Source organism: Pseudophryne corroboree, chromosome 8 (genome assembly GCF_028390025.1).
Source record: "Pseudophryne corroboree isolate aPseCor3 chromosome 8, aPseCor3.hap2, whole genome shotgun sequence".
Classification (NCBI taxonomy): domain Eukaryota; kingdom Metazoa; phylum Chordata; class Amphibia; order Anura; family Myobatrachidae; genus Pseudophryne; species Pseudophryne corroboree.
In genome coordinates this window covers 177922764-177992580 of record NC_086451.1, presented here as the reverse complement: position 1 = coordinate 177992580, position 69817 = coordinate 177922764, and the positions used below count along the sequence as shown (strand labels likewise).

Genomic DNA, 69817 nt, shown 5'->3' with positions numbered 1-69817 from the left:
AACAGATCTTAAATAGACCCCTGGGTTTTAAGGATAACCATGGTTGAGTCCAATGGTTAATTCACATTGACCGAAGTTCTAATTAAGTAGTGATGTGCACCGGAAATTTTTCGGGTTTTGTGTTTTGGTTTTGGGTTCGGTTCCGCGGCCGTGTTTTGGGTTCGGACGCGTTTTGGCAAAACCTCACCGAAATTTTTTTGTCGGATTCGGGTGTGTTTTGGATTCAGTTTTTTTTTTCAAAAAACCCTAAAAAACAGCTTAAATCATAGAATTTGGGGGTCATTTTGATCCCATAGTATTATTAACCTCAATAACCATAATTTCCACTCATTTTCAGTCTTTTTTGAACACCTCACAATATTATTTCTTTTGGTATTTGGTACCGGGGACACAGTACCTCAATCAAGTCTATAGTTGGCTCTGAAATCAGCATTAAACTGGATCCACACTTAGATTATCTGTCCAATTTTTTTTTCTAGTTGAAACAAAATTATGCTAATATGTGGCAGCAAATGACAATTGACCATTTGCTCCCAAACACTGGAAAACATCCAAAAATGGTCATTTAGATAAATTGGTTAAATCCATTTCATTTAGCTAATTTATCCAAACTACCTTTATTGTATCTTTGTGGGTGAATGATGTGTGGGTCAGTGTTGAGGGTGGTGGAGGAGATGGGTAATAGGCACAGCAGGGTGTGGACAGTCAAATAGTGTGCTTAGAGGTGCAGATAAATAGGGATATCTAATAATTCACCCACTATTCTATAGAATTATTAGATATCCCTATTTATCTGCATTACTCACCTAACACTCAGCATTTATCTACATGCTGATGCTATTCATAGCACTTAGCTTGCAAGTATTTTACCCATAAGGAGACACATTAGATGTTCCCTCTCTTTTCATTAAAGACGTCCCCAGCAACCATACTGTACTATACTATAACAGGAATAATTACTGTGGGGGATTATACCATTTGATCTGGAATAAAGGGAAAATATTGTGGAAAGAGTGCTGTAAGTGTATGATATGTAGAACTATTGTCAGGTTCTGACATTTGTCAAGTGAATTACTAATATACATTCAACTAATATTACATAGTGTCCAGTAATTCAGTATCAGACTAATTGATATAGTCAATTTGGATCAATAATAAAGACACAACACAGGTAGCGAACCTTGATATTAATAAATGTATTTCAATTTATTATATATGGTAATTGCATTATACAAACTTATTGTACTTTATTTCGTGTTTAGACAATTTTAACGAATTTATTAAAAGTTAATTTTTAAATCATCATTTGTGCGCCAGCAAAAGAGACATTCTTTTCTCTTCTCCTTTCCTGCATAACATAACTTGTCTCTGGTTGCACCCCCAAACGTCCTACAATTAATATTTAATATAACTGAAGGACATTTATTGGGGCGCATTGGAAAATTCAGGGCTATGCCGTGTAGATGATGGCCTAACAGGAGGCTTTAAAATTTTCTTTCTAGTGTCCTTCGTTTGGGAGAAAAATGCAAAGGTACAAGACAGCTTTTCCTTGCCAATATCTCTCTTTTGCAAAGAGCTGCGTATTGGAAAATTCAGGGCTATGCCGGGTAGATGATGGCCTAACAGGAGGCTTTAAAATTTTCTTTCTAGTGTCCTTCGTTTGGGAGAAAAATGCAAAGGTACAAGACAGCTTTTCCTTGCCAATATCTCTCTTTTGCAAAGAGCTGCGCATTGGAAAATTAAGGGCTATACCGTGTAGATGAAGCACTAACAGGAGGCTTTAAAATTTTCATTCTAGTGTCCTTCGTTTGGGAGAAAAATGCAAAGGTACAAGACAGCTTTTCCTTGCCAATATCTCTATTTTGCAAAGAGCTACGCATTGGAAAATTCAGGGCTATACCGTGTAGATGAAGCACTAACAGGAGGCTTTAAAATTTTCATTCTAGTGTCCTTCGTTTGGGAGAAAAATCCAATGGTACAAGACAGCTTTTCCTTGCCAATATCTCTCTTTTGCAAAGAGCTGCGCATTGGAAAATTCAGGGCTATGCCGTGTAGATGATGGCCTAACAGGAGGCTTTAAAATTTTCTTTCTAGTGTCCTTCGTTTGGGAGAAAAATGCAAAGGTACAAGACAGCTTTTCCTTGCCAATATCTCTCTTTTGCAAAGAGCTGCGCATTGGAAAATTCAGGGCTATGCCGTGTAGATGATGGCCTAACAGGAGGCTTTAAAATTTTCTTTCTAGTGTCCTTCGTTTGGGAGAAAAATGCAAAGGTACAAGACAGCTTTTCCTTGCCAATATCTCTCTTTTGCAAAGAGCTGCGTATTGGAAAATTCAGGGCTATGCCGGGTAGATGATGGCCTAACAGGAGGCTTTAAAATTTTCTTTCTAGTGTCCTTCGTTTGGGAGAAAAATGCAAAGGTGCAAGACAGCTTTTCCTTGCAAATATCTCTCTTTTGCAAAGAGCTGCGCATTGGAAAATTCAGGGCTATACCGTGTAGATGAAGCCCTAACAGGAGGCTTTAAAATTTTCATTCTAGTGTCCTTCGTTTGGGAGAAAAATGCAAAGGTACAAGACAGCTTTTCCTTGCCAATATCTCTCTTTTGCAAAGAGCTGCGTATTGGAAAATTCAGGGCTATGCCGTGTAGATGATGGCCTAACAGGAGGCTTTAAAATTTTCTTTCTAGTGTCCTTCGTTTGGGAGAAAAATGCAAAGGTACAAGACAGCTTTTCCTTGCCAATATCTCTCTTTTGCAAAGAGCTGCGCATTGGAAAATTCAGGGCTATACCGTGTAGATGAAGCACTAACAGGAGGCTTTAAAATTTTCATTCTAGTGTCCTTCGTTTGGGAGAAAAATGCAAAGGTACAAGACAGCTTTTCCTTGCCAATATCTCTCTTTTGCAAAGAGCTGCGCATTGGAAAATTCAGGGCTATGCCGTGTAGATGATGGCCTAACAGGAGGCTTTAAAATTTTCTTTCTAGTGTCCTTCGTTTGGGAGAAAAATGCAAAAGTACAAGACAGATTTTCCTTGCCAATATCTCTCTTTTGCAAAGAGCTGCGCATTGGAAAATTCAGGGCTATACCGTGTAGATGAAGCCCTAACAGGAGGCTTTAAAATTTTCATTCTAGTGTCCTTCGTTTGGGAGAAAAATGCAAAGGTACAAGACAGCTTTTCCTTGCCAATATCTCTCTTTTGCAAAGAGCTGCGCATTGGAAAATTCAGGGCTATGCCGTGTAGATGATGGCCTAACAGGAGGCTTTAAAATTTTCTTTCTAGTGTCCTTCGTTTGGGAGAAAAATGCAAAGGTTCAAGACAGCTTTTCCTTGCCAATATCTCTCTTTTGCAAAGAGCTGCGCATTGGAAAATTCAGGGCTATACCGTGTAGATGAAGCCCTAACAGGAGGCTTTAAAATTTTCATTCTAGTGTCCTTCGTTTGGGAGAAAAATGCAAAGGTACAAGACAGCTTTTCCTTGCCAATATCTCTCTTTTGCAAAGAGCTGCGCATTGGAAAATTCAGGGCTATGCCGTGTAGATGATGGCCTAACAGGAGGCTTTAAAATTTTCTTTCTAGTGTCCTTCGTTTGGGAGAAAAATGCAAAGGTACAAGACAGCTTTTCCTTGCCAATATCTCTCTTTTGCAAAGAGCTGCGCATTGGAAAATTCAGGGCTATGCCGTGTACATGATGGCCTAACATGAGGCTTTAAAATTTTCATTCTAGTGTCCTTCGTTTGGGAGAAAAATGCAAAGGTACAAGACAGCTTTTCCTTGCCAATATCTCTCTTTTGCAAAGAGCTGCGCATTGGAAAATTCAGGGCTATGCCGTGTAGATGATGGCCTAACAGGAGGCTTTAAAATTTTCTTTCTAGTGTCCTTCGTTTGGGAGAAAAATGCAAAGGTACAAGACAGCTTTTCCTTGCCAATATCTCTCTTTTGCAAAGAGCTGCGCATTGGAAAATTCAGGGCTATACCGTGTAGATGAAGCCCTAACAGGAGGCTTTAAAATTTTCATTCTAGTGTCCTTCGTTTGGGAGAAAAATGCAAAGGTACAAGACAGCTTTTCCTTGCCAATATCTCTCTTTTGCAAAGAGCTGCGCATTGGAAAATTCAGGGCTATGCCGTGTAGATGATGGCCTAACAGGAGGCTTTAAAATTTTCTTTCTAGTGTCCTTCGTTTGGGAGAAAAATGCAAAGGTACAAGACAGCTTTTCCTTGCCAATATCTCTCTTTTGCAAAGAGCTGCGCATTGGAAAATTCAGGGCTATGCCGTGTACATGATGGCCTAACATGAGGCTTTAAAATTTTCTTTCTAGTGTCCTTCGTTTGGGAGAAAAATGCAAAGGTACAAGACAGCTTTTCCTTGCCAATATCTCTCTTTTGCAAAGAGCTACGCATTGGAAAATTCAGGGCTATACCGTGTAGACGAAGCACTAACAGGAGGCTTTAAAATTTTCATTCTAGTGTCCTTCGTTTGGGAGAAAAATGCAAAGGTACAAGACAGCTTTTCCTTGCCAATATCTCTCTTTTGCAAAGAGCTACGCATTGGAAAATTCAGGGCTATACCGTGTAGATGAAGCACTAACAGGAGGCTTTAAAATTTTCATTCCAGTGTCCTTCGTTTGGGAGAAAAATCCAATGGTACAAGACAGCTTTTCCTTGCCAATATCTCTCTTTTGCAGAGAGCTGCGCATTGGAAAATTCAGGGCTATGCCGTGTAGATGATGGCCTAACAGGAGGCTTTAAAATTTTCTTTCTAGTGTCCTTCGTTTGGGAGAAAAATGCAAAGGTACAATACTGCTTTTCCTTGCCAATATCTCTCTTTTGCAGAGAGCTGCGCATTGGAAAATTCAGGGCTATGCCGTGTAGATGAAGCCCTAACAGGAGGCTTTAAAATTTTCTTTCTAGTGTCCTTCGTTTGGGAGAAAAATGCAAAGGTACAAGACAGCTTTTCCTTGCCAATATCTCTCTTTTGCAAAGAGCTGCGCATTGGAAAATTCAGGGCTATGCCGTGTAGATGATGGCCTAACAGGAGGCTTTAAAATTTTCTTTCTAGTGTCCTTCGTTTGGGAGAAAAATGCAAAGGTGCAAGACAGCTTTTCCTTGCCAATATCTCTCTTTTGCAAAGAGCTACGCATTGGAAAAATCAGGGCTATACCGTGTAGATGAAGCACTAACAGGAGGCTTTAAAATTTTCATTCTAGTGTCCTTCGTTTGGGAGAAAAATCCAATGGTACAAGACAGCTTTTCCTTGCCAATATCTCTCTTTTGCAGAGAGCTGCGCATTGGAAAATTCAGGGCTATGCCGTGTAGATGATGGCCTAACAGGAGACTTTAAAATTTTCTTTCTAGTGTCCTTCGTTTGGGAGAAAAATGCAAAGGTACAAGACAGCTTTTCCTTGCCAATATCTCTCTTTTGCAGAGAGCTGTGCATTGGAAAATTCAGGGCTATGCCGTGTAGATGATGGCCTAACAGGAGGCTTTAAAATTTTCTTTCTAGTGTCCTTCGTTTGGGAGAAAAATGCAAAGGTACAAGACAGCTTTTCCTTGCCAATATCTCTCTTTTGCAAAGAGCTACGCATTGGAAAATTCAGGGCTATGTCGTGTAGATGATGGCCTAACAGGAGGCTTTAAAATTTTCTTTCTAGTGTCCTTCGTTTGGGAGAAAAATGCAAAGGTACAAGACAGCTTTTCCTTGCCAATATCTCTCTTTTGCAAAGAGCTGCGTATTGGAAAATTCAGGGCTATGCCGTGTAGATGATGGCCTAACAGGAGGCTTTAAAATTTTCTTTCTAGTGTCCTTCGTTTGGGAGAAAAATGCAAAGGTACAAGACAGCTTTTCCTTGCCAATATCTCTCTTTTGCAAAGAGCTGCGCATTGGAAAATTCAGGGCTATACCGTGTAGATGAAGCACTAACAGGAGGCTTTAAAATTTTCATTCTAGTGTCCTTCGTTTGGGAGAAAAATGCAAAGGTACAAGACAGCTTTTCCTTGCCAATATCTCTCTTTTGCAAAGAGCTGCGCATTGGAAAATTCAGGGCTATGCCGTGTAGATGATGGCCTAACAGGAGGCTTTAAAATTTTCTTTCTAGTGTCTTTCGTTTGGGAGAAAAATGCAAAAGTACAAGACAGATTTTCCTTGCCAATATCTCTCTTTTGCAAAGAGCTGCGCATTGGAAAATTCAGGGCTATGCCGTGTAGATGATGGCCTAACAGGAGGCTTTAAAATTTTCTTTCTAGTGTCCTTCGTTTGGGAGAAAAATGCAAAGGTACAAGACAACTTTTCCTTGCCAATATCTCTCTTTTGCAAAGAGCTGCGCATTGGAAAATTCAGGGCTATACCGTGTAGATGAAGCCCTAACAGGAGGCTTTAAAATTTTCATTCTAGTGTCCTTCGTTTGGGAGAAAAATGCAAAGGTACAAGACAGCTTTTCCTTGCCAATATCTCTCTTTTGCAAAGAGCTGCGCATTGGAAAATTCAGGTCTATGCCATGTAGATGATGGCCTAACAGGAGGCTTTAAAATTTTCTTTCTAGTGTCCTTCGTTTGGGAGAAAAATGCAAAGGTACAAGACAGCTTTTCCTTGCCAATATCTCTCTTTTGCAAAGAGCTGCGCATTGGAAAATTCAGGGCTATGCCGTGTACATGATGGCCTAACAGGAGGCTTTAAAATTTTCTTTCTAGTGTCCTTCGTTTGGGAGAAAAATGCAAAGGTACAATACTGCTTTTCCTTGCCAATATCTCTCTTTTGCAGAGAGCTGCGCATTGGAAAATTCAGGGCTATGCCGTGTAGATGAAGCCCTAACAGGAGGCTTTAAAATTTTCTTTCTAGTGTCCTTCGTTTGGGAGAAAAATGCAAAGGTACAAGACAGCTTTTCCTTGCCAATATCTCTCTTTTGCAAAGAGCTGCGCATTGGAAAATTCAGGGCTATGCCGTGTAGATGATGGCCTAACAGGAGGCTTTAAAATTTTCTTTCTAGTGTCCTTCGTTTGGGAGAAAAATGCAAAGGTGCAAGACAGCTTTTCCTTGCCAATATCTCTCTTTTGCAAAGAGCTACGCATTGGAAAAATCAGGGCTATACCGTGTAGATGAAGCACTAACAGGAGGCTTTAAAATTTTCATTCTAGTGTCCTTCGTTTGGGAGAAAAATCCAATGGTACAAGACAGCTTTTCCTTGCCAATATCTCTCTTTTGCAGAGAGCTGCGCATTGGAAAATTCAGGGCTATGCCGTGTAGATGATGGCCTAACAGGAGGCTTTAAAATTTTCTTTCTAGTGTCCTTCGTTTGGGAGAAAAATGCAAAGGTACAAGACAGCTTTTCCTTGCCAATATCTCTCTTTTGCAGAGAGCTGTGCATTGGAAAATTCAGGGCTATGCCGTGTAGATGATGGCCTAACAGGAGGCTTTAAAATTTTCTTTCTAGTGTCCTTCGTTTGGGAGAAAAATGCAAAGGTACAAGACAGCTTTTCCTTGCCAATATCTCTCTTTTGCAAAGAGCTACGCATTGGAAAATTCAGGGCTATGTCGTGTAGATGATGGCCTAACAGGAGGCTTTACAATTTTCTTTCTAGTGTCCTTCGTTTGGGAGAAAAATGCAAAGGTACAAGACAGCTTTTCCTTGCCAAAATCTCTCTTTTGCAAAGAGCTGCGCAATGGAAAATTCAGGGCTATGCCGTGTAGATGATGGCCTAACAGGAAGCTTTAAAATTTTCTTTCTAGTGTCCTTCGTTTGGGAGAAAAATGCAAAGGTACAAGACAGCTTTTCCTTGGCAATATCTCTCTTTTGCAAAGAGCTGCGCATTGAAATATTCAGGGCTATACCGTGTAGATGAAGCACTAACAGGAGGCTTTAAAATTTTCATTCTAGTGTCCTTCGTTTCGAGAGTTTCCTTGTGCTGCCTCGGTTGGATCTCCTTCACTTGACAGGGGGGTGCCCGAGCAGCGACCCTCCCCAGCTCTATCCCAAATCTTACTTACCTGCCAGGTGAGATACTATGATCAAGAAGCTGCTTCTCCCAGGGCAAGGCTCACCCATTGCACTCTGGGTGTGCTGCTCCTGCGATTTCCCCAAATGTGGGAAACTTGACTGCATAATTTGTGTTTCCCCTGGTCGGCTCTCGTATAATTCAGATCTCTTTGTCTCAGGTCTCTCTCCAGCCTAGTTTGCTGTCTGTTTCCACTTCTCTTTTCTTGAGCCGCTCCCTTCTATGCCCTTGCGCACTATCCTGACTTCTCCCGTCTGCTTAATTTGTGCCTTCCAACGCACAATGCGAACTACAGGTAGTGCTGCAGGGCCCACACCCTTTTACTTGCCTTACAGATCAGCTCTGGAGCTGTTACAGTGCCCAGCTGCTGCAAGAAATCAGCTTGAATGCTTCAGGGGCTGGGGCATAGCCAACATGAGCCCCACACCGAAGGAGGGTGGAGGTGTTTAATGCGAACTAGGGGTCATCCAAGCGCCGCAAAAGGCTGCCATGCCCTGCACGCCCCTTTTCTCTTTTCATATGCAGATGTAGGTCCCTGCGGCCCTGGCATTACCGCTCCAACTAGTCACCCCTGGACGGGGTTCCCTGGAGGAGTGGGGACCCCTTAAATCAAGAGGTTCCTCCCCTCGAGGCACCCAAGGGCCAGAGGTGAAGCCCGAGGCTGTCCCCAGCACCCCTGGGTGGTGGGTGCCGGGCTGATAGCCATGTGTGTAAAAAAAGAATATTGTTTTTTGTTGTTGTAGAACTACAAGGCCCAGCAAGCCTCCCCTGCTTGCTGGTACTTGGAGAACCTCAAGTACCAGCAGGCAGGGAAATAACGGGCTTGCTGGTACCTGTAGTTCTACAACAACAAAAAATACCCAAATAAAAACACAAACACACACAGCGTGACAGTAAAATTATTGAGACAGGCTGTAGCATGTGGGTGCATGTAACCCTATAAAAGTGATGGATTGGGTGACTATTACAATACCCACTGTTGCTGTCTGAAAAATTATGGATTTATAGATTGCTCTGCCGAGACATGTTTTTTTCTAAAATGCACCACAGGTATGGATGGATAGTATACTTGACGACACAGAGGTAGGTAGAGCAGTGGCCTACTGTACCGTACTGCTATATATTATATTATTTATTATTATTATTATTATCCTTTATTTATATGGCGCCACAAGGGTTCCGCAGTGCCCAATTACCGAGTACATAAACAAATAATCAAACAGGAAAACAGCAACTTACAGTTGACGACAATATAGGACAAGTACAGGGTAAATAAACATAGCTACATCAGCAGATGACACTGGAATAAGTATCAGGTGGCAGAAGACTGCTGGATTTGGTGCAGCTGAAGATTATTAAAGTAAGAAAAGAGTAAGCACATGAGGGAAGAGGGCCCTGCTCGTGAGAGCTTACATTCTAAAAGGGAGGGGTAGACAGACAGGGGTGAGACAGATGGGGTACATAGAGAGCATGGAACAGAGGTTTAGGATGAGATTTGGCTGGGTTTGGTGAAGAAGTGGGTCTTGAGAGCCCGTTTGAAGTTTTGTAGAGAGGTGGAGAGTCTGAGGGGGAGAGGTAGGGAATTCCAGAGAAGTGGTGCAGCACGTGAAAAATCTTGGAGGTAGGAGTGGGAGGAAGTAATCCGTAGGCAGGAGTCGGTGTGCATTAGCAGAGCGAAGAGGACGGGTGGGAGTGTAAAGCGAGATAAGATCAGAGATGTAGATGGGAGAGGAGTGGGTGAGGGCTTTGTAAGCAAGTGTGAGAAGCTTGAAATGGATTCTGAAAGGGAAGCGGAGCCAGTGAAGGACTAGTAAGAGAGGAGAGGTGGACGTAGTGCGTTTGGTGAGGAAAATGAGCCGGGAAGCAGCATTGAGGATAGATTGGAGTGGAGAGAGGTATTTGTCAGGAATGCCAGTCAGGAAGAGATTACAGCAGTCCAGTCTGGAGATGACCAGTGAGTGGATAAGAGTCTTAGTAGCATCCTGGGTCAGAAAGGGTCTGATCCTGGAAATATTTTTTAGATGAAAACGGCAGGTTTGTGAGAGGTGCTGAATGTGTGGTTTGAAGGAGAGGGAGGAGTCAAGGATTACTCCAAGACAGCGCACTTGGGGGGTAGAGGAGATAGTAGTGCCATCAATAGATAATGAGATTGTAGGAGGTGAGGTTATGCGGGAGGGAGGGAAGATGATCAGCTCGGTCTTAGACATGTTAAGTTTAAGAAAGAGCTGGGACATCCAGGAAGAGATAGCAGAGAGACAGTTGGAGATACGAGTGAGGAGAGTAGGGGAGAGGTCTGGAGAGGAAAGATAGATTTGAGTGTCATCAGCATAGAGATGATATTGGAAACCAAAAGAACTAATGAGCTTACCTAGTGAGGACGTATAGAGAGAGAAGAGAAGAGGACCAAGGACAGAACCTTGGGGAACCCCTACAGTTAGTGGAAGTGAGGGGGAGGTGGAGTCATGAGAGGAGACAGAGAATGAACGGTCAGAAAGGTAGGACAACAACCAAGAGAGGGCTGTGTTACGCAGACCAATGGAGTGAAGGATTTGCAGTAGGAGAGGATGGTCCACAGTGTCAAAAGCAGCAGAGAGATCAAGTAGAATAAGTAGAGAGTAGTGTCCCTTAGATTTAGCAGCATGGAGGTCATTGCATACTTTTGTAAGGGCAGTTTCAGTGGAGTGGAGAGGACGGAAGCCAGACTGGAATGGGTCAAGCAGTGAGTGTGAGGAAAGAAAGGAAGTAAGGCGGTTGTAGACAATACGCTCAAGGAGTTTGGAGGCAAAAGGGAGGAGAGAGATGGGTCGGTAGTTGGAGAGAGTGTTTGGATCAAGGGTAGGTTTTTTAAGAATAGGAGAGATGAGAGCGTGCTTGAAGGCAGAGGGGACAGTGCCTGATGAGAGGGAGAGATTGAGAAGGTGGGAAAGATGGGAAAAAGCAGAAGAAGAGAGGTGGCAAAGGAGGCGGGAGGGGATTGGGTCAAGTGGGGAGGTGGTGAGGGGACAGGAACGAATGAGGGCCATGACTTCCTCTCCAGATGCATGGGAGAAAGATGACAGAGTTGGTGCGAGGGATGGGGAGGGTTGGTAAGGGTTGGGAGAAGGCTGGTTACTGATAGTCTGGTGTGATGTGATGTCCTGACGTATGGAGTCAATTTTGGATGTGAAGTAAGTGGCAAAGTCAAGAGCAGAGAGTGAGGAAGGGAGACGAGGTGGAGGTGGGCAGAGGAGTGAGTTGAGAGTGGCAAAGAGGCGCCGGGGGTTGGAAGACTGGGAGGAGATGAGGTTCTTGAAGTATGACTGTTTAGCAAGAGAAAGGGCAGCACTGAAGGATGAGAGCCTAAGTTTGAAATGGAGGAAGTCTGCCTTAGAGCGTGATTTCCTCCAGTGTCGCTCAGCCGTACGTGAGCATTTTTGCAGATATCTGGTGCATTTGGTGTGCCAGGGTTGAGGTGTTAATTTGTGAGGGTGAATAGTGGTTGGTGGAGCAACAGAGTCAAGAGCAGAAGTAAGGGAAGCATTGTATGTGGAAGTGGCTTGTTCAGGGCATGAGAGAGAGAGAATAGGAGAGAGAAGTGAGTCAAACAGGGAGGAAAGGAATGTGGTGTCAATAGCTTCAATGTTACGCTTAGTGATGGTAGCCTTAGGAGGTAGAGATGGGGAAGTCGAGAGAGATAGGTTGAAGGAGAGCAGGTGGTGGTCAGAGAGGGGAAATGGGGAGTTGGAAAAATCAGAAATATCACAGCGGTGAGTGAAGACCAGATCCAGTGAGCTCCCATTCACATGGGAGGGTGAGGAGGTCCACTGGGAGAGACCAAGTGAAGAGGTGAGGTTAAGGAGTTTAGAGGCAGGGGATTGTGTGGGGATGTCAATAGGGATGTTGAAATCGCCAAGGATAATGGTGGGAATGTCAGAAGAGAGGAAGTGAGGAAGCCAGGAAGCAAAGTTGTCGATTAATTTGGAAGCAGTGCCAGGGGGCGGTAAATGACAGCTTCTCTAAGATGGACTGGTTGGAAGAGGCATATGGCGTGGACCTCAAATGTAGAGAATATAAGGGATGGTTCTGGTGGTATGAGTTGGTAGGAGTTACTAGAAGGTAAAAGGACCCCAACACCACCCCCATGGCGACCCCCAGGTCGGGGTGTGTGTGTGAATGTAAGGCCCCCAGCAGAGAGAGCAGCAGCAGAAGTAGTGTCAGAGGGCGTAATCCAAGTTTCAGTAATGGCTAGTAGGTGTAGGGAGTTGGAAATGAAAAGGTCATGAGTGGGGACCAGTTTGTTATAAACAGATCTGGCATTCCAGAGGGCACAGGATAGGGGGTATGAGTTTGTGGGAGAGATGTGAATTAGATTTTCAGGGTTGCTGTAGCGATGAGGTGGGATTAACTTTGAGGGCAGGGATGATGAGAGAGTAGTGATGGTACGGGTGCCTGAGCTAGGAGGGGAAACTGCAGGAGGTGGGCAGGGAGGGAGGTCAGTGTGATGTGAATGGGGGTGTGGGGAGGTGACAGGGAAGGGAGAGAGGGAGCAGGGCTGAGTTGTGGGGTAGCAGGACCATGGGGCAGAGGTGAATGAAAGTGGGGTAACAGGAAAGGTGGGGGAAGGAAACAGAGGGATGGAGGGGAGACAGAGGAGGGGAGAGAGGAGGAGGTGGAGGAGACTAGGGGGGAAGGCTAAAGATACATTATTAGGTAGACACTGAGTGATGTGGGGAGTATAAGAAAACCTTGACATAGTGTTAAGTAGGTAAATAGGTTGAGGGAAAGTGGAAGTAGGAGAGGAGACTGTAAGGCAATCCGAGCAGAAGAATTGCAGAAATGCAGGTGAGAAAAGCAGTGTAGGCTCAAGGGGTGTAGATTTAGTATGAAATGAGTCAAAAGCGTAGATAAAGTGGGTGCAGAAAAGTATTTGGAGTGTAAGAAATGAAAGGATTGTGAGAGGTTTAAGAAGCAATGGTAATTATGTTAGATGTTTTAAGTGTTTGCAGGTAAAATTGCATTGGTGCAGCTGTGCTTAAAAAACAAAATTACAATAATACAGATACAGGCATTTGTAGGTGAAATGGGTGGTTTATGAAATGTCCAAGTAAGGTAGTTCTGTGCTATGTAATCAGATGCAACAATCAGGAGGTGAGTGATCTGAGGAGTAAGTGACTCACATTTGTTATTAGTTCTTCAGTTTTCTTTGTTTTGTTAGATTGGTGTGCTTCTGTTTTCCTTCTTTTTCACTTCGATTGAACGCTGATTGAACACTGCTGTTATGTGTCAATTTTATCACGCTTTGATAAAAATGCACGCTTAGATCAATAAATGCACAGCCAAATGGCTTTGCACAGCCTACACCATTGGACTTAAGTAGAAGACTATTACAAGTGAAACCAATAATTGAAATCTGTAACCACACCCCACCCCCTCAAATGCCAGGCAATAAATTACCTTAAAAACAACAACCAGGCATTCCACAAAGATTAAACTGGGTCTATATCATTCAAAACTTTAAAAAAGTACTTCAAAATCACATACTATGCAATAATGTTTCAATTTGCATTACCCAGCAGAATTAGCTTTGCATATATAGATATAGTGCAGCAGAATATATTGGTGGTTGTAGTCAATTGTAATTACCTGTAGGTGACAAGAAGAGAAGAAACGTCAATTCACAATCAATATCAGCTGAAGATAAATTAACGCTGATTGAACGCTGCTGTTATGTGTCAATTTTATCACGCTTTGATAAAAATGCACGCTTAGATCAATAAATGCACAGCCAAACGGCTTTGCACAGCCTACACCATTGGACTTAAGTAGAAGACTATTACAAGTGAAACCAATAATTGAAATCTGTAACCACACCCCACCCCCTCAAATGCCAGGCAATAAATTACCTTAAAAACAACAACCAGGCATTCCACAAAGATTAAACTGGGTCTATATCATTCAAAACTTTAAAAAAGTACTTCAAAATCACATACTATGCAATAATGTTTCAATTTGCATTACCCAGCAGAATTAGCTTTGCATATATAGATATAGTGCAGCAGAATATATTGGTGGTTGTAGTCAATTGTAATTACCTGTAGGTGACAAGAAGAGAAGAAACGTCAATTCACAATCAATATCAGCTGAAGATAAATTAACGCTGATTGAACGCTGCTGTTATGTGTCAATTTTATCACGCTTTGATAAAAATGCACGCTTAGATCAATAAATGCACAGCCAAACGGCTTTGCACAGCCTACACCATTGGACTTAAGTAGAAGACTATTACAAGTGAAACCAATAATTGAAATCTGTAACCACACCCCACCCCCTCAAATGCCAGGCAATAAATTACCTTAAAAACAACAACCAGGCATTCCACAAAGATTAAACTGGGTCTATATCATTCAAAACTTTAAAAAAGTACTTCAAAATCACATACTATGCAATAATGTTTCAATTTGCATTACCCAGCAGAATTAGCTTTGCATATATAGATATAGTGCAGTAGAATATATTGGTGGTTGTAGTCAATTGTAATTACCTGTAGGTGACAAGAAGAGAAGAAACGTCAATTCACAATCAATATCAGCTGAAGATAAATTAACGCTGATTGAACGCTGCTGTTATGTGTCAATTTTATCACGCTTTGATAAAAATGCACGCTTAGATCAATAAATGCACAGCCAAACGGCTTTGCACAGCCTACACCATTGGACTTAAGTAGAAGACTATTACAAGTGAAACCAATAATTGAAATCTGTAACCACACCCCACCCCCTCAAATGCCAGGCAATAAATTACCTTAAAAACAACAACCAGGCATTCCACAAAGATTAAACTGGGTCTATATCATTCAAAACTTTAAAAAAGTACTTCAAAATCACATACTATGCAATAATGTTTCAATTTGCATAACCCAGCAGAATTAGCTTTGCATATATAGATATAGTGCTGCAGAATATATTGGTGGTTGTAGTCAATTGTAATTACCTGTAGGTGACAAGAAGAGAAGAAACGTCAATTCACAATCAATATCAGCTGAAGATAAATTAACGCTGATTGAACGCTGCTGTTATGTGTCAATTTTATCACGCTTTGATAAAAATGCACGCTTAGATCAATAAATGCACAGCCAAACGGCTTTGCACAGCCTACACCATTGGACTTAAGTAGAAGACTATTACAAGTGAAACCAATAATTGAAATCTGTAACCACACCCCACCCCCTCAAATGCAAGGCAATAAATTACCTTAAAAACAACAACCAGGCATTCCACAAAGATTAAACTGGGTCTATATCATTCAAAACTTTAAAAAAGTACTTCAAAATCACATACTATGCAATAATGTTTCAATTTGCATTACCCAGCAGAATTAGCTTTGCATATATAGATATAGTGCAGTAGAATATATTGGTGGTTGTAGTCAATTGTAATTACCTGTAGGTGACAAGAAGAGAAGAAACGTCAATTCACAATCAATATCAGCTGAAGATAAATTAACGCTGATTGAACGCTGCTGTTATGTGTCAATTTTATCACGCTTTGATAAAAATGCACGCTTAGATCAATAAATGCACAGCCAAACGGCTTTGCACAGCCTACACCATTGGACTTAAGTAGAAGACTATTACAAGTGAAACCAATAATTGAAATCTGTAACCACACCCCACCCCCTCAAATGCCAGGCAATAAATTACCTTAAAAACAACAACCAGGCATTCCACAAAGATTAAACTGGGTCTATATCATTCAAAACTTTAAAAAAGTACTTCAAAATCACATACTATGCAATAATGTTTCAATTTGCATTACCCAGCAGAATTAGCTTTGCATATATAGATATAGGAGCAGCAGAATATATTGGTGGTTGTAGTCAATTGTAATTACTCAGCAGAATTAGCTTTGCATATATAGATTTAGTGCAGCAGAATATATTGGTGGTTGTAGTCAATTGTAATTACCCAGCAGAATTAGCTTTGCAAATATAGATTTAGTGCAGCAGAATATATTGGTGGTTGTAGTCAGTTGTAATTACCCAGCAGAATTAGCTTTGCATATATATAGTGCAGCAGAATATATTGGTGGTTGTAGTCAATTGTAATTACCCAGCAGCAGCTCTACTGCACTCAACATCACCAGTGCTCACAATATATATAATGCTATATACTATGCCATAGTGGTGCTTACTATATAACACCTCCTACTGCGTTCCCCCTGGCAATGAGCATGACACCCAGAGAGTGAAACCCCTGGCAATGAGCATGACACCCAGCACGTGAAACTCTTGGCATTGAGCAGTTTTTGTAAAAGTAATTAGAAGCTTTACTGTAGGGCATAGTGTATCACAGATATTGTGGTGAGTGACATAATATGTTCCAAAGGGCATTAATGTGTGGGGCTTAACATGGTGGAAATTACTGTACTTTTTTCCCTGTGGTGGCCGAGGTCTGTTGGTGCAGGGTCAAGAACTGGGGTGTAAGGTAGTCTTTGCCTGCAAGGCTACGCCCATTTTATGGAGACCATACCCATTTTTGCGAGGTCACGCCCCCCCATCCCGTCCGGAGCGCTCACGCAAATATAGTTTTTTTTATATATATATATATGGGGGAGGGGCACAATTTTTAATGCCAATGGTGGCGGGGGGCACGCATTTGAAGCCAAATTGTTTAGAAACACCCCTGCAAGAAAATATCTGCAAATCCAATGTTACCATAAGTGTGGCATATACCTGCGCTTGCTCGCGGGGTGAGAACATCTCCCTAATTGAATTCAGCGATATGAATAGAGGTTGTGCAGCAGCCACAGAAAGGGTTAATCTCTGCAGCTTGTCACTAAATTACATTGTTGCAATTTTAGCTGGGAGCTGCAATAATTACTCTAATACATAACACAGCCAACACTTCTATATTCACACAATATACTGCATGGTGAATATAGAAGTGGTGCTTACTAAACAGCACCTCCTACTGCATTCCACATCACCGCTGGTCACACTCATATCAGGCCCATAATGCTGTATACTATGCCATAGTGGTGCTTACTATATAACACCAGGTGATGTGCAGTGGTCAAAACACACTAACTGGTCCCATGCTGTTGTTGAACTAAAGGCCTATACACACGATGAGATTCGGTCTATGCTAATAGGTTTAAAAAGGTTACATAAAAGCTACTTTATGTATTTATTCATTAAAGTTTTTAAGTTGTATTTTACAACCATACAATGATATGATATATAATGTATCGTATAATCATTACATAATGTTGATGGCATTGAATTGTCTCTGCCTTGACTAGTGGCAGCAGCTTCAGCACTAGGTGGAAGTGGATCTTGATCTTTCCCTATTTTACCCTCCACCTTTTTGTTCTCCGTTTTTTAATGTGTGGAATTATATGCCAGTAATATATCTGGAATTAGACGGTGGTAATGTCTGGAATTAGATACCACTAGATAGATACCAGATATCACTGTGACTGGAATGATGACATATGCACAGTGACAGGACACTACCACAGCACCCTACAGCAGCCATATGCGGCACAAGACACTGGAGTATTAGTAATGTACTGTAGTATACTGAGCACCACAAGACAATGAGCAGTGATACGGAGCACTGATGAGATTACTAGAACTGACACTGAGCAGCCAGATGCAGCACTGGACTATTAGTAATGTACTCTAGTATACTGAGCACCACAATGCAGCACAAGACAATGAGCAGTGATACTGAGCACTGATGAGGATACTACTGAGAACTGACACTGAGCAGGAGAGACACACTACAATTTCATCTTGCGCCTCTTTTTTTATTTATCTTTGCATCATATGCTGTTTGGGGCTATTTTTTTAAGTGCCATCCTGTCTGACACTGCAGTGCCACTCCTAGATGGGCCAGGTGTTTGTGCTGCCCACTTGGGTCGCTTAGCTTAGTCATCCAGGGACCTTGGTGCAAATTTTAGGACTAAAAATAATATTGGGAGGTGTGAGGTGTTCAGAATAGACTGGAAAGGAGTAGAAATTATGGTTATTGAGCTTAATACTATAGGATCAAAATTACCCCCAAATTCTATGATTTTAGCTGTTTGAGGTTTTAAAAAAAAATCACCCGAATCCAAAACCCGAAAGGGTGGTTTTGCCAAAACGCGTCCGTATCCAAAACACAACTGCGGATCCGAAACCAAAACCAAAACATGAAACACGAAAAATGCCCGCTGCACATCTCTAGTTAGGGGAGAAGCATGTAGCCTTGTAGACTATGCACAGCTATATCTAGAAAAATATACGATCTAATCTTTAACCAACCAATGCAAGAAAGTATTTAATGTGAAAATACGAAACACTAGACTAATTGGAGGTGCGCCCTAAAGCAAATTACAATGTTAGGATTAGGGGGTTCGGAAAGACCTCTAGTGTATACACTACTATATACATTTTAAGATAGGAAGGTACAAATTACATATTCACATTGCATCTATGGGCTGGATTCAAATGTCCCTTTCCTCCCTCAATCGTGCCCGTCAGCAGCTATTCTAATGTTGCTGCCAACGGGTGCGACATGTTTATTTCAGCTCGCTACCCCCAGGGGAAACAAGCTGAAATGTGAGCAAAGAGACCCATTTGGGCAACCAAACGGTGTCTTTTCACGATCGCGCCCATTACTTTATTCAGGTTTAGGTGCTTTGTGCACCTAAACCAGAGTGTAATGGGCGCAATAATTGAGGGCATTTGAATTTCCCTTATATGTGTGTGTGTGATATACACACAGACACACATACTGTATTTCTTTATATAATGGACACCTCAGTTTCTATTCATTCATGTCCTGCCCCCTACTCTGTCAGACCCCTTCCCCTCTACTTTTCTGACCCCAAACGCCACTCATTCTTGTTGAGTGCTGGTGGGCCCATTCAGAATTTTGCTATGGGGCCCACAAAGGTCTAGTTACGCCACTGGGCAGGGTTATAGAGGAGGCGGTGCAAGGCATCCTGGGAACAGTCAAAGCTTTAGCCTGTTGGTGCCTTGGATCAACATCCAACTCTACACCCCGATGTTAGTGTAGTGCCTTTTGGGGTTAAGGTTTTACAGAAAGTTACAGGTTTTTTTAATTTAGTAAAATATGCCCCATTTTAAAGATAGGGCATTTAAATTTGTTGCACCTGTGCAGTACATAGCAGCCTGCAGGGCATGTACAGTGGCTTCATTTGGGTGCACATACATTGCCGGCTCCTGGTCGCAAACTGAAATTATTGTGTGTAAGTGGAATTAGCGGTGTTTATGTCATACAGGGGGGTGGGGGAGGTTTGTGGTTGGCGGGGGGCACGCTGTGCGATTATTATCCTGCATCTATACATACATGCGCTAACACCTGGACATACACTGATGTACCCACACCTAATATCCATACATACACGCCCTGACACCTGGACATACACCAACATTCCCACACCTGCATCTATACATACACATGCTGACACCTGGACATACACCAACATTCAAGCACCTGCATCTATATATACACGCGCTGACAAATGGACATACACCGACGTACCCACACTTGCATCTATACATACATGCACTGACATCTGGACATACAAGCACCTGCATCTATACATACACGCGCTGACACCTGAACCTACACTGACGTTCCCACACCTGCATCTATACATACACATTCTGACACCTGGACATACACAGACGTACCCACACCTGCATCTATACATACACGCGTTGACACCTGGACGTACACTGACGTACACACACCTACATCTATATATGCATGGATGCAAATGTGGGTACGTCTGTATACGTCCAGTTGTTAGCATGTGTATGTATAGATGTTAGGTGTGGGTACATCAGTGTATGTCCAGGTGTCAGCACATGTATGTATAGATTCACATGTGGGTACGTTGGTGTACGTTTAGGGGTCAGCGTGTTTATGTATAGATGTTGGTGTGTGTATGTCAGTGTACGTACAGATATAGGTGTGTGTATGTATGTATGTATGTATGTATGTATGTATATGTATAGAGGAAGGTGTGATACATACATATAACACATACATGATAGATACATACATATATCACACACACGATAGATAGATAGATAGATAGATAGAACACATACATACAAGATAGATACAAACATACATACATGATAGATACATATATACACACACATACGATAGATAGATAGATAGATAGATAGATAGATAGATAGATAGATATCACAAACATATATGATTCATACATATATCACACTCACATACATGATACATACATGAGAAAGACCTGGGAAGGTGATGAGGCCCGGGCCCCCTGCTGATGTTGCGTTGAGGAAGGCAGTGTTCCAGGGCGGATGCCAGTCGGGGAGAGCGCCGCGCAGCCCGGGAAAAATACTGCTGAGGAGCTACATCTGGAAGAGCCCCAGGGAGGGAGAGTGTCACATGCCCCATCCTGCGCGGCACACTCTGCAGGCCTGCACATGGGAAGGGAGGTCTCTGGCCACACATACTCACCCTGCTGCTGAAGCCCCGTTGCTGTCCCCATCAGCGCTCTCCAGCGGGGAGCGGGGCCAGGATGAACCTCAACCTGTGAGAACTATCTTCATGATCAAGAGATCTCATATGCAAGATAAGTATGTGTTGGGAAAGGGCTGGGGAGGGCGGCTGCTCGGGCACACCCTCGTCAAGTTAAGGAGATTTAACTGAGGAAGCACAAGGGAACTCTCGTCTGGGGACAACAACTGCAGGGAGACCACATCTTTTCAGATGAACATGGGAGGGCGGAAGGCTGCCTAATACTGAAGCACCCTCAGACATTAAACCATATGCAACAACTATTGCAAGCATTCCTGGGGGAAGGTCTGCAGCAGACGGATTTGCATTTAGTGATGTCATCCAAGCAGTGGGCCAAAGTTGGCTGGAACCCTCATCTGTATATGAAAAGAGAAAAGGGGCATGCGGGGCATGGCGGTCTTTTGCGGCGCTTGGATAACCCCAAGTTTGCATTAAACACCCCCACCCTCCTTCGGTGTGGGGCTCATGTTGGCCATGCCCAAGCCCCTGAAGCATTCAAGCTGATTTCTTGCAGCAGCTGGGCTCTACAAGACAAGTAAAAGGGTGTGGGCCCTGCAGCACCACCGGTAGTTTGCATACACACATATATAGGACAGCATCTCTTATATGCCCCAGGGTCAATAAAATAGTATCCTTGTCTAGGCTATCCATCCCCTCAGATAAGGCATTTGTCCATGCCGCTACAGCACTACACACCCAGGTCGACGCAATTGCCGGTCTGAGTAAGGTACCTGAATGTGTATAAATGGACTTCAGGGTAATCTCCTGTTTGCGGTCAGCACACTCTTTGAGGGTAGCCGTATCCTGGGACGGGAGGGCTACCTTCTTGGATAAGCGTGTTAATGCTTTGTCCACCCTAGGGGAGGATTCCCATCGTAACCTATCCGTTGATTGGAAAGGATACGCCATAAGATTCCTTTTGGAAATCTGCAGTCTTTTATCTGGAGATTTCCAAGCTTTTTTACATAACTCGTTTAGCTCGTGTGAGGGGGGAAAGGTTACCTCAGGCTTCTTTCCCTTGTACATATGTACCCTCTTGTCAGCGACAGGGGGTTACTCTGTGATGTGCAAAACATCTTTTATTGCCATAATCATAAATCGAATGGATTTTGCCAATGTTGGCTGTAACTTTGCATCATCGTAATCGACACTGGAGTCAGAATCCGTGTCGGTATCTGTGTCAACAAACTGGGATAGTGGGCGCTTATGAGACCCTGACAGTCCCTGCAACATAGGATCAGGCATGGGTTGAGACCCTGACTGTCCCAAAGCTTCTGCCTTGTCTAATCTTTTGTGCAATGAGTTTACACTAGCATTTAAAACATTCCACATATCCATCCAATCAGCTGTCGGCAGAGAAACCACATTCATTTGCTCCCGCTCCTCTCTAATATAGCCTTCTTCCTCAGACATGTCGACACACGTGTACCGACACACCACACACACAGGGAATGCTTTTTCTGAAGACAGTTTCCCCACAAGGCCCTTTGGAGAGACAGAGAGGGAGTATGCCAGCACACACCCCAGCGCTATATAACCCAGGAATAAAACAGTAACTTAATGTTTGCCCAGTAGTGCTGCTGTATGTAATTTGCGAATTATGTGCCCCCCCCCCCTCTTTTCAACCCTCTTGTCTAACGTGGTATAAGCAGGGTAGAGTCCGGGGAGCTTCCTCTCAGCGGTGCTGTGGAGAAAAAATGGCGCTGGTGAGTGCTGAGGGAGAAGCCCCGCCCCCTCGGAGGCGGGCTTCTGTCCCGCTTAAACTGTAAAATTGGTGGGGGCTCATACATTTATACAGTGCCCAGCTGTATATATGTTATATTTTTGCGAAAGAGGTTTATATTGCTGCCCAGGGCGCCCCCCCTGCGCCCTGCACCCTTACAGTGACCGGAGTATGTGAGGTGTATGGGAGCAAAGGCACACAGCTGCAGTGCTGTGCGTTACCTCAGTGAAGATCATGAAGTCTTCTGCCGCCTCTGAAGTCTTCTTTTCTTCTCATACTCACCCGGCTTCTATCTTCCGGCTCTGCGAGGGGGACGGCGGCGTGGCTCTGGGACGGACGGCGAGGGTGAGATCCTGCGTACCAATCCCTCTGGAGCTAATGGTGTCCAGTAGCCTAAGAAGCAGGACCTTGCAACTCAGAGAGTAGGGCTGCTTCTCTCCCCTCAGTCCCTCGATGAGGGAGTCTGTTGCCAGCAGTGCTCCCTGAAAATTAAAAACCTAACAAAATACTTTCTGTCAGAAAGCTCAGGAGAGCTCCTGAAAAGCACCCAGTCTCCACTGGGCACAGTATCAAACTGAGGTCTGGAGGAGGGGCATAGAGGGAGGAGCCAGTGCACACCCAGAACTAAAGTCTTTCTTAAAGTGCCCATGTCTCCTGCGGAGCCCGTCTATCCCCATGGTCCTTACGGAGTCCCCAGCATCCTCTAGGACGTTAGAGAAAATAGGATTTTAATACCTACTGGTAAATCCTTTTCTCTTATTCCGTAGAGGATGCTGGGCACCCGTCCCAGTGCGTACTGTGTCTGCAGTTATTAAATGGCCCTTAACTCCAGAACATTTATGTGGAGACAACTTTCCTGACTTGACCATCTTCCTTGGATGTTTTCCCCCTGTGTGACTGCTCCCCAGCCTCGGAGGGTTGCATCCGTGGTCCCTAGGATCCCGTCCTGGATCCCAAACCATCGCCCCTCTAGGTGGTGAGAACTGTGCAGCCACCAATGGAGTGAGATTCTGGTCTTGGAAGACAGGATTATCCTCCGGTGCATGTGTAGGTGGGATCCGGACCACTTGTCCAACAGGTCCCACTGGAACACTCTGGCATGGAGCCTGCCAAACTGAATGGCATCGTAGGCCGCAACCATCTTCCCCAGCAACAGAATGCATTGATGGATTAACACTCTTGCTGGTTTCAGAATTTGTTTGACCAGACTCTGGATCTCCAGAGCCATTCCACTAGAAGAAAACCTCTTCTGTGTCCAGTATCACTCCCAAAAACAACAACCGCGTCATTAGGACCAACTGCGATTTTGGCAAGTTTAGGAGCCAACCATGTTGTTAAAGAACTGTCAGGGAGAGTAGATGTTTTGCACCAACTGGTACCGGGATCGCGTCCTTTATCAGGAGATCATCCAAGTACGGGATAATTGTGACTCCTTGCTTGCGAAGGAGAACCATCATTTCCGCCATCACCCTGGTGAAAATCCTCGGAGCCGTGGACAGACCAAACGGCAACGTCTGAAATTGGTAATGACAATCCTGAATTGCAAACCTCAGGTAGCTTGATGCAGTGGCTAAATGGGAACATGTAAGTAGGCATCCTTTATGTCTACCAAAACCATGAAATCTCCTTTATCCCCCGGACTGGAGATCACTACCCTGAGAGATTCCATCTTGAAATTGAATTTCTTTAGGTAGAAATTAAGGGATTTCAGATTTAAGATTGGTCTGACTGAGCCGTCCGGCTTCGGGACCACGAAGAGGCTTGAATAAAAACCTTCTCCCTGCTGACTAAGGCTGATTTGAACAATTGGTGAGGGGGAACTTCTTGAAACCCCAGTTTGTACCCTTGGGACACTATTTGTAAAACCCACGAGTCCAGGTCCGAATGAATCCAGAACTGACTGAAGAGTTTTAGACGTGCCCCCCAGTGGCGGAACTAGCGAGCAGTGGGCCCATGTGCGACAAAATGGCTTGGGCCCCCCCCCCCCCCATCCCATCCCATCCAAGTCCACCCCCTCACCCCTGGAGAGGATCTGGTGAGGGGGGCCTGCTCAGGGAAGTGGATACCTAGCAACAGTGCCGTAACTAGACATTTTAGCAGTGTGTGCAAGAAACGGCATTGGAGCCCCACCCCTGCATGCAAAACAGGGGCAGTGCGCGCCGTAGGCGCGCGAAAAAAAACATAGTGGCGTGGCTTCGTGGTTAAGGGGTGTGGCCACAAAATAATACCAATTCATAAAACGGTGCACAGTAGTCTCCATTATTCAAATTACGCCGCACAGTAGCACCACTACACCAGGTAGAGACCCTTTTACACCTTACGGCGGACAGATTCCTCTTTTTACACATTACAGCAGACAGCGTCCTCTTTTTACACATTACAGCAGACAGCGTCCCCTTTTTACACATTACGGCAGACAGCATCCCCCTTTTTTACACAACGGCAGACAGCGTGCCCTTGTTACACATAGCGGCAGACAGCGTACACTTTTTTCACATAACGGCAGACAGCCTGCCCTTGTTAAACATAGCGGCAGACAGCGTACACTTTTTTCACATAACAGCAGTCAGCCTGCCCTTGTTACACATAATGGCAGACATCGTACACTTTTTACACATTACAGCAGACAGCTTGCCCTTGTTACACATTACAGCAGACAGCTTGCCCTTGTTACACATTATGGCAGACAGCGTGCCCTTGTTACACATTAAGGCAGACAGCATCTCCCTTGTTACACATTACGGCAGGCAGATTCCCCCTTGTTACACATTGCGGCAAGCAGATTCCCCCTTTTTACACATTGCGGCAAGCAGCTTCCCCCTTTTTACACATTGCGGCAGGCAGATTCCCCATTTTTACACATTGCGGCAGGCAGTCCCCCTTTTTACACATAGCTGCAGGCAGATTCCCCCTTTTTACACATAGCGGCAGGCAGATTCCCCCTTTTTACACATTGCGGCAGGCAGTCCCCCTTTTTACACATAGCTGCAGGCAGATTCCCCCTTTTAACACATAGCTGCAGGCAGATTCCCCCCTTTTACACATAGCTGCAGGCAGATTCCCCCTTTTTACACAAAAAGCGGCAGGCAGATTCCCCCTTTTTACACATAGCGGCAGGCAGATTACCCCTTTTTACACTTAGCGGCAGGCAGATTCCCCCTTTTTACACATAGCGGCAGGCAGTCCCAAGAAAGAAAGAGAAGAAAGAAAGAAAGAAAGAAAGAAAGAAAGAAAGAAAGAAAGAAAGAAAGAAAGAAAGAAAGAAAGAAGAATTATACTTACCCTCTCCGCTGGCTCAGGCTCCTCGTGCAGCTTGACGATTCCCGGGCAGTAGAGAAGGAGGAGAAGGGAGGTGGAGGAGGGAGCCGCAGCAGCGCTGTGTTAATGGTGGAGGCGCTGCTGCTGCTGCCCCTCTGCTTCACTATAGGCTGTTCTCGGAAGACAGCCTATAGTGAAGCAGAGGGGCAGCAGCAGCAGCGCCTCCACCAGTAACAAAGCGCTGCTGCGGCTCCTTCCTTCACCTCCCTCCTCCTCCTCCTCCCCCCCCGTGCCGCTGCTCCTCTCATCTCCAAGCGACCCTCCTCCCTCTTCGTGTGTTACAGAGGCGGCAGCGTGTCTGGTGCTGCGGCTGCTGCCCGTAGTGCCCTGGCCTGATCTGTTCGTTACGACGGGCGGGCGGCGGGAGTCGCAGGACGCAGACCCGACGGGAGCGCTGGTGTGCGGCTGCGGCATGATACAATGAGTCATTGTGACTCATTGTAATGCCGGCGGCTGTGGGCCCTTGAGTGCGGCGGGGCCCCAGTGCAATGCACTGCCTGCCCTGCCAGTAGTTCCGCCCCTGGTGCCCCCCACTGGTGTGGGCTCCTGCAAGAGAGCCCCAGCGTCATGCAGTGGATTTGGCAGAAGCAGAGGACTCTGCTCCTGCGATCTTAAAGAGGCTTCTTGGAGTCAGCATCAGCATTCCCTTGGTGAATCCACAATGCCCTCCTATCCGAGACTGCCATGAAATTGGCCCGTGAGCACTTGTGCCCGGTGTAGGATTTTTAAATATGTGTAGTTTACTGTATGCAAGGGTTTAAAACCTTTTAGGAACTGAGATCTAAGGTGTATTACATGTAGTTTAAAAAAAACAAAAAAGGTTTATTTTATGGCAGTAGTTTCCAAACTGGGGTTCTTGCACTGGTAGCATAGTTTGGTGGTCCAGGACCAATTAAAATTATTTATACTTTATTAAATTGGCAAAACCATTCCCTCACAACATAACTGAACCTGAGGATGACATGCTATAAACACAATTTACTTAATTTTATATTTTTTTCTGAATTTCTCAATAAAGAAAACTTTGGCCTAGGGGTGCCGTGAAACAAATTTTGATACTATTTATTTATATAGTGCTCTTTCTCCAACAGGACTCAAGGCGCTTGAGATATGGCTTCTGGAACTGAACACAGGATTCTAAATGTGGCTGTACCAAGGACCTATACAGTGGCATTACAGGTTGAGTATCCCTTATCCAAAATGCTTGGGACCAGAGGAATTTTGAATATCGGATTTTTCTGTATTTTGGAATAATTGCATATCATAACGAGATATTATGGTGATGGGACCTAAATCTAAGCACAGAATGCATTTATGTTTCATATATACCATATACACACAGCCTGAAGGTCATTTTAGCCAATATTTTTTATAACTTTGTGCATTAAACAAAGTGTGTGTACATTCACAGAATTCATTTATGTGTCATATACACCTTATACACACAGTCTGAAGTTCATTTAATACAATATTTTTAATAACTTTGAGTATTAAACAAAGTTTGTGTACACTGAGCCATCAAAAAACAAAGGTTTCACTATCTCAGTCTCACTCAAAAAAGTCCGTATTTCGGAATATTCCGTATTTCGGAATATTTGGATATGGGATACTCAACCTGTATTACTTTTTTCTGCTACTGGTTCTTTACCTATGCAAACAAGCATCTGACTTGCCTTTCCTATTGCTTTGTTACATTGCTCACCTGAAATAGTAATACTTAGATAGCTTTCCTCTTGCCATTATAATGCCCTTAATATTATAGTTAGCCTTTGTATTTTTGAGACGTGTATGATTTTGCATTTTTTGGCATTAAATGTTGCCATGTTCTTGACCATTCCTCTAGTGCAGGGGCGGAACTGCCAGAGACAACGGAGTCAGTTGCCGCCGGGCTCCAGCCCTAAAGGGGCTTCCTCCATTGCCCTCCGGCTGTTACGTGCCCTTCCTACTAAATAGACAAAGGCGCTACCAGCAGGGTCTCGCAGTTTGTACATTCCATGCCGTAACACCCTTCTTTCCACCTTTTTAAAGACCCAGCCCAGCAGCCTCGCCGCTGCCACCACCGCTAGCTGCAGCACTGCCAGCGGTGGGGTGCCCCTGCTTCTTCTCACACCACAGATAGCTGGGCAGCACTGCAACTGCCTGCCTGATTGCTCCGCCCCCTTCCGGCTCCCAAGCACCTCTGCTGCCCAGTGATCCAGGAGCCTGCTGCTAGGAAGAAGTGGCCGAGCTTCAGCAAGCGAGTCTGGACACTGGCGGAGGAAGCCATGATAACCAGATAATGGGGAGTGGAGAGCCAGTTCCAAGGTAATACTTTATACAGCTGGTTGAGATCCTGGTCGGTGGATATGGATTTCAAGAAAACCCTGGAGGTGCTTCCTTTCAAGGGAGACACTCTCTTTGGAGAAGACCTCAATAAGATTGTAGCTGATCTGGCTACTGCTAAAACAGCTTGCCTACCTTGTATGACTCCTACCACGCAGAAGGCTAAAAGTACTTTCCCTTGGCCCTTTCATCCTCAAGGTAAAGCGTACCCAAGGTCAGGCATACCCAAAGCAAGCTCATGCTTCCAGACCTGACAAGCCCAGACTGAAGCAAGCCTGGGCTGCCCATCAGCCTGCTTCCAAAACGGACAAGCCTGCCGCATGACGGTGCAGGCCTCCCTCTGGGGGATCCCAGGGTGGGGGGCCCGACTTCTAGGTTTGGCATAATTCTAAGCTAGAGAATTCTGTTTGGAGCTCACCTTGTACTTTGTGAAGAAATAATCAGCATTGTGGCTGAGCAGATACATGTAGTGTGTGGCTGCAAACTGCATGGATCTGCTGCGTTGTAATGCTGATACTTTTTTTTTCAAAGTACCAATAGCTTCATATAATGTTCACAATTTTTATGCAGGATCAAATAGCTCAATAGGTAGGGTGTTTGATTAGAATTCAACAGGTTATAGGTTTGAATCCTGGGTATGGTAGTTATAGGTTTGAATCCTGGGTATGGTATAGTTGTTCTGACTGCCGGCATCCTATCACCTGGGATATCATACTAAATAAATGGAGTTGATCAATTATTTTTTTTTTTTTTTTAAACTAGGGACAATTTCCAGATACTTTTCTTTATAACTGAGATTGCCCCCTGGAACTTCACATCAGTTGACAACTATGCATGAGTGGGCAGTGCTTGCTCTGGATCTGCCCACCCATTTATGTGCCGTCATAAAAGAAAGCACAACTGACAGTTATCCTGGGCGTACACTACACAATTATCTGTCAGGCTATCTATCCAGTCTGGATGGATGGAATGAAAATCTGGTAATGTATAGGAGCAAATGTCAATTAACCATTTGCTCCCAAACACTAGAAAAGTGGTCAAAAATGGTCATTACACAAATTGGTTAAACCCAAAATTTAACCAATTTGTTTAGGGGACCATTTTTGTCCATTTTCTAGTGTTTGAGAGTAAATCGTTGATGGTCATTTGCTCACATAGATAACCGGATTTCTATTCCAACCAGCCAGTGTTGGAGATATGGTCTGCCAGATTACATAATGCATACCAGAGCCATAACTAGACTTTTTGGTGCCCTGTGACAGATAATTATATGCGCCCCCCCCCCCTCCCCATTTTTGCAATATGGACAAAAGGCGCATGCCTTGTGGGGAAGGGGCATAACAAGATTGGTCTCAGAGAAAGCACATGAGATATGAAGATATATCTAGTATACTTGACACTCAATGGTTTGTGGTATTGCCGGGGTGCCCTCCTTAAATGCATATACAGTCACACATGGCGTGTTTGTGCAAATGGCATATCAGCAGTCAGCACTAACTGGTGACATGCCATTTGTACAAGTAAGCCATGTGTGACTAATATATAAACATACTTTATTAAATAACACCTCAAACTATCATACCCAGGATTCAAACCTATAACCTGTTGAATTCTAATCAAATACCCTACCCATTGAGCTACTTGATCCTGCATCTATTCTAACCTCCAAAAACAGATTCAGTTGCATTTTCCAGCGTGTTTTGTTTGCGCCTTTGCAAATGTCTTACATCGACAAACTTATTTAGTACTATTTTGCAAATAGGGTTACATTGTCGCAACATTGTGTTCCCTAATTGCTTGATATTTTTAAATGCAACAATTGATAAAGACACCTGATAATTGCTCTGTGGAGTCTTATTTTGTGTCTACTTCTTATCTACATTTAATTCCCTACCTCTAATCAAGGCATTTTTAAATGCTGGGGGCTGCCAGGACGTGAGGCCTACCTAGACTTTAGATCTGAATTTGAAAGTACTTGTGAACTAACTTAATTTCCTACTTCTAAATTCATTCCTAAATTCACTACTTACATGAATCCTGTAGTTGGGCATTTTGAGCCTTCAATTGTGGGCATTGTCTTGTGTCCAGACCAGCAGCTGGTGGTGTGCATTTGCTGGAAAGGCATCGAAGACCTCCGATATGCTGCATCTCCTGATGTGTGTCTCCCTCAAGTGGCTGTCAGCAAATGCATGCTAGACACCCCATTCCAAGCTGATTGTGACATCACGGAACATGCATCATAGAACAGGCATGCTAGAATATGGGTCTTCAACCTGCGACCCTCCAGCTGCTGTGGAACTACATATACCAGCATGCCCTGCCTCAGTTTTAGCATACCTTAATAGCAAAACTGTGGCAGGGCATGCTGGGATGTGTAGTTTCACAGCAGCTGGAGGGCCACAGGATGAAGACCCATGTGCTAGAGCCAAGCCGCAGGTACATTGAATGCTAGCAAGCTGAATGTTTAAATCCTTTTTGTTCCGCAGCATTCCAATGCGGAAGATTCCATGGAACCAGAGATTATTCCATTGAGAAGGACATGCTGCCTGGATGACTGCACTGTGCAAATTAAATCACGGAGCCAGTTGGCTTGTGGGTGGCTCTGGTGACTGGGTGGTTGGGTGGGCGGTGTGTCGGAGGTGGAGCACATGCAAATGAATGTGTATCATCCAGCTAGTGAGAGTGAAAACTCATGCAGGAGTGTGCCTGCTTGTCAGTGGGTTATGCACCTTGCCAGGCGTCAAATCTACATGGAGCAGCTGGAGGGGACAAGAGCAGGTTTGCAAAATATAGATAGAAGAGCATATATGCTGGCGCATTCTCCATGATTGTGTCAGCTTATGTTTTGGTGCACTGCACTTTCCTTCACTAAGTTTTAGCCATTTTGGTTAAACGCAAGTGTAGTTGCTTCTTGCACTTTTGGCTGTGATCTTGTATCGTGGTTGAAGAGTCTGCTGGAGGGATTGTTTTCTTCATTGGCGAGAGACTGAAGATATTCCAGGATGGAAGGCTTGGGAACACTATCCGTTTTTCAGTTGTGGAAGAGTTGAAAGACCGGATTGGACTACATTCTATAGTAAAGGATATCTTTGTATTTATTAATCCTCCCTTTATATGTGTCTGTCTTTCAATAAAGCTTCGGGCTTGTGATTCCCTCACCCTCTTACACTCCACACACATAGCCTTATTAACTGTTGTATTATTGTATAGTTTAAATGTATAGTGCAGTTCATGATTTATAGTGTAGGCTGGCCTGTGCTGTAGTTCTTGAACTGTACTATACCGACAGCATTTGTATTGTGTTTTATCTGTGCTGCAACACAGTACTTATGTGTGTAATGTTTATGTATGTTTTTTTGCTTCTTTATGTCAATAAAGACTGCTTTTTCAATCCAATATCTGAAAACAATCAATGTTTATCTTTGATGGCAATAGAAGTGGTATGATATTTGCTGCTTTTGAAAGGCAATATCTGATATGTCCCCTATCTGGGAACCATATATTAAATGGCTTTTCAGAAAAGGAAGATGGTAGAAGAGCTTTCAGTTCTTGTTGGACCGATGCACATTTCCTATTCTAGCCTCCAAAAACAGATTCAGTTGCATTTTCCAGCGTGTTTTAAATGCGCCTTTGCAAATGTCTTACATCGACAAACTTATTTAGTACTATTTTGCAAATAGGGTTACATTGTTGCAACATTGTGTTCCCTAATTGCTTGATTTTTTAAATGCAACAATTGATAAAGACACCTGATAACTGCTCTGTGGAGTCTTATTTTGCGTCTACTTCTTATCTCCATTTAATTCCCTACCTCTAATCAAGGCATTTTTAAGTGCTGGGGGCTGCCAGGACGTGAGGCCTACCTAGACTTTAGATCTGAATTTGAATGTACTTGTGAACTAACTTAATTTCCTACTTCTAAATTCATTCCTAAATTCACTACTTACATGAATCCTGTAGTTGGGCATTTTGGGACTTCGATTGTGGGCATTGTTTTGTGTCCAGACCAGCAGCAGGTGGTGTGCATTTGCTGGAAAGGCATCGAAGACCTCCGATATGCTGCATCTCCTGATGTGTGTCTCCCTCAAGTGGCTGTCAGCAAATGCCTGCTAGACACCCCATTCCAAGCTGATTGTGACATCACGGTACATGCATCATAGAACAGGCATGCTAGAACATGGGTCTTCAACCTGCGACCCTCCAGCTGCTGTGGAACTACACATCCCAGCATGCCCTGCCTCAGTTTTAGCATACCTTAATAGCAAAACTGTGGCAGGGCATGCTGGGATGTGTAGTTTCACAGCAGCTGGAGGGCCACAGGATGAAGACCCATGTGCTAGAGCCAAGCCGCAGGTACATTGAATGCTAGCAAGCTGAATATTTAAATCATTTTTGTTCCGCAGCATTCCAATGTGGAAGATTCCATGGAACCAGAGATCCTTCCATTGAGAAGGACATGCTGCCTGGATGACTACACTGTGCAAATTAAATCACGGAGCCAGTTGGCTTGTGGGTGGCTCTGGTCACTGGGTGGTTGGGTGGGTGGTGTGTCGGAGGTGGAGCACATGCAAATGATTGTGTATCATCCAGCTAGTGAGAGAGAAAACTCATGCAGGAGTGTGCCTGCTTGTCAGTGGGTTATGCACCTTTCCAGACGTCAAATCTACATGGAGCAGCTGGAGAGGACAAGAGCAGGTTTGCAAAATATAGACAGAAGAGCTCTCCAGCCTAGTTTGCTGTCTGTTTCCACTTTTCTTTTCTTGAGCCGCTCCCTTCTATGCCCTTGCGCACTATCCTGACTTCTCCCGTCTGCTTACTTTGTGCCTTCCAATGCACAATGCAAACTACAGGTAGTGCTGCAGGGCCCACACCCTTTTACTTGCCTTACAGAGCAGCTCTGGAGCTGTTACAGTGCCCAGCTGCTGCAAGAAATCAGCTTGAATGCTTCAGGGGCTGGGGCATAGCCAACATGAGCCCCACACCGAAGGAGGGTGGAGGTGTTTAATGCGAACTAGAGGTCATCCAAGCGCCGCAAAAGGCCGCCATGCCCTGCACGCCCCTTTTCTCTTTTCATATGCAGACGAGGGTTAAAGCCAACTTTGACCCACTGCTTGGATGGCATTACCATATGCAAATCAATCTGCTGCAGGCCTTCCCCCAGGAATGCTTGCACTAGTTGTTGCATTTGGTTTGTTGTTTGGGGGTGCTTCAGTATTAGGCAGCCTTCTGCCCTCCCATGTTCATCTGAAAATATGTGTTCTCCCTGCAGTTGTTGCCCCCAGATGAGAGTTCCCTTGTGCTGCCTCAGTTGAATCTCCTTTACTTGACAGAGATGTGCCTGAGCAGCGGCCCTCCCCAGCTCTATCCCAAATCATACTTATTTTGCATAGGAGATACCATGGTCATGAAGATTGTTTTCCCAGGGTGAGGTTCATTCATTGCATTCTGGGTATGCTGACCCCTGTGATTTCCCCAAATGTGGGAAACTGGACTGCATTATTTGTGGTAGTGAGGGACTGTGTTTGTGCTTTCCTCTGGTCAGCTCTGGTAAAAGTCAGATTTCTTTGTCTCAGATCTTCCTCTAGCCTTGTTCTTCTTTCGAGAGTTCCCTTGTGCTGCCTCAGTTGGATCTCCTTCACTTGACAGGGGGGTGCCCGAGCAGCGACCCTCCCCAGCTCTAGCCCAGCTCCTACTTACCTGCCAGGTGAGATACTATGATCATGAAGGTGCTTCTCCCAGGGCAAGGCTCACCCATTGCACTCTGGGTGTGCTACTCCTGCGGTTTTCCCAAATGTTGGACACTTGACTGCATAATTTGTGTTTCACCTGGTCGGCTCTCGTATAATTCAGATCTCTTTGTCTCAGGTCACTCTCCAGCCTAATTTGCAGTCTGTTTCCACTTCTCTTTTCTTGAGTTGCTCCCTTCTATGCCCTTGCGCACTATCCTGACTTCTCCCGTCTGCTTACTTTGTGCCTTCCAACGCACAATGCAAACTACAGGTAGTGCTGCAGGGCCCACACCCTTTTACTTGCCTTACAGAGCAGCTCTGGAGCTGTTACAGTGCCCAGCTGCTGCAAGAAATCAGCTTGAATGCTTCAGGGGCTGGGGCATAGCCATCATGAGCCCCACACCGAAGGAGGGTGGAGGTGTTTAATGCGAACTAGGGGTCATCCAAGCACCGCAAAAGGCCGCCATGCCCTGCATGCCAATTTTCTCTTTTCATATGCAGACGAGGGTTGAAGCCAACTTTGACCCACTGCTTGGATGACATCACCATATGCAAATCCATCTGCTGCAGGCCTTCCCCCAGGAATGCTTGCACTAGTTGTTGCATTTGGTTTGTTGTTTGGGGGTGCTTCAGTATTAGGCAGCCTTCTGCCCTCCCATGTTCATCTGAAAATATGTGTAACTCCTGCAGTTGTTGTCCCCAGATGAGAGTTCCCTTGTGCTGCCTCAGTTGAATCTCCTTTACTTGACAGAGATGTGCCTGAGCAGCGGCCCTCCCCAGCCCTATCCCAAATCATACTTATTTTGCATAGGAGATACCATGGTCATGAAGATTGTTCTCCCAGGGTGAGGTTCATTCATTGCATTCTGGGTATGCTGACCCCTGTTATTTCCCCAAATGTGGTAAACTTGACAGCATTATTTGTGGTAGTGGGGGACTGTGTTTGTGCTTTCCTCTGGTCAGCTCTGGTAAAAGTCAGATTTCTTTGTCTCAGATCTTCCTCTAGCCTTGTTCTTCTTTCGAGAGTTCCCTTGTGCTGCCTCAGTTGGATCTACTTCACTTGACAGGGGGGTGCCCGAGCAGCGACCCTCCCCAGCTCTAGCCCAACTCCTACTTACCTGCCAGGTGAGATACTATGATCATGAAGTTGCTTCTCCCTGGGCAAGGATCACCCATTGCACTCTGGGTGTGCTGCCCCTGTGATTTCCCCAAATGTGGGAAACTTGACTGCGTAATTTGTGTTTCCCCTGGTCGGCTCTCATATAATTCAGATCTCTTTGTCTCAGGTCTCTCTCCAGCCTAGTTTGCTGTCTGTTTCCACTTCTTTTTTCTTGAGCCCCTCCCTTCTATACCCTTGTGCACTATCCTGACTTCTCCTCCCGTCTGCTTACTTTGTGCCTTACAATGCACAATGCAAACTACAGGTAGTGCTGCAGGGCCCACACCCTTTTACTTGCCTTACAGAGCAGCTCTGGAGCTGTTACAGTGCCCAGCTGCTGCAAGAAATCAGCTTGAATGCTTCAGGGGCTGGGGCATGGCCAACATGAGCCCCACAGAGAAGGAGGGTGGGGGTATTTAATGCGAACTAGGGGTCATCCAAGCGCCGCAAAAGGCCGCCATGCCCTGCATAACCCTTTTCTCTTTTCATATGCAGATGAGGGTTCCAGCCAACTTTGGCCCACTGCTTGGATGACATCACCGTATGCAAATCCGTCTTCTGCAGACCTTCCCCCAGGAATGCTTGTACTAGTTGTTGCATTTGGTTTGTTGTTTGGGGGTGCTTCAGTATTAGGCAGCCTTCTGCCCTCCCTTGTTCATCTGAAAATATGTGTTCTCCCTGCAGTTGTTGTCCCCAGATGAGAGTTCCCTTGTGCTGCCTCAGTTGAATCTCCTTTACTTGACAGAGATGTGCCTGAGCAGCGGCCCTCCCCAGCCCTATCCCAAATCATACTTATTTTGCATAGGAGATACCATGGTCATGAAGATTGTTCTCCCAGGGTGAGGTTCATTCATTGCATTCTGGGTATGCTGACCCCTGTGATTTCCCCAAATGTGGGAAACTTGACTGCATTATTTGTGGTAGTGAGTGACTGTGTTTGTGCTTTCCTCTGGTCAGCTCTGGTAAAAGTCAGATTTCTTTGTCTCAGATCTTCCTCTAGCCTTGTTCTTCTTTCGAGAGTTTCCTTGTGCTGCCTCAGTTGGATCTCCTTCACTTGACAGGGGGGTGCCCGAGCAGCGACCCTCCCCAGCTCTAGCCCAACTCCTACTTACCTGCCAGGTGAGATACTATGATCATGAAGGTGCTTCTCCCAGGGCAAGGCTCACCCATTGCACTCTGGGTGTGCTGCTCCTGCGATTTCCCCAAATGTGGGAAACTTGACTGCATAATTTGTGTTTCCCCTGGTCGGCTCTCGTATAATTCAGATCTCTTTGTCTCAGGTCTCTCTCCAGCCTAGTTTGCTGTCTGTTTCCACTTCTCTTTTCTTGAGCCGCTCCCTTCTATGCCCTTGCGCACTATCCTGTCTTCTCCCGTCTGCTTACTTTTTGCCTTCCAACGCACAATGCGAACTACAGGTAGTGCTGCAGGTCCCACACCCTTTTATTTGCCTTACAGAGCAGCTCTGGAGCTGTTACAGTGCCAACTGCTGCAAGAAATCAGCTTGAATGCTTCAGGGGCTGGGGCATAGCCAACATGAGCCCCACACCGAAGGAGGGTGGAGGTGTTTAATGCGAGCTAGGGGTCATCCAAGCGCCGCAAAAGGCTGCCATGCCCTGCACGCCCCTTTTCTCTTTTCATATGCAGACGAGGGTTGAAGCCAACTTTGACCCACTGCTTGGATGACATCACCATATGCAAATCCATCTGCTGCAGGCCTTCCCCCAGGAATGCTTGCACTAGTTGTTGCATTTTGTTTGTTGTTTGGGGGTGCTTCAGTATTAGGTAGCCTTCTGCCCTCCCATGTTCATCTGAAAATATGTGTTCTCCCTGCAGTTGTTGTCCCCAGATGAGAGTTCCCTTGTGCTGCCTCAGTTGAATCTCCTTTACTTGACAGAGATGTGCCTGAGCAGCGGCCCTCCCCAGCCCTATCCCAAATCATACTTATTTTGCATAGGAGATACCATGGTCATGAAGATTGTTCTCCCAGGGTGAGGTTCATTCATTGCATTCTGGGTATGCTGACCCCTGTGATTTCCACAAATGTGGGAAACTCGACTGCATTATTTGTGGTAGTGGGGGACTGTGTTTGTGCTTTCCTCTGGTCAGCTCTGGTAAAAGTCAGATTTCTTTGTCTCAGATTTTCCTCTAGCCTTGTTCTTCTTTCTAGAGTTCCCTTGTGCTGCCTCAGTTGGATCTCCTTCACTTGACAGGGGGCTGCCCGAGCAGCGACCCTCCCCAGCTCTAGCACATGTAAGTTTGTTTTTATTTTACTACATTGTGGTTTGTGGCTCTATACCATGTAATGCATGTCTTTTAACAGTAGTCAAGTCTTCCAATGTGCTTGTTAGTGAAACCCAATACATAGCTTTATTTTATTTTGTTTCTTCAAATATTGAATGCATATGTCTTATAACTTTTTTTTTCAATATATAAACATTTTTATTATAAGATTTTCAATGACACAAGTACATCCAAGTTGCAGATTATGGGTTGTGAAGGACAAATCAACCATATAAACAATTTAAGCAATTTAAATTGCATGCAGGTAGTAGAATATCAAACTCCTTGGATGAGAGTTGGTCGTAATAAACTAGGATAGAAAAGAATAAAGTAGAAAATAAGATTTTAAACCTACCGGTAAATCTTTTTCTCGTAGTCCGTAGAGGGTGCTGGGGACTCCGTAAGGACCATGGGGATAGACGGGCTCCGCAGGAGACATGGGCACTTTAAGAAAGACTTTAGTTCTGGGTGTGCACTGGCTCCTCCCTCTATGCGCCTCTATGCCACAGTTAGAGAAACTGTGCCCAGAGGAGACTGACAGTATGAGGAAAGGATTTTGTTAATCCAGGGCAAGATTCATACCAGCCACACCAATCACACTGTATAACTTGTGATAAACTACCCAGTTATGAGTACGAAAAAACAACATACTGTAGCATCAGTGCAGGACCGATGCAACTATAACATAACCCTTATTGAAGCAATAACTATATACAAGTATTGCAGAAGTAGTCCGCACTTGGGACGGGCGCCCAGCATCCTCTACGGACTACGAGAAAAAGATTTACCGGTAGGTTTAAAATCTTATTTTCTCTAACGTCCTAGAGGATGCTGGGGACTCCATAAGGACCATGGGGATTATACCAAAGCTCCAAAACGGGCGGGAGAGTGCGGATGACTCTGCAGCACCGATTGAGCAAACATGAGTTCCTCCTCAGCCAGGGTATCAAACTTATAGTATTTTGAAAAGGTGTTTGAACCTGACCAAGTAGCAGCTCGACACAGCTGTAGTGCCGAGACCCCTCGGGCAGCCGCCCAAGAAGAGCCCACTTTCCTCGTGGAATGGGCCTAGACCGATTTCGGTAACTGCAATCCAGCCATAGAATGCGCTTGCTGAATCGTGTTACAAATCCAGCGAGCAATAGCCTGCTTTGAAGCAGGGGCACCAATCTTGTTGGTTGCATACAGGACAAACAGCGCTTCAGTTTTCCTGACTCTAGCCGTCCTGGTCACGTAAATTTTCAAAGCCCTGACCACATCAAGTAACTCGGAATCCTCCAAGTCACGCGTAGCCAAAGGCACCACAATAGATTGGTTCATATGAAAAGATGAGACCACTTTTGGTAGGAATTGAGGATGGGTCCGCAATTCCGCTCTATCCACATGGAACACCAAATATGGGCTTTTATGTGACAAAGCCGCTAATTCCGACACTCGCCTAGCCGAAGCCAAGGCTAATAACATGACCACCTTCCACGTGAGATATGTTAACTCCACCGTTTTAAGGCTGCTAAAAACTGCTAGCGAGCAATCAACTCAGAATGACCCCCATAGTGTATTGCAAGAAAATATCTGTAAATCCAATGGTACCGTAAGTGCGGTATATACTCGCACTTCTTTGCGGGGCGAGAACATCTCCCCTAAGTGAAGTCAGCCCTATGAATAGAGTTTGTGTGATCCCTGTGCAGCAGTCACAGAAAGGGTTCATCTCTGCAGTTTGTCACTCAAATTACATTGTTGCATTTTTTCTAGAAGTGGATCTGAGAGCTGTTACCCGCAGACCAGCTACAATAATTATCCTGGGATAGTGCGCAAGGGCATAGAAGGGAGCGGCTCAAGAAAAGAGAAGTGGAAACAGACAGCAAACTAGGCTGGAGAGAGACCTGAGACAAAGAGATCTGAATTATACGAGAGCCGACCAGGGGAAACACAAATTATGCAGTCAAGTTTCCCACATTTGGGGAAATCGCAGGAGCAGCACACCCAGAGTGCAATGGGTGAGCCTTGCCCTGGGAGAAGCACATTCATGATCATAGTATCTCACCTGGCAGGTAAGTAGGAGTTGGGCTAGAGCTGGGGAGGGTCGCTGCTCGGGCACCCCCCTGTCAAGTGAAGGAGATCCAACTGAGGCAGCACAAGGAAACTCTCGAAAGAAGAACAAGGCTAGAGGAAGATCTGAGACAAAGAAATCTGACTTTTACCAGAGCTGACCAGAGGAAAGCACAAACACAGTCACTCACTACCACAAATAATGCAGTCAAGTTTCCCACATTTGGGGAAATCACAGGGGTCAGCATACCCAGAATGCAATGAATGAACCTCACCCTGGGAGAACAATCTTCATGACCATGGTATCTCCTATGCAAAATAAGTATGATTTGGGATAGGGCTGGGGAGGGCCGCTGCTCAGGCACATCTCTGTCAAGTAAAGGAGATTCAACTGAGGCAGCACAAGGGAACTCTCATCTGGGGACAACAACTGCAGGGAGAACACATATTTTCAGATGAACATGGGAGGGCAGAAGGCTGCCTAATACTGAAGCACCCCCAAACAACAAACCAAATGCAACAACTAGTACAAGCATTCCTGGGGGAAGGTCTGCAGAAGACGGATTTGCATACGGTGATGTCATCCAAGCAGTGGGCCAAAGTTGGCTGGAACCCTCATCTGCATATGAAAAGAGAAAAGGGGTATGCAGGGCATGGCGGCCTTTTGCGGCGCTTGGATGACCCCTAGTTCGCATTAAATACCCCCACACTCCTTCTGTGTGGGGCTCATGTTGGCCATGCCCCAGTCCCTGAAGCATTCAAGCTGATTTCTTGCAGCAGCTGGGCACTGTAACAGCTCCAGAGCTGCTCTGTAAGGCAAGTAAAAGTGTGTGGGCCCTGCAGCACTACCTGTAGTTTGCATTGTGCATTGTAAGGCACAAAGTAAGCAGACGGGAGGAGAAGTCAGGATAGTGCACAAGGGTATAGAAGGGAGGGGCTCAAGAAAAAAGAAGTGGAAACAGACAGCAAACTAGGCTGGAGAGAGACCTGAGACAAAGAGATCTGAATTATATGAGAGCCGACCAGGGGAAACACAAATTACGCAGTCAAGTTTCCCACATTTGGGGAAATCACAGGGGCAGCACACCCAGAGTGCAATGGGTGATCCTTGCCATGGGAGAAGCAACTTCATGATCATAATATCTCACCTGGCAGGTAAGTAGGAGTTGGGCTAGAGCTGGGGAGGGTCGCTGCTCGGGCAGCCCCCTGTCAAGTGAAGGAGATCCAACTGAGGCAGCACAAGGGAACTCTCGAAAGAAGAACAAGGCTAGAGGAAAATCTGAGACAAAGAAATCTGACTTTTACCAGAGCTGACCAGAGGAAAGCACAAACACAGTCCCCCACTACCACAAATAATGCAGTCGAGTTTCCCACATTTGTGGAAATCACAGGGGTCAGCATACCCAGAATGCAATGAATGAACCTCACCCTGGGAGAACAATCTTCATGACCATGGTATCTCCTATGCAAAATAAGTATGATTTGGGATAGGGCTGGGGAGGGCCGCTGCTCAGGCACATCTCTGTCAAGTAAAGGAGATTCAACTGAGGCAGCACAAGGGAACTCTCATCTGGGGACAACAACTGCAGGGAGAACACATATTTTCAGATGAACATGGGAGGGCAGAAGGCTACCTAATACTGAAGCACCCCAAAACAACAAACAAAATGCAACAACTAGTGCAGGCATTCCTGGGGGAAGGCCTGCAGCAGATGGATTTGCATATGGTGATGTCATCCAAGCAGTGGGTCAAAGTTGGCTTCAACCCTCGTCTGCATATGAAAAGAGAAAAGGGGCGTGCAGGGCATGGCAGCCTTTTGCGGCGCTTGGATGACCCCTAGCTCGCATTAAACACCTTCACCCTCCTTCGGTGTGGGGCTCATGTTGGCCATGCCCCAGCCCCTGAAGCATTCAAGCTGATTTCTTGCAGCAGCTGGGCACTGTAACAGCTCCAGAGCTGCTCTGTAAGGCAAGTAAAAGGGTGTGGGCCCTGCAGCACTACCTGTAGTTTGCATTGTGCATTGTAAGGCACAAAGTAAGCAGACGGGAGGAGAAGTCAGGATAGTGCACAAGGGTATAGAAGGGAGGGGCTCAAGAAAAAAGAAGTGGAAACAGACAGCAAACTAGGCTGGAGAGAGACCTGAGACAAAGAGATCTGAATTATATGAGAGCCGACCAGGGGAAACACAAATTACGCAGTCAAGTTTCCCACATTTGGGGAAATCACAGGGGCAGCACACCCAGAGTGCAATGGGTGATCCTTGCCCAGGGAGAAGCAACTTCATGATCATAGTATCTCACCTGGCAGGTAAGTAGGAGTTGGGCTAGAGCTGGGGAGGGTCGCTGCTCGGGCACCCCCTTGTCAAGTGAAGGAGATCCAACTGAGGCAGCACAAGGGAACTCTCGAAAGAAGAACAAGGCTAGAGGAAAATCTGAGACAAAGAAATCTGACTTTTACCAGAGCTGACCAGAGGAAAGCACAAACACAGTCCCCCACTACCACAAATAATGCAGTCGAGTTTCCCACATTTAAGGAAATCACAGGGGTCAGCATACCCAGAATGCAATGAATGAACCTCACCCTGGGAGAACAATCTTCATGACCATGGTATCTCCTATGCAAAATAAGTATGATTTGGGATAGGGCTGGGGAGGGCCGCTGCTCAGGCACATCTCTGTCAAGTAAAGAAGATTCAACTGAGGCAGCACAAGGGAACTCTCATCTGGGGACAACAACTGCAGGGAGAACACATATTTTCAGATGAACATGGGAGGGCAGAAGGCTGCCTAATACTGAAGCACCCCCAAACAACAAACCAAATGCAACAACTAGTGCAAGCATTCCTGGGGGAAGGCTGCAGCAGATGGATTTGCATATGGTGATGTCATCCAAGCAGTGGGTCAAAGTTGGCTTCAACCCTCGTCTGCATATGAAAAGAGAAAAGGGGCGTGCAGGGCATGGCGGCCTTTTGCGGCGATTGGATGACCCCTAGTTCGCATTAAACACCTCCACCCTCCTTCGGTGTGGGGCTCATGTTGGCTATGCCCCAGCCCCTGAAGCATTTAAGCTGATTTCTTGCAGCAGCTAGGCACTGTAACAGCTCCAGAGCTGCTCTGTAAGGCAAGTAAAAGGGCGTGGGCCCTGCAGCACTACCTTTAGTTCGCATTGTGCGTTGGAAGGCACAAATTAAGCAGACGGGAGAAGTCAGGATAGTGCGCAAGGGCATAGAAGGGAGCGGCTCAAGAAAAAAGAAGTGGAAATAGACAGCAAACTAGGCTGGAGAGAGACCTGAGACAAAGAGATCTGAATTATACGAGAGCCGACCAGGGGAAACACAAATTATGCAGTCAAGTTTCCCACATTTGGGGAAATCGCAGGAGCAGCACACCCAGAGTGCAATGGGTGAGACTTGCCCTGGGAGAATCACCTTCATGATCATAGTATCACCTGGCAGGTAAGTAGGATTTGGGATAGAGCTGGGGAGGGTCGCTGCTCGGGCACCCCCCTGTCAAGTGAAGTAGATCCAACTGAGGCAGCACAAGGAAACTCTCGATAGAAGAACAAGGCTAGAGGAAGATCTGAGACAAATAAATCTGACTTTTACCAGAGCTGACCAGAGGAAAGAACAAACACAGTCCCCCACTACCACACATAATGCAGTCGAGTTTCCCACATTTGGGGAAATCATAGGGGTCAGCATACCCAGAATGCAATGAATGAACCTCACCCTGGGAGAACAATCTTCATGACCATGGTATCTCCTATGCAAAATAAGTATGACTTGGGATAGGGCTGGGGAGGGCCGTTGCTCAGGCACATCTCTGTCAAGTAAAGGAGATTCAACTGAGGCAGCACAAGGGAACTCTCATCTGGGGACAACAACTGCAGGGAGAACACATATTTTCAGATGAACATGGGAGGGCAGAAGGCTGCCTAATACTGAAGCACCCCCAAACAACAAACCAAATGCAACAACTAGTGCAAGCATTCCTGGGGGAAGGCCTGCAGCAGATGGATTTGCATATGGTGATGTCATCCAAGCAGTGGGTCAAAGTTGGCTTCAACCCTCGTCTGCATATGAAAAGAGAAAAGGGGCGTGCAGGGCATGGCGGCCTTTTGCGGCGCTTGGATGACCCCTAGTTTGCATTAAACACCTCCACCCTCCTTCGGTGTGGGGCTATGCCCCAGCCCCTGAAGCATTCAAGCTGATTTCTTGCAGCAGCTGGGCACTGTAACAGCTCCAGAGCTGCTCTGTAAGGCAAGTAAAAGGGTGTGGGCCCTGCAGCACTACCTGTGGTTTGCATTGTGCGTTGGAAGGCACAAAGTAAGCAGACGGGAGAAGTCAGGATAGTGCGCAAGGGCATAGAAGGGAGCAACTCAAGAAAAGAGAAGTGGAAACAGACAGCAAACTAGGCTGGAGAGAGACCTGAGACAAAGAGATCTGAATTATACGAGAGCCGACCAGGGGAAACACAAATTATGCAGTCAAGTGTCCAACATTTGGGGAAACCGCAGGAGCAGCACACCCAGAGTGCAATGGGTGAGCCTTGCCCTGGGAGAAGCACCTTCATGATCATAGTATCTCACCTGGCAGGTAAGTAGGAGTTGGGCTAGAGCTGGGGAGGGTCGCTGCTTGGGCACCCCCCTGTCAAGTGAAGGAGATCCAACTGAGGCAGCACATGGAAACTCTCGAAAGAAGAACAAGGCTAGAGGAAGATCTGAGACAAATAAATCTGACTTTTACCAGAGCTGACCAGAGGAAAGCACAAACACAGTCCCCCACTACCACAAATAATGCAGTCGAGTTTCCCACATTTGGGGAAATCACAGGGGTCAGCATACCCAGAATGCAATGAATGAACCTCAACCTGGGAGAACAATCTTCATGACCATGGTATCTCCTATGCAAAATAAGTATGATTTGGGATAGGGCTGGGGAGGGCCGCTGCTCAGGCACATCTCTGTCAAGAATTTATAAAGTCTATACATATATATAACCAAATGTCAATATATATATATAGAACCCAGCGATTCTATCAAAACTTATCTATTTCACCAATTTGTTGCTTATTTAATCTTTATACATCTATTAATTTTCACCATATATTATAAAATGCTGCTCCCATAGGTAGTACTGTTCTACCAATAATAAACCAAATTTTAAAGATAATCACACTTGTTATTAAGGGAGCGCAAAAAATAAAATATACAAGCTCTTTATTTTTAAAAAATATATATAGACAGAAGAAACCCACATTCAATAAAATACAATGGAGTCAACATATATAGGCACCACTATCCATATCTAAATGTAATCAGGATCTATTTCATATTGCCCTTGATGACAACGGAATGTTTATTAAAGTGTCCAAAAAATCCTCCTGGATACAGCTGTTGTAATTTAATCATTACTTTCCAATTGTAATTGATACATTAAATTCCTTCTTGTGGATGAACAGCAACAGTTGTAACCAACGCCTCTTATTTACTGCAGTTAAAGTTCATATGTAACTCACGTGAGTAATGAAAGAAAACGGGGAGAGCGCTGTGATGGTTGGTGAAACACAGCGGTATGCTACGACCCCCGTTAACCGTGGCTGGATCTTATTGGCACTCGCGGTCGGGATATTTCTCCCTGCCGTGGGGTAGAGACCTCCTTTTGCTCGGTCTCAAATTGCTTTTTCCCCTTCACCGCTGTCTTTACATCAGACGTCCGCCGTGATGTAGCTCGTTCATGAACGGGCTTATATCTCAGCAATCAGAGTGTCCGGTAATCACCTTCCTTACGCGTTTTTCCGCTGTTATCCAAGAGCGGTTTCGTCAGAGGATACATCAGCAGCCTAGCAGGCTCTTTTTAAAATGCACCGGACCAATAGCATTACTAATTAGTTGATTGGATACATACATGTACTAATTGGATGCATACATGTAATGACTCACATATGGAACAACTTTCTAATTGCAATTGCACATATAAAGGCATTTCATAATATAAAAATAAGCAACATGGTGATTAAAAATAATAATAAAATAAGCAACAAGGTGGTTTAAAAAATAACAGAAAATATATAATCTATATACAGATCTATATAATCTTTCAATCAATACCTCATATCTATAATCACATATACATAATTCAGAGACTCAGCACTAAGGATCCCCATTTACTTATATAAAACCTTTTAGGGTAACATAAATCCATGCCATTACTAAAGCAGTTCTTGTGGCGCAGGGGAAACATCAAATGCACTCTATGCAGCTAGTCCCATGTTCGAATCCAACCTGCTCAGCTTAACATCCATATTATTTATTTACTTTTAATGGGATCATTCTATCAATTCATTTTTACCTTTAATTTTTGTTAATATTATTTCTATATTTCATTATTTTAACCCCTGGAATAACTACATTGCTGTTTAAACAACAAAAAGAATTGAAGAAAAAATAAATATTAAACAGACAATTTAAGGATTCGAAGATTTAAATATTTAAAGATTTTAAAATTTAAAACAGGGAGGGGGGGGAGGGAGGGGGGCCTTTTGGGAGAAGGAGGGGAAAAAAATAAAAATAGAAAAAAAAATATATATAGAACCAAGAGAAAGTATAAAAAGAGGATGGAGGAAGAAATCTGATGTTCATCATTACTAGTGGATTTTACTAAAGAACTTTAAAGGAACACACACAACAGGATTATACAGTTTCATCCTAAGAGGAAAGCTGTTTCCAAAATAGCTACTTCTAATAATTTTTTTATTTATTAAACATACAATAAATGGATATTCAATAAATAATGTATTAGGTAAATCAATAGATAAAATCTTCAGAGACTGCCAATGTTGTTCAGTTCGATGCTCTCATTCAGACCATCAGGTGTAAGGGTACCCAAAGAAAAAATCCAAAATGCCTCCCTTGTCAAGTAAAGGAGATTCAACTGAGGCAGCACAAGGGAACTCTCATCTGGGGACAACAACTGCAGGGAGAACACATATTTTCAGATGAACATGGGAGGGCAGAAGGCTGCCTAATACTGAAGCACCCCCAAACAACAAACCAAATGCAACAACTAGTACAAGCATTCCTGGGGGAAGGCCTGCAGCAGATGGATTTGCATATGGTGATGTCATCCAAGCAGTGGGTCAAAGTTGGCTTCAACCCTCGTCTGCATATGAAAAGAGAAAAGGGGCGTGCAGGGCATGGCGGCCTTTTGCGGCGCTTGGATGACCCCTAGTTCGCATTAAACACCTCCACCCTACTTCGGTGTGGGGCTCATGTTGGCTATGCCCCAGCCCCTGAAGCATTCAAGCTGATTACTTACAGCAGCTGGGCACTGTAATAGCTCCAGAGCTGCTCTGTAAGGCAACTAAAAGGGTGTGGGCCCTGCAGCACTACCTGTAGTTCGCATTGTGCGTTGGACGGCACAAAGTAAGCAGACGGTAGAAGTCAAGATAGTGCGCAAGGGCATAGAAGGGAGTGGCTCAAGAAAAGAGAAGTGTAAACAGACAGCAAACTAGGCTGGAGAGAGACATGAGACAAAGAGATCTGAATTATACGAGAGCCGACCAGGGGAAACACAAATTATGCAGTCAAGTTTCCCACATTTGGGGATATCGCAGGAGCAGCACACCCAGAGTGCAATTGGTGAGCCTTGCCCTGGGAGAAGCACCTTCATGATCATAGTATCTCACCTAGCAGGTAAGTAGGAGTTGGGCTAGAGCTGGGGAGGGTCACTGCTCGGGCACCCCCCTGTCAAGTGAAGGAGATCCAACTAAGGCAACACAAGGGAACTCTCGAAAGAAGAACAAGGCTAGAGGAAGATCTGAGACAAAGAAATCTGACTTTTACCAGAGCTGACCAGAGGAAAGCACAAACACAGTCCCCCACTACCACAAATAATGCTGTCAAGTTTACCACATTTGGGGAAATAACAGGGGTCAGCATACCCAGAATGCAATGAATGAACCTCACCCTGGGAGAACAATCTTCATGACCATAGTATCTCCTATGCAAAATAAGTATGATTTGGGATAGGGCTGGAGAGGGCCGCTGCTCAGGCACATCTCTGTCAAGTAAAGGAGATTCAACTGAGGCAGCACAAGGGAACTCTCATCTGGGGACAACAACTGCAGGAGGTACACATATTTTCAGATGAACATGGGAGGGCAGAAGGCTGCCTAATACTGAAGCACCCCCAAACAACAAACCAAATGCAACAACTAGTGCAAGCATTCCTGGGGGAAGGCCTGCAGCAGATGGATTTGCATATGGTGATGTCATCCAAGCAGTGGGTCAAAGTTGGCTTCAACCCTCGTCTGCATATGAAAAGATAAAATTGGCATGCAGGGCATGGCGGCCTTTTGCGGTGCTTGGATGACCCCTAGTTCGCATTAAACACCTCCACCCTCCTTCGGTGTGGGGCTCATGATGGCTATGCCCCAGCCCCTGAAGCATTCAAGCTGATTTCTTGCAGCAGCTGGGCACTGTAACAGCTCCAGAGCTGCTCTGTAAGGCAAGTAAAAGGGTGTGGGCCCTGCAGCACTACCTGTAGTTTGCATTGTGCGTTGGAAGGCACAAAGTAAGCAGACGGGAGAAGTCAGGACAGTGCGCAAGGGCATAGAAGGGAGCAACTCAAGAAAAGAGAAGTGGAAACAGACTGCAATTTAGGCTGGAGAGAGACCTGAGACAAAGAGATCTGAATTATACGAGAGCCGACCAGGTGAAACACAAATTATGCAGTCAAGTGTCCAACATTTGGGGAAACCGCAGGAGTAGCCCACCCAGAGTGCAATGGGTGAGCCTTGCCCTGGGAGAAGCACCTTCATGATCATAGTATCTCACCAGGCAGGTAAGTAGGAGCTGGGCTAGAGCTGGGGAGGGTCGCTGCTCGGGCACCCCCCTGTCAAGTGAAGGAGATCCAACTGAGGCAGCACAAGGGAACTCTCGAAAGAAGAACAAGGCTAGAGGAAGATCTGAGACAAAGAAATCTGACTTTTACCAGAGCTGACCAGAGGAAAGCACAAACACAGTCCCTCACTACCACAAATAATGCAGTCCAGTTTCCCACATTTGGGGAAATCACAGGGGTCAGCATACCCAGAATGCAATGAATGAACCTCACCCTGGGAAAACAATCTTCATGACCATGGTATCTCCTATGCAAAATAAGTATGATTTGGGATAGAGCTGGGGAGGGCCGCTGCTCAGGCACATCTCTGTCAAGTAAAGGAGATTCAACTGAGGCAGCACAAGGGAACTCTCATCTGGGGACAACAACTGCAGGGAGAACACAAATTTTCAGATGAACATGGGAGGGCAGAAGGCTGCCTAATACTGAAGCACCCCCAAACAACAAACCAAATGCAACAACTAGTGCAAGCATTCCTGGGGGAAGGCCTGCAGCAGATGGATTTGCATATGGTGATGTCATCCAAGCAGTGGGTCAAAGTTGGCTTCAACACTCATCTGCATATGAATAGAGAAGAGGGGCATGCAGGGCATGGCGGCCTTTTGCGGCGCTTGGATGACCCCTAGTTCGCATTAAACACCTCCACCCTCCTTCGGTGTGGGGCTCATGTTGGCTATGCCCCAGCCCCTGAAGCATTCAAGCTGATTTCTTGCAGCAGCTGGGCACTGTAACAGCTCCAGAGCTGCTCTGTAAGGCAAGTAAAAGGGTGTGGGCCCTGCAGCACTACCTGTAGTTCGCATTGTGCGTTGGAAGGCACAAAGTAAGCAGACGGGAGAAGTCAGGATAGTGCGCAAGGGCATAGAAGGGAGCGGCTCAAGAAAAGAGAAGTGGAAACAGACAGCAAACTAGGCTGGAGAGAGACCTGAGACAAAGACATCTGAATTATACGAGAGCCGACCAGGGGAAACACAAATTATGCAGTCAAGTTTCCCACATTTGGGGAAATCACAGGGGCAGCACACCAAGAGTGCGATGGGTGAGCCTTGCCCTGGGAGAAGCACCTACATGATTATAGTATCTCACCTGGCAGGTAAGTAGGAGTTAGGCTAGAGCTGGGGAGGGTCGCTGCTCGGGCACCCCCCTGTCAAGTGAAGGAGATCCAACTGAGGCAGCACAAGGGAACTCTCGAAAGAAGAACAAGGCTAGAGGAAGATCTGAGACAAAGAAATCTGACTTTTACCAGAGCTGACCAGAGGAAAGCACAAACACAGCCCCCCACTACCACAAATAATGCAGTCGAGTTTCCAACATTTGGGGAAATCACAGGGGTCAGCATACCCAGAATGCAATGAATGAACCTCACCCTGGGAGAACAATCTTCATGACCATGGTATCTCCTATGCAAAATAAGTATGATTTGGGATAGGGATGGGGAGGGCCGCTGCTCAGGCACATCTCTGTCAAGTAAAGGCGATTCAACTGAGGCAGCACAAGGAAACTCTCATCTTGGGACAACAACTGCAGGGAGAACACATATTTTCAGATGAACATGGGAGGGCAGAAGGCTGCCTAATACTGAAGCACCCCCAAACAACAAACCAAATGCAACAACTAGTGCAAGCATTCCTGGGGAAGGCCTGCAGCAGATGGATTTGCATATGGTGATGTCATCCAAGCAGTGGGTCAAAGTTGGCTTCAACCCTCGTCTGCATATGAAAAGAAAAAAGGGATGTGCAGGGAATGGCGGCCTTTTGCGGCGCTTGGATGACCCCTAATTCGCATTAAACATCTCCACCCTCCTTCGGTGTGGGGCTCATGTTGGTTATGCCCCAGCCCCTGAAGCATTCAAGCTGATTTCTTGCAGCAGCTGGGCACTGTAACAGCTCCAGAGCTGCTCTGTAAAGCATGTAAAAGGGTGTGGGCCCTGCAGCACTACCTGTAGTTTGCATTGTGCGTTGGAAGGCACAAAGTAAGCAGACAGGAGAGGTCAGAATAGTGCGCAAGGGCATAGAAGGGAGCGGCTCAAGAAAAGAGAAGTGGAAACAGACAGCAAACTAGGCTGGAAAGAGACCTGAGACAAAGAGATCTGAATTATACGAGAGCCGACCAGGGGAAACACAAATTATGCAGTCAAGTTTCCCACATTTGGGGAAATCACAGGGGCAGCACACCAAGAGTGCAATGGGTGAGCCTTGCCCTGGGAGAAGCACCTACATGATCATAGTATCTCACCTGGCAGGTAAGTAGGAGTTGGGCTAGAGCTGGGTAGGGTCGCTGCTCGGGCACTTCCCTGTCAAGTGAAGGAGATCCATCTGAGTCAGCACAAGGGAACTCTCGAAAGAAGAACAAGGCTAGAGGAAGATCTGAGACAAATAAATCTGACTTTTACCAGAGCTGACCAGAGGAAAGCACAAACACAGTCCCCCACTACCACAAATAATGAAGTCGAGTTTCCCACATTTGGGGAAATCACAGGGGTCAGCATACCCAGAATGCAATGAATGAACCTCACCCTGGGATAACAGTCTTCATTACCATGATATCTCCTATGCAAAATAAGTATGATTTGGGATAGGGCTGGGGAGGGCCGCTGCTCAGGCACATCTCTGTCAAGTAAAGGAGATTCAACTGACGCAGCACAAGGGAACTCTCATCTGGGGACAACAACTGCAGGGAGAACACATATTTTCAGATGAACATGGGAGGGCAGAAGGCTGCCTAATACTGAAGCACCCCCAAACAACAAACCAAATGCAACAACTAGTGCAAGCATTCCTGGGGGAAGGTCTGCAGAAGACGGATTTGCATACAGTGATGTCATCCAAGCAGTGGGCACGGTTGGCTGGAACCCTCATCTGCATATGAAAAGAGAAAAGGGGTATGCAGGGAATGGCGGCCTTTTGCGGCGCTTGGATGACCCTTAGTTCGCATTAAACACCCCCACCCTCCTTCGGTGTGGGGCTCATGTTTGCAATGCCCCAGCCCCTGAAGCATTCAAGCTGATTTCTTGCAGCAGCTTGGCACTGTAACAGCTCCAGAGCTGCTCTGTATGGCAAGTAAAAGGGTGTGGGCCCTGCAGCACTACCTGTAGTTCGCATTGTGCGTTGGAAGGCACAAAGTAAGCAGATGGGAGAAGTCAGGATAGTGCGCAAGGGCATAGAAGGGAGCGGCTCAAGAAAAGAGAAGTGGAAACAGACAGCAAACTAGGCTGGAGAGCTCTTCTGTCTATATTTTGCAAACCTGCTCTTGTCCTCTCCAGCTGCTCCATGTAGATTTGACGTCTGGAAAGGTGCATAACCCACTGACAAGCAGGCACACTCCTGCATGAGTTTTCTCTCTCACTAGCTGGATGATACACAATCATTTGCATGTGCTCCACCTCCGACACACCACCCACCCAACCACCCAGTGACCAGAGCCACCCACAAGCCAACTGGCTCCGTGATTTAATTTGCACAGTGTAGTCATCCAGGCAGCATGTCCTTCTCAATGGAAGGATCTCTGGTTCCATGGAATCTTCCACATTGGAATGCTGCGGAATAAAAAGGATTTAAATATTCAGCTTGCTAGCATTCAATGTACCTGCGGCTTGGCTTTAGCACATGGGTCTTCATCCTGTGGCCCTCCAGCTGCTGTGAAACTACACATCCCAGCATGCCCTGCCACAGTTTTGCTATTAAGGTATGCTAAAACTGAGGCAGGGCATGCTGGGATGTGTAGTTCCACAGCATCTGGAGGGTCGCAGGTTGAAGACCCATGTTCTAGCATGCCTGTTCTATGATGCATGTACCGTGATGTCACAATCAGCTTGGAATGGGGTGTCTAGCAGGCATTTGCTGACAGCCACTTGAGGGAGACACACATCAGGAGATGCAGCATATCGGAGGTCTTCGATGCCTTTCCAGCAAATGCACACCACCTGCTGCTGGTCTGGACACAAAACAATGCCCACAATCGAAGTCCCAAAATGCCCAACTATAGGATTCATGTAAGTAGTGAATTTAGGAATGAATTTAGAAGTAGGAAATTAAGTTAGTTCACAAGTACATTCAAATTCAGATCTAAAGTCTAGGTAGGCCTCACGTCCTGGCAGCCCCCAGCACTTAAAAATGCCTTGATTAGAGGTAGAGAATTAAATGTAGATAAAAAGTAGACACAAAATAAGACTCCACAGAGCAGTTATCAGGTGTCTTTATCAATTGTTGCATTTAAAAAATCAAGCAATTAGGGAACACAATGTTGCAACAATGTAACCCTATTTGCAAAATAGTACTAAATAAGTTTGTCGATGTAAGACATTTGCAAAGGCGCATCCAAAACACGCTGGAAAATGCAACTGAATCTGTTTTTGGAGGCTAGAATAGGAAATGTGCATCGGTCCTACCAGTACTGAAAGCTCTTCTACCATCTCCCTTTTCTGAAAAGCCATTTAATATATGGTTCCCAGATAGGGGACATATCAGATATTGCCTTTCAAAAGCAGCAAATATCATACCACTTCTATTGCCATCAAAGATAAACATTGATTGTTTTCAGATATTGGATTGAAAAAGCAGTCTTTATTGACATAAAGAAGCAAAAAAACATACATAAACATTACACACATAAGTACTGTGTTGCAGCACAGATAAAACACAATACAAATGCTGTCGGTATAGTACAGTTCAAGAACTACAGCACAGGCCAGCCTACACTATAAATCATGAACTGCACTATACATTTAAACAATACAATAATACAACAGTTAATAAGGCTATGGGTGTGGAGTGTAAGAGGGTGAGGGAATCACAAGCCCGAAGCTTTATTGAAAGACAGACACATATAAAGGGAGGATTAATAAATACAAAGATATCCTTTACTATAGAATGTAGTCCAATCCGGTCTTTCAACTCTTCCACAACTTAAAAACGGATAGTGTTCCCAAGCCTTCCATCCTGGAATATCTTCAGTCTCTCGCCAATGAAGAAAACAATCCCTCCAGCAGACTCTTTAACCACGATACAAGATCACAGCCAAAAGGGCGAGAAGCAACTACACTTGCGTTTAACCAAAATAGCTAAAACTTAGTGGAGGAAAGTGCAGTGCACCAAAACATAAGCTGACACAATCATGGAGAATGCGCCAGCATATATGCTCTTCTATCTATATTCTGCAAACCTGCTCTTGTACCCTCCAGCTGCTCCATGTAGATTTGACGTCTGGCAAGGTGCATAACCCACTGACAAGCAGGCACACTCCTGCATGAGTTTTCACTCTCACTAGCTGGATGATACACATTCATTTGCATGTGCTCCACCTCCGACACACCGCCCACCCAACCACCCAGTCACCAGAGCCACCCACAAGCCAACTGGCTCCGTGACTTAATTTGCACAGTGCAGTCATCCAGGCAGCATGTCCTTCTCAATGGAATAATCTCTGGTTCCATGGAATCTTCCGCATTGGAATGCTGCGGAACAAAAAGGATTTAAACATTCAGCTTGCTAGCATTCAATGTACCTGCGGCTTGGCTCTAGCACATGGGTCTTCATCCTGTGGCCCTCCAGCTGCTGTGAAACTACACATCCCAGCATGCCCTGCCACAGTTTTGCTATTAAGGTATGCTAAAACTGAGGCAGGGCATGCTGGGATGTGTAGTTCCACAGCATCTGGAGGGTCGCAGGTTGAAGACCCATGTTCTAGCATGCCTGTTCTATGATGCATGTACCGTGATGTCACAATCAGCTTGGAATGGGGTGTCTAGCAGGCATTTGCTGACAGCCACTTGAGGGAGACACACATCAGGAGATGCAGCATATCGGAGGTCTTCGATGCCTTTCCAGCAAATGCACACCACCTGCTGCTGGTCTGGACACAAAACAATGCCCACAATCGAAGTCCCAAAATGCCCAACTACAGGATTCATGTAAGTAGTGAATTTAGGAATGAATTTAGAAGTAGGAAATTAAGTTAGTTCACAAGTACATTCAAATTCAGATCTAAAGTCTAGGTAGGCCTCACGTCCTGGCAGCCCCCAGCACTTAAAAATGCCTTGATTAGAGGTAGAGAATTAAATGTAGATAAAAAGTAGACACAAAATAAGACTCCACAGAGCAGTTATCAGGTGTCTTTATCAATTGTTGCATTTAAAAAATCAAGCAATTAGGGAACACAATGTTGCAACAATGTAACCCTATTTGCAAAATAGTACTAAATAAGTTTGTCGCTGTAAGACATTTGCAAAGGCGCATCCAAAACACGCTGGAAAATGCAACTGAATCTGTTTTTGGAGGCTAGAATAGGAAATGTGCATCGGTCCTACCAGTACTGAAAGCTCTTCTACCATCTCCCTTTTCTGAAAAGCCATTTAATATATGGTTCCCAGATAGGGGACATATCAGATATTGCCTTTCAAAAGCAGCAAATATCATACCACTTCTATTGCCATCAAAGATAAACATTGATTGTTTTCAGATATTGGATTGAAAAAGCAGTCTTTATTGACATAAAGAAGCAAAAAAACATACATAAACATTACACACATAAGTACTGTGTTGCAGCACAGATAAAACACAATACAAATGCTGTCGGTATAGTACAGTTCAAGAACTACAGCACAGGCCAGCCTACACTATAAATCATGAACTGCACTATACATTTAAACAATACAATAATACAACAGTTAATAAGGCTATGGGTGTGGAGTGTAAGAGGGTGAGGGAATCACAAGCCCGAAGCTTTATTGAAAGACAGACACATATAAAGGGAGGATTAATAAATACAAAGATATCCTTTACTATAGAATGTAGTCCAATCCGGTCTTTCAACTCTTCCACAACTTAAAAACGGATAGTGTTCCCAAGCCTTCCATCCTGGAATATCTTCAGTCTCTCGCCAATGAAGAAAACAATCCCTCCAGCAGACTCTTTAACCACGATACAAGATCACAGCCAAAAGGGCGAGAAGCAACTACACTTGCGTTTAACCAAAATAGCTAAAACTTAGTGGAGGAAAGTGCAGTGCACCAAAACATAAGCTGACACAATCATGGAGAATGCGCCAGCATATATGCTCTTCTATCTATATTTTGCAAACCTGCTCTTGTACCCTCCAGCTGCTCCATGTAGATTTGACGTCTGGCAAGGTGCATAACCCACTGACAAGCAGGCACACTCCTGCATGAGTTTTCACTCTCACTAGCTGGATGATACACATTCATTTGCATGTGCTCCACCTCCGACACACCACCCACCCAACCACCCAGTCACCAGAGCCACCCACAAGCCAACTGGCTCCGTGACTTAATTTGCACAGTGCAGTCATCCAGGCAGCATGTCCTTCTCAATGGAATAATCTCTGGTTCCATGGAATCTTCCGCATTGGAATGCTGCGGAACAAAAAGGATTTAAACATTCAGCTTGCTAGCATTCAATGTACCTGCGGCTTGGCTCTAGCACATGGGTCTTCATCCTGTGGCCCTCCAGCTGCTGTGAAACTACACATCCCAGCATGCCCTGCCACAGTTTTGCTATTAAGGTATGCTAAAACTGAGGCAGGGCATGCTGGGATGTGTAGTTCCACAGCAGCTGGAGGGTCGCAGGTTGAAGACCCATGTTCTAGCATGCCTGTTCTATGATGCATGTTCCGTGATGTCACAATCAGCTTGGAATGGGGTATCTAGCAGGCATTTGCTGACAGCCACTTGAGGTAGACACACATCAGGAGATGCAGCATATCGGAGGTCTTCGATGCCTTTCCAGCAAATGCACACCACCTGCTGCTGGTCTGGACACAAAACAATGCCCACAATCGAAGTCCCAAAATGCCCACCTACAGGATTCATGTAAGTAGTGAATTTAGGAATGAATTTAGAAGTAGGAAATTAAGTTAGTTCACAAGTGCATTCAAATTCAGATCTAAAGTCTAGGTAGGCCTCACGTCCTGGCAGCCCCCAGCATTTAAAAATGCCTTGATTAGAGGTAGGGAATTAAATGTAGATAAGAAGTAGACGCAAAATAAGACTCCACAGAGCAGTTATCAGGTGTCTTTATCAATTGTTGCATTTAAAAAATCAAGCAATTAGGGAACACAATGTTGCAACAATGTAACCCTATTTGCAAAATAGTACTAAATAAGTTTGTCGATGTAAGACATTTGCAAAGGCGCATTTAAAACACACTGGAAAATGCAACTGAATCTGTTTTTGGAGGCTAGAATAGGAAATGTGCATCGGTCAAACAAGTACTGAAAGCTCTTCTACCATCTTCCTTTTCTGAAAAGCCATTTAATATATGGTTCCCAGATAGGGGACATATCAGATATTGCCTTTCAAAAGCAGCAAATATCATACCACTTCTATTGCCATCAAAGATAAACATTGATTGTTTTCAGATATTGGATTGAAAAAGCAGTCTTTATTGACATAAAGAAGCAAAAAAACATACATAAACATTACACACATAAGTACTGTGTTGCAGCACAGCCAAAACACAATACAAATGCTGTCTGTATAGTACAGTTCAAGAACTACAGCACAGGCCAGCCTACACTATAAATCATGAACTGCACTATACATTTAAACTATACAATAATACAACAGTTAATAAGGCTATGTGTGTGGAGTGTAAGAGGGTGAGGGAATCACAAGACCGAAGCTTTATTGTAACACAGACACATATAAGGGGAGGGGCAATAAATAGAAAGGTATCCTTTACTATAGAATGTAGTCCAATCCGACCTCTGTGCTCTTCCACAACTGAAAAACGGATAGTGTTCCCAAGCCTTCCATCCTGGAATATCTTTGGTCTTTCGCCAATGAAGAAAACAATCCCTCCCTCCAGCAGACCCTTCAACCACGATACAAGATCACAGCCAAAAGGCCGAGAAGCAACTACACTTGAGCTTAACAAAAATGGCTAAAACTTAGTGGAGGAAAGTGCAGTGCACCAAAACATAAGCTGACACAATCATGGAGAATGTGCCAGCATATATGCTCTTCTATCTATATTTTGCAAACCTGCTCTTGTCCCCTCCAGCTGCTCTATGTAGATTTGACGTCTGGCAAGGTGCATAACCCACTGACAAGCAGGCACACTCCTGCATGAGTTTTCTCTCTCACTAGCTGGATGATACACAATCATTTGCATGTGCTCCACCTCCGACACACCACCCACCCAACCACCCAGTCACCAGAGCCACCCACAAACCAACTAGCTCCGTGATTTAATTTGCACAGTGTAGTCATCCAGGCAGCATGTCCTTCTCAATGGAAGGATCTCTGGTTCCATGGACTCTTCCACATTGGAATACTGCGGAACAAAAAGGATTTAAATATTCAGCTTGCTAGCATTCAATGTACCTGCGGCTTGGCTCTAGCACATGGGTCTTCATCCTGTGGCCCTCCAGCTGCTGTGAAACTACACATCCCAGCATGCCCTGCCACAGTTTTGCTATTAAGGTATGCTAAAACTGAGGCAGGGCATGCTGGGATGTGTAGTTCCACAGCAGCTGGAGGGTCGCAGGTTGAAGACCCATGTTCTAGCATGCCTGTTCTATGATGCATGTACCGTGATGTCACAATCAGCTTGGAATGGGGTGTCTAGCAGGCATTTGCTGACAGCCACTTGAGGGAGACACACATCAGGAGATGCAGCATATCGGAGGTCTTCGATGCCTTTCCAGCAAATGCACACCACCTGCTGCTGGTCTGGACACAAAACAATGCCCACAATCGAAGTCCCAAAATGCCCAACTACAGGATTCATGTAAGTAGTGAATTTAGGAATGAATTTAGAAGTAGGAAATTAAGTTAGTTCACAAGTACATTCAAATTCAGATCTAAAGTCTAGGTAGGCCTCACGTCCTGGCAGTTCCCAGCACTTAAAAATGCCTTGATTAGAGGTAGAGAATTAAATGTAGATAAAAAGTAGACACAAAATAAGACTCCACAGAGCAGTTATCAGGTGTCTTTATCAATTGTTGCATTTAAAAAATCAAGCAATTAGGGAACACAATGTTGCAACAATGTAACCCTATTTGCAAAATAGTACTAAATAAGTTTGTCGATGTAAGACATTTGCAAAGGCGCATCCAGAACACGCTGGAAAATGCAACTGAATCTGTTTTTGGAGGCTAGAATAGGAAATGTGCATCGGTCCTACCAGTACTGAAAGCTCTTCTACCATCTCCCTTTTCTGAAAAGCCATTTAATATATGGTTCCCAGATAGGGGACATATCAGATATTGCCTTTCAAAAGCAGCAAATATCATACCACTTCTATTGCCATCAAAGATAAACATTGATTGTTTTCAGATATTGGATTGAAAAAGCAGTCTTTATTGACATAAAGAAGCAAAAAAACATACATAAACATTACACACATAAGTACTGTGTTGCAGCACAGATAAAACACAATACAAATGCTGTCGGTATAGTACAGTTCAAGAACTACAGCACAGGCCAGCCTACACTATAAATCATGAACTGCACTATACATTTAAACAATACAATAATACAACAGTTAATAAGGCTATGGGTGTGGAGTGTAAGAGGGTGAGGGAATCACAAGCCCGAAGCTTTATTGAAAGACAGACACATATAAAGGGAGGATTAATAAATACAAAGATATCCTTTACTATAGAATGTAGTCCAATCCGGTCTTTCAACTCTTCCACAACTTAAAAACGGATAGTGTTCCCAAGCCTTCCATCCTGGAATATCTTCAGTCTCTCGCCAATGAAGAAAACAATCCCTCCAGCAGACTCTTTAACCACGATACAAGATCACAGCCAAAAGGACGAGAAGCAACTACACTTGCGTTTAACCAAAATAGCTAAAACTTAATGGAGGAAAGTGCAGTGCACCAAAACATAAGCTGACACAATCATGGAGAATGCGCCAGCATATATGCTCTTCTATCTATATTTTGCAAACCTGCTCTTGTCCCCTCCAGCTGCTCCATGTAGATTTGACGTCTGGCAAGGTGCATAACCCACTGACAAGCAGGCACACTCCTGCATGAGTTTTCACTCTCACTAGCTGGATGATACACATTCATTTGCATGTGCTCCACCTCCGACACACCGCCCACCCAACCACCCAGTCACCAGAGCCACCCACAAGCCAACTGGCTCCGTGACTTAATTTGCACAGTGCAGTCATCCAGGCAGCATGTCCTTCTCAATGGAATAATCTCTGGTTCCATGGAATCTTCCGCATTGGAATGCTGCGGAACAAAAAGGAATTAAACATTCAGCTTGCTAGCATTCAATGTACCTGCGGCTTGGCTCTAGCACATGGGTCTTCATCCTGTGGCCCTCTAGCTGCTGTGAAACTACACATCCCAGCATGCCCTGCCACAGTTTTGCTATTAAGGTATGCTAAAACTGAGGCAGGGCATGCTGGTATATGTAGTTCCACAGCAGCTGGAGGGTCGCAGGTTGAAGACCCATATTCTAGCATGCCTGTTCTATGATGCATGTTCCGTGATGTCACAATCAGCTTGGAATGGGGTGTCTAGCATGCATTTGCTGACAGCCACTTGAGGGAGACACACATCAGGAGATGCAGCATATCGGAGGTCTTCGATGCCTTTCCAGCAAAATGCACACCACCAGCTGCTGGTCTGGACACAAAACAATGCCCACAATTGAAGGCTCAAAATGCCCAACTACAGGATTAATATAAGTAGTGAATTTAGGAATGAATTTAGAAGTAGGAAATTAAGTTAGTTCACAAGTACATTCAAATTCAGATCTAAAGTCTAGGTAGGCCTCACGTCCTGGCAGCCCCCAGCATTTAAAAATGCCTTGATTAGAGGTAGGGAATTAAATGTAGATAAGAAGTAGACACAAAATAAGACTCCACAGAGCAATTATCAGGTGTCTTTATCAATTGTTGCATTTAAAAAAATCAAGCAATTAGGGAACACAATGTTGCGACAATGTAACCCTATTTGCAAAATAGTACTAAATAAGTTTGTCGATGTAAGACATTTGCAAAGGCGCAAACAAAACACGCTGGAAAATGCAACTGAATCTGTTTTTGGAGGTTAGAATAGATGCAGGATCAAGTAGCTCAATGGGTAGGGTATTTGATTAGAATTCAACAGGTTATAGGTTTGAATCCTGGGTATGATAGTTTGAGGTGTTATTTAATAAAGTATGTTTATATACTAGTCACACATGGCTTACTTGTACAAATGGCATGTCACCAGTTAGTGCTGACTGCTAATATGCCATTTGCACAAACACGCCATGTGTGACTGTATATGCATTTAAGGAGGGCACCCCGGCAATACCACAAACCATTGAGTGTCAAGTATACTAGATATATCTTCATATCTCATGTGCTTTCTCTGAGACCAATCTTGTTATGCCCCTTCCCCACAAGGCATGCGCCTTTTGTCTATATTGCAAAAATGGGGAGGGGGGGGGGCATATAATTATCTGTCACAGGGCACCAAAAAGTCTAGTTATGGCTCTGGTATGCATTATGTAATCTGGCAGACCATATCTCCAACACTGGCTGGTTGGAATAGAAATCCGGTTATCTATGTGAGCAAATGACCATCAACGATTTACTCTCAAACACTAGAAAATGGACAAAAATGGTCCCCTAAACAAATTGGTTAAATTTTGGGTTTAACCAATTTGTGTAATGACCATTTTTGACCACTTTTCTAGTGTTTGGGAGCAAATGGTTAATTGACATTTGCTCCTATACATTACCAGATTTTCATTCCATCCATCCAGACTGGATAGATAGCCTGACAGATAATTGTGTAGTGTACGCCCAGGATAACTGTCAGTTGTGCTTTCTTTTATGACGGCACATAAATGGGTGGGCAGATCCAGAGCAAGCACTGCCCACTCATGCATAGTTGTCAACTGATGTGAAGTTCCAGGGGGCAATCTCAGTTATAAAGAAAAGTATCTGGAAATTGTCCCTAGTTTAAAAAAAAAATAAAAAAAAATTGATCAACTCCATTTATTTAGTATGATATCCCAGGTGATAGGATGCCGGCAGTCAGAACAACATACTTTATTAAATAACACATCTCAAACTACCATACCCAGGATTCAAACCTATAACCTGTTGAATTCTAATCAAACACCCTACCTATTGAGCTATTTGATCCTGCATAAAAATTGTGAACATTATATGAAGCTATTGGTACTTTGAAAAAAAAAGTATCAGCATTACAACGCAGCAGATCCATGCAGTTTGCAGCCACACACTACATGTATCTGCTCAGCCACAATGCTGATTATTTCTTCACAAAGTACAAGGTGAGCTCCAAACAGAATTCTCTAGCTTAGAATTATGCCAAACCTAGAAGTCGGGCCCCCCACCCTGGGATCCCCCAGAGGGAGGCCTGCACCGTCATGCGGCAGGCTTGTCCGTTTTGGAAGCAGGCTGATGGGCAGCCCAGGCTTGCTTCAGTCTGGGCTTGGCAGGTCTGGAAGCATGAGCTTGCTTTGGGTATGCCTGACCTTGGGTACGCTTTACCTTGAGGATGAAAGGGCCAAGGGAAAGTACTTTTAGCCTTCTGCGTGGTAGAAGTCATACTAGGTAGGCAAGCTGTTTTAGCGGTAGCCAGATCAGCTACAATCTTATTGAGGTCTTCTCCAAAGAGAGTGTCTCCCTTGAAAGGAAGCACCTCCAGGGTTTTCTTGGAATCCATATCCACCGACCAGGATCTCAACCAGCTGTATAAAGTATTACCTTGGAACTGGCTCTCCACTCCCCATTATCTGGTTATCATGGCTTCCTCCGCCAGTGTCCAGACTCGCTTGCTGAAGCTCGGCCACTTCTTCCTAGCAGCAGGCTCCTGGATCACTGGGCAGCAGAGGTGCTTGGGAGCCGGAAGGGGGCGGAGCAATCAGGCAGGCAGTTGCAGTGCTGCCCAGCTATCTGTGGTGTGAGAAGAAGCAGGGGCACCCCACCGCTGGCAGTGCTGCAGCTAGCGGTGGTGGCAGCGGCGAGGCTGCTGGGCTGGGTCTTTAAAAAGGTGGAAAGAAGGGTGTTACGGCATGGAATGTACAAACTGCGAGACCCTGCTGGTAGCGCCTTTGTCTATTTAGTAGGAAGGGCACGTAACAGCCGGAGGGCAATGGAGGAAGCCCCTTTAGGGCTGGAGCCCGGCGGCAACTGACTCCGTTGTCTCTGGCAGTTCCGCCCCTGGACTAGAGGAATGGTCAAGAACATGGCAACATTTAATGCCAAAAAATGCAAAATCATACACGTCTCAAAAATACAAAGGCTAACTATAATATTAAGGGCATTATAATGGCAAGAGGAAAGCTATCTAAGTATTACTATTTCAGGTGAGCAATGTAACAAAGCAATAGGAAAGGCAAGTCAGATGCTTGTTTGCATAGGTAAAGAACCAGTAGCAGAAAAAAGTAATACAGGTTGAGTATCCCATATCCAAATATTCCGAAATACGGAATATTCCGAAATACGGACTTTTTTGAGTGAGACTGAGATAGTGAAACCTTTGTTTTTTGATGGCTCAGTGTACACAAACTTTGTTTAATACTCAAAGTTATTAAAAATATTGTATTAAATGAACTTCAGACTGTGTGTATAAGGTGTATATGACACATAAATGAATTCTGTGAATGTACACACACTTTGTTTAATGCACAAAGTTATAAAAAATATTGGCTAAAATGACCTTCAGGCTGTGTGTATATGGTATATATGAAACATAAATGCATTCTGTGCTTAGATTTAGGTCCCATCACCATAATATCTCGTTATGGTATGCAATTATTCCAAAATACAGAAAAATCCGATATCCTAATGACGCGGTTGTTGTTTTTGGGAGTGATACTGGACACAGAAGAGGTTTTCTTCTAGTGGAATGGCTCTGGAGATCCAGAGTCTGGTCAAACAAATTCTGAAACCAGCAAGAGTGTTAATCCATCAATGCATTCGGTTGCTGGGGAAGATGGTTGCGGCCTACGAGGCCATTCAGTTTGGCAGGCTCCATGCCAGAGTGTTCCAGTGGGACCTGTTGGACAAGTGGTCCGGATCCCACCTACACATGCACCGGAGGATAATCCTGTCTTCCAAGACCAGAATCTCACTCCATTGGTGGCTGCACAGTTCTCACCACCTAGAGGGGTGATGGTTTGGGATCCAGGACGGGATCCTAGGGACCACGGATGCAACCCTCCGAGGCTGGGGAGCAGTCACACAGGGGGAAAACATCCAAGGAAGATGGTCAAGTCAGGAAAGTTGTCTCCACATAAATGTTCTGGAGTTAAGGGCCATTTAATAACTGCAGACACAGTACGCACTGGGACGGGTGCCCAGCATCCTCTACGGACTAAGAGAAAAGGATTTACCAGTAGGTATTAAAATCCTATTTTCTCTAAAGTCCTAGAGGATGCTGGGGACTCCGTAAGGACCATGGGGATAGACGGGCTCCGCAGGAGACATGGGCACTTTAAGAAAGACTTTAGTTCTGGGTGTGCACTGGCTCCTCCCTCTATGCCCCTCCTCCAGACCTCAGTTTGATACTGTGCCCAGTGGAGACTGGGTGCTTTTCAGGAGCTCTCCTGAGCTTTCTGACAGAAAGTATTTTGTTAGGTTTTTAATTTTCAGGGAGCACTGCTGGCAATAGACTCCCTCATCGAGGGACTGAGGGGAGAGAAGCAGCCCTACTCTCTGAGTTGCAAGGTCCTGCTTCTTAGGCTACTGGACACCATTAGCTCCAGAGGGATTGGTACGCAGGATCTCACCCTCGCCGTCCGTCCCAGAGCCGCGCCTCCGTCCCCCTCGCAGAGCCGGAAGATAGAAGCCGGGTGAGTATGAGAAGAAAAGAAGACTTCAGAGGCGGCAGAAGACTTCATGATCTTCACTGAGGTAACGCACAGCACTGCAGCTGTGTGCCTTTGCTCCCATACACCTCACATACTCCGGTCACTGTAAGGGTGCAGGGCGCAGGGGGGGCGCCCTGGGCAGCAATATAAACCTCTTTCGCAAAAATATAACATATATACAGCTGGGCACTGTATATATGTATGAGCCCCCACCAATTTTACAGTTTAAGCGGGACAGAAGCCCGCCTCCGAGGGGGCGGGGCTTCTCCCTCAGCACTCACCAGCGCCATTTTTTCTCCACAGCACCGCTGAGAGGAAGCTCCCCGGACTCTACCCTGCTTATACCACGTTAGACAAGAGGGTTGAAAAGAGGGGGGGGGGGCACATAATTCGCAAATTACATACAGCAGCACTACTGGGCAAACATTAAGTTACTGTTTTATTCCTGGGTTATATAGCGCTGGGGTGTGTGCTGGCATACTCCCTCTCTGTCTCTCCAAAGGGCCTTGTGGGGAAACTGTCTTCAGAAAAAGCATTCCCTGTGTGTGTGGTGTGTCGGTACACGTGTGTCGACATGTCTGAGGAAGAAGGCTATATTAGAGAGGAGCGGGAGCAAATGAATGTGGTGTCTCCGCCGACAGCTGATTGGATGGATATGTGGAATGTTTTAAATGCTAGTGTAAACTCATTGCACAAAAGATTAGACAAGGCAGAAGCTTTGGGACAGTCAGGGTCTCAACCCATGCCTGATCCTATGTTGCAGGGACTGTCAGGGTCTCATAAGCGCCCACTATCCCAGTTTGTTAACACAGATACCGACACGGATTCTGACTCCAGTGTCGATTACGATGATGCAAAGTTACAGCCAAAATTGGCAAAATCCATTCGATTTATGATTATGGCAATAAAAGATGTTTTGCACATCACAGAGTAACCCCCTGTCGCTGACAAGAGGGTACATATGTACAAGGGAAAGAAGCCTGAGGTAACCTTTCCCCCCTCACACGAGCTGAACGAGTTATGTGAAAAAGCTTGGAAATCTCCAGATAAAAGACTGCAGATTTCCAAAAGGATTCTTATGGCGTATCCTTTCCCATCAACGGATAGGTTACGATGGGAATCCTCCCCTAGGGTGGACAAAGCATTAACACGCTTATCCAAGAAGGTAGCCCTCCCGTCCCAGGATACGGCTACCCTCAAAGAGTGTGCTGACCGCAAACAGGAGATTACCCTGAAGTCCATTTATACACATTCAGGTACCTTACTCAGACCGGCAATTGCGTCGACCTGGGTGTGTAGTGCTGTAGCGGCATGGACAAATGCCTTATCTGAGGGGATGGATAGCCTAGACAAGGATACTATTTTATTGACCCTGGGGCATATAAGAGATGCTGTCCTATATATGTGTGTATGCAAACTACCGGTGGTGCTGCAGGGCCCACACCCTTTTACTTGTCTTGTAGAGCAGCTCTGAAGCTGTTACAGTGCCCAGCTGCTGCAAGAAATCAGCTTGAATGCTTCAGGGGCTTGGGCATGGCCAACATGAGCCCCACACCGAAGGAGGGTGGGGGTGTTTAATGCAAACTTGGGGTTATCCAAGCGCCGCAAAAGACCGCCATGCCCCGCATGCCCCTTTTCTCTTTTCATATACAGATGAGGGTTCCAGCCAACTTTGGCCCACTGCTTGGATGACATCACCGAATGCAAATCCGTCTGCTGCAGACCTTCCCCCAGGAATGCTTGCAATAGTTGTTGCATATGGTTTAATGTCTGAGGGTGCTTCAGTATTAGGCAGCCTTCCGCCCTCCCATGTTCATCTGAAAAGATGTGGTCTCCCTGCAGTTGTTGTCCTCAGACGAGAGTTCCCTTGTGCTTCCTCAGTTAAATCTCCTTAACTTGACGAGGGTGTGCCCGAGCAGCCGCCCTCCCCAGCCCTTTCCCAACACATACTTATCTTGCATATGAGATCTCTTGATCATGAAGATAGTTCTCACAGGTTGAGGTTCATCCTGGCCCCGCTCCCCGCTGGAGAGCGCTGATGAGGACAGCAGCGGGGCTTCAGCAGCAGGGTGAGTATGTGTGGCCAGAGACCTCCCTTCCCATGTGCAGGCCTGCAGAGTGTGCCGCGCAGGAAGGGGCATGTGACACTCTCCCTCCCTGGGGCTCTTCCAGATGTAGCTCCTCAGCAGTATTTTTCCCGGGCTGCGCGGCGCTTTCCCCGACTGGCATCCGCCCTGGAACACTGCCTTCCTCAACGCAACATCAGCAGGGGGCCCGGGCCTCATCACCATCCCAGGTCTTTCTCATGTATGTATCATGTATGTGTGTGTGATATATGTATGAATCATATATGTTTGTGATATCTATCTATCTATCTATCTATCTATCGTATGTGTGTGTATATATGTATCTATCATGTATGTATGTATCTATCTTGTATGTATGTGTTCTATCTATCTATCTATCTATCTATCTATCTATCTATCGTGTGTGTGATATATGTATGTATCTATCATGTATGTGTTATATGTATGTATCACACCTTCCTCTATACATATACATACATACATACATGCATACATACACACACCTATATCTGTACGTACACTGACATACACACACCAACATCTATACATAAACACGCTGACCCCTAAACGTACACCAACGTACCCACATGTGAATCTATACATACATGTGCTGACACCTGGACATACACTGATGTACCCACACCTAACATCTATACATACACATGCTAACAACTGGACGTATACAGACGTACCCACATTTGCATCCATGCATATATAGATGTAGGTGTGTGTACGTCAGTGTACGTCCAGGTGTCAACGCGTGTATGTATAGATGCAGGTGTGGGTACGTCTGTGTATGTCCAGGTGTCAGAATGTGTATGTATAGATGCAGGTGTGGGAACGTCAGTGTAGGTTCAGGTGTCAGCGCGTGTATGTATAGATGCAGGTGCTTGTATGTCCAGATGTCAGTGCATGTATGTATAGATGCAAGTGTGGGTACGTCGGTGTATGTCCATTTGTCAGCGCGTGTATATATAGATGCAGGTGCTTGTATGTTGGTGTATGTCCAGGTGTCAGCATGTGTATGTATAGATGCAGGTGTGGGAATGTTGGTGTATGTCCAGGTGTCAGGGCGTGTATGTATGGATATTAGGTGTGGGTACATCAGTGTATGTCCAGGTGTTAGCGCATGTATGTATAGATGCAGGATTATAATCGCACAGCGTGCCCCCCGCCAACCACAAACCTCCCCCACCCCCCTGTATGACATAAACACCGCTAATTCCACTTACACACAATAATTTCAGTTTGCGACCAGGAGCCGGCAATGTATGTGCACCCAAATGAAGCCACTGTACATGCCCTGCAGGCTGCTATGTACTGCACAGGTGCAACAAATTTAAATGCCCTATCTTTAAAATGGGGCATATTTTACTAAATTAAAAAAACCTGTAACTTTCTGTAAAACCTTAACCCCAAAAGGCACTACACTAACATCGGGGTGTAGAGTTGGATGTTGATCCAAGGCACCAACAGGCTAAAGCTTTGACTGTTCCCAGGATGCCTTGCACCGCCTCCTCTATAACCCTGCCCAGTGGCGTAACTAGACCTTTGTGGGCCCCATAGCAAAATTCTGAATGGGCCCACCAGCACTCAACAAAAATGAGTGGCGTTTGGGGTCAGAAAAGTAGAGGGGAAGGGGTCTGACAGAGTAGGGGGCAGGACATGAATGAATAGAAACTGAGGTGTCCATTATATAAAGAAATACAGTATGTGTGTCTGTGTGTATATCACACACACACATATAAGGGAAATTCAAATGCCCTCAATTATTGCGCCCATTACACTCTGGTTTAGGTGCACAAAGCACCTAAACCTGAATAAAGTAATGGGCGCGATCGTGAAAAGACACCGTTTGGTTGCCCAAATGGGTCTCTTTGCACACATTTCAGCTTGTTTCCCCTGGGGGTAGCGAGCTGAAATAAACATGTCGCACCCGTTAGCAGCAACATTAGAATAGCTGCTGACGGGCACGATTGAGGGAGGAAAGGGACATTTGAATCCAGCCCATAGATGCAATGTGAATATGTAATTTGTACCTTCCTATCTTAAAATGTATATAGTAGTGTATACACTAGAGGTCTTTCCGAACCCCCTAATCCTAACATTGTAATTTGCTTTAGGGCGCACCTCCAATTAGTCTAGTGTTTCGTATTTTCACATTAAATACTTTCTTGCATTGGTTGGTTAAAGATTAGATCGTATATTTTTCTAGATATAGCTGTGCATAGTCTACAAGGCTACATGCTTCACCCCTAACTAGAGATGTGCAGCGGGCATTTTTCGTGTTTCATGTTTTGGTTTTGGTTTCGGATCCGCAGTTGTGTTTTGGATACGGACGCGTTTTGGCAAAACCACCCTTTCGGGTTTTGGATTCGGGTGATTTTTTTTTAAAACCTCAAACAGCTAAAATCATAGAATTTGGGGGTAATTTTGATCCTATAGTATTAAGCTCAATAACCATAATTTCTACTCCTTTCCAGTCTATTCTGAACACCTCACACCTCCCAATATTATTTTTAGTCCTAAAATTTGCACCAAGGTCCCTGGATGACTAAGCTAAGCGACCCAAGTGGGCAGCACAAACACCTGGCCCATCTAGGAGTGGCACTGCAGTGTCAGACAGGATGGCACTTAAAAAAATAGCCCCAAACAGCACATGATGCAAAGATAAATAAAAAAAGAGGCGCAAGATGAAATTGTAGTGTGTCTCTCCTGCTCAGTGTCAGTTCTCAGTAGTATCCTCATCAGTGCTCAGTATCACTGCTCATTGTCTTGTGCTGCATTGTGGTGCTCAGTATACTAGAGTACATTACTAATAGTCCAGTGCTGCATCTTGCTGCTCAGTGTCAGTTCTAGTATCCTCATCAGTGCTCAGTATCACTGCTCATTGTTTTGTGCTGCATTGTGGTGCTCAGTATACTACAGAACATTACTAATAGTCCAGTGCTGCATCTGGCTGCTCAGTGTCAGTTCTAGTAATCTCATCAGTGCTCCGTATCACTGCTCATTGTCTTGTGGTGCTCAGTATACTACAGTACATTACTAATACTCCAGTGTCTTGTGCCGCATATGGCTGCTGTAGGGTGCTGTGGTAGTGTCCTGTCACTGTGCATATGTCATCATTCCAGTCACAGTGACATACCCTCCAACTGTACCTTTTTAATAGGTACAGTACCTATTTTTGGCTCTCCAAACTTCCATTGAAAGTATAGGAAAAGGGGCGTGACCACGCCCCCTTTACCCGTGACCACGCCCCTTTTCCTAATTTGTACCAATTTTTGTGTGTAAAATGTTGGAGGGTATGCAGTGATATCTGGTATCTATCTAGTGGTATCTAATTCCAGACATTACCACCGTCTAAGTCCAGATATATTACTGGCATATAATTCCACACATTAAAAAATGGAGAACAAAAAGGTGGAGGGTAAAATAGGGAAAGATCAAGATCCACTTCCACCTAGTGCTGAAGCTGCTGCCACTAGTCAAGGCAGAGACAATTCAATGCCATCAACATTATGTAATGATTATACGATACATTATATATCATATCATTGTATGGTTGTAAAATACAACTTAAAAACTTTAATGAATAAATACATAAAGTAGCTTTTATGTAACCTTTTTAAACCTATTAGCATAGACCGAATCTCATCGTGTGTATAGGCCTTTAGTTCAACAACAGCATGGGACCAGTTAGTGTGTTTTGACCACTGCACAGCACCTGGTGTTATATAGTAAGCACCACTATGGCATAGTATACAGCATTATGGGCCTGATATGAGTGTGACCAGCGGTGATGTGGAATGCAGTAGGAGGTGCTGTTTAGTAAGCACCACTTCTATATTCACCATGCAGTATATTGTGTGAATATAGAAGTGTTGGCTGTGTTAT

The 69817-nt window shown here is 45.0% G+C and overlaps 23 non-coding genes and 3 pseudogenes across 23 annotated transcripts; 8 read left to right on the top strand and 18 right to left on the bottom strand.

The window, feature by feature from the left end:
- Positions 1–7968: 7968 nt before the first annotated feature.
- On the top strand, positions 7969–8131 carry LOC134952359 (U1 spliceosomal RNA). The gene has a single exon (XR_010184902.1). It is a non-coding gene; the product is annotated as a U1 spliceosomal RNA (small nuclear RNA).
- A 25145-nt stretch (positions 8132–33276) lies between these two features.
- On the top strand, positions 33277–33440 carry LOC134951513 (U1 spliceosomal RNA). The gene has a single exon (XR_010184239.1). It is a non-coding gene; the product is annotated as a U1 spliceosomal RNA (small nuclear RNA).
- A 152-nt stretch (positions 33441–33592) lies between these two features.
- LOC134953076 (U1 spliceosomal RNA) lies at positions 33593–33755 on the top strand. Its single transcript, XR_010185412.1, has one exon. It is a non-coding gene; the product is annotated as a U1 spliceosomal RNA (small nuclear RNA).
- A 671-nt stretch (positions 33756–34426) lies between these two features.
- LOC134951322 (U1 spliceosomal RNA) lies at positions 34427–34590 on the top strand. Its single transcript, XR_010184084.1, has one exon. It is a non-coding gene; the product is annotated as a U1 spliceosomal RNA (small nuclear RNA).
- Positions 34591–34742: 152 nt separating this feature from the next.
- Positions 34743–34884, top strand: LOC134953346 (U1 spliceosomal RNA; annotated as a pseudogene).
- Positions 34885–35579: 695 nt separating this feature from the next.
- Positions 35580–35743, top strand: LOC134951412 (U1 spliceosomal RNA). The gene has a single exon (XR_010184157.1). It is a non-coding gene; the product is annotated as a U1 spliceosomal RNA (small nuclear RNA).
- A 152-nt stretch (positions 35744–35895) lies between these two features.
- LOC134952079 (U1 spliceosomal RNA) lies at positions 35896–36058 on the top strand. The gene has a single exon (XR_010184692.1). It is a non-coding gene; the product is annotated as a U1 spliceosomal RNA (small nuclear RNA).
- Positions 36059–36728: 670 nt separating this feature from the next.
- Positions 36729–36892, top strand: LOC134950759 (U1 spliceosomal RNA). Its single transcript, XR_010183622.1, has one exon. It is a non-coding gene; the product is annotated as a U1 spliceosomal RNA (small nuclear RNA).
- A 2075-nt stretch (positions 36893–38967) lies between these two features.
- Positions 38968–39130, bottom strand: LOC134952158 (U1 spliceosomal RNA). The gene has a single exon (XR_010184742.1). It is a non-coding gene; the product is annotated as a U1 spliceosomal RNA (small nuclear RNA).
- Positions 39131–39282: 152 nt separating this feature from the next.
- On the bottom strand, positions 39283–39446 carry LOC134951410 (U1 spliceosomal RNA). Its single transcript, XR_010184156.1, has one exon. It is a non-coding gene; the product is annotated as a U1 spliceosomal RNA (small nuclear RNA).
- Positions 39447–40141: 695 nt separating this feature from the next.
- LOC134953409 (U1 spliceosomal RNA) lies at positions 40142–40283 on the bottom strand (annotated as a pseudogene).
- A 152-nt stretch (positions 40284–40435) lies between these two features.
- LOC134950758 (U1 spliceosomal RNA) lies at positions 40436–40599 on the bottom strand. The gene has a single exon (XR_010183621.1). It is a non-coding gene; the product is annotated as a U1 spliceosomal RNA (small nuclear RNA).
- Positions 40600–41294: 695 nt separating this feature from the next.
- On the bottom strand, positions 41295–41436 carry LOC134953344 (U1 spliceosomal RNA; annotated as a pseudogene).
- Positions 41437–41588: 152 nt separating this feature from the next.
- On the bottom strand, positions 41589–41752 carry LOC134950681 (U1 spliceosomal RNA). The gene has a single exon (XR_010183558.1). It is a non-coding gene; the product is annotated as a U1 spliceosomal RNA (small nuclear RNA).
- A 670-nt stretch (positions 41753–42422) lies between these two features.
- LOC134953176 (U1 spliceosomal RNA) lies at positions 42423–42583 on the bottom strand. Its single transcript, XR_010185461.1, has one exon. It is a non-coding gene; the product is annotated as a U1 spliceosomal RNA (small nuclear RNA).
- A 152-nt stretch (positions 42584–42735) lies between these two features.
- LOC134951159 (U1 spliceosomal RNA) lies at positions 42736–42899 on the bottom strand. Its single transcript, XR_010183951.1, has one exon. It is a non-coding gene; the product is annotated as a U1 spliceosomal RNA (small nuclear RNA).
- A 661-nt stretch (positions 42900–43560) lies between these two features.
- LOC134952929 (U1 spliceosomal RNA) lies at positions 43561–43723 on the bottom strand. The gene has a single exon (XR_010185302.1). It is a non-coding gene; the product is annotated as a U1 spliceosomal RNA (small nuclear RNA).
- A 152-nt stretch (positions 43724–43875) lies between these two features.
- LOC134950835 (U1 spliceosomal RNA) lies at positions 43876–44039 on the bottom strand. Its single transcript, XR_010183684.1, has one exon. It is a non-coding gene; the product is annotated as a U1 spliceosomal RNA (small nuclear RNA).
- Positions 44040–46658: 2619 nt separating this feature from the next.
- Positions 46659–46821, bottom strand: LOC134953266 (U1 spliceosomal RNA). The gene has a single exon (XR_010185531.1). It is a non-coding gene; the product is annotated as a U1 spliceosomal RNA (small nuclear RNA).
- Positions 46822–46973: 152 nt separating this feature from the next.
- Positions 46974–47137, bottom strand: LOC134951131 (U1 spliceosomal RNA). The gene has a single exon (XR_010183927.1). It is a non-coding gene; the product is annotated as a U1 spliceosomal RNA (small nuclear RNA).
- Positions 47138–47808: 671 nt separating this feature from the next.
- LOC134953374 (U1 spliceosomal RNA) lies at positions 47809–47971 on the bottom strand. The gene has a single exon (XR_010185547.1). It is a non-coding gene; the product is annotated as a U1 spliceosomal RNA (small nuclear RNA).
- A 152-nt stretch (positions 47972–48123) lies between these two features.
- Positions 48124–48287, bottom strand: LOC134951512 (U1 spliceosomal RNA). Its single transcript, XR_010184238.1, has one exon. It is a non-coding gene; the product is annotated as a U1 spliceosomal RNA (small nuclear RNA).
- Positions 48288–48958: 671 nt separating this feature from the next.
- On the bottom strand, positions 48959–49121 carry LOC134953547 (U1 spliceosomal RNA). The gene has a single exon (XR_010185627.1). It is a non-coding gene; the product is annotated as a U1 spliceosomal RNA (small nuclear RNA).
- A 152-nt stretch (positions 49122–49273) lies between these two features.
- On the bottom strand, positions 49274–49437 carry LOC134950930 (U1 spliceosomal RNA). Its single transcript, XR_010183762.1, has one exon. It is a non-coding gene; the product is annotated as a U1 spliceosomal RNA (small nuclear RNA).
- A 670-nt stretch (positions 49438–50107) lies between these two features.
- Positions 50108–50270, bottom strand: LOC134953125 (U1 spliceosomal RNA). Its single transcript, XR_010185440.1, has one exon. It is a non-coding gene; the product is annotated as a U1 spliceosomal RNA (small nuclear RNA).
- Positions 50271–50422: 152 nt separating this feature from the next.
- On the bottom strand, positions 50423–50586 carry LOC134951901 (U1 spliceosomal RNA). The gene has a single exon (XR_010184555.1). It is a non-coding gene; the product is annotated as a U1 spliceosomal RNA (small nuclear RNA).
- Positions 50587–69817: the final 19231 nt, after the last annotated feature.